The 72,089-nt window shown below is 43.1% G+C and overlaps 1 non-coding gene across 1 annotated transcript; it reads left to right on the top strand.

Moving 5' to 3' along the window:
• The first annotated feature begins 151 nt into the window (after nucleotides 1-151).
• Trnap-cgg lies at nucleotides 152-226 on the top strand. The gene has a single exon. It is a non-coding gene; the product is annotated as a tRNA-Pro (tRNA).
• The last annotated feature ends 71,863 nt before the right edge of the window (nucleotides 227-72,089 follow it).

Here is a 72,089-nt window from a genome sequence, read left to right as displayed (position 1 = left end):
GCGAACCTTGCAGTACCAGCACTCCTGAAAGAAAGGATATTGCGGAGAGATGGCTTAGCCACAGCCTGGGGGATGTTTCCAGAATGAGATTTTCACTCTCCAGCGGAGTGTGCGCTGATATGAAAGGCTTTGAGGACGGGGCGTGAGTCGTGCTTGGGTAGCTCAGTTGGTAGAGCACTTGCCCGCGGAAGGCAAAGGTCCCGAGTTCGAGTCTCGGTCCGACACACAGTTTTAATGTGCCAGGAAGTTTGGTATCAGCGCACACTCCGCTGCAGAGTGAAAATCTCATTCCACTGTGTACCATTTCGTAATTCCAGACACCTGCTGCTCATGATTTCTACTGGACAGTTACGATGTATTATTTTGCCCTCGCAGTAACAACGGCAGAATCCTCTCGAAAGAACATTTGCAGACTGACGTCATCCCATTTTTATAGCTCCAAGAAAACGAAGAACGGTGCGTTCCTTAGCGGCACAGAGCGTGTACACGCTGTCGTTAATGCGCGACAAAAATATTCCGAGCTATCTCCAGTGGAATCGCTGGGGTCCACAAACATTTATCGTAACAGAGAAATAAATAAAGTACTTCAGGTACAACGAATGTGCGAGGTAAGCACAACTATGCCGCAAAACGTAAAGGTAAACTGACATGACAGAGGCGCCGTGGTGAAATGTAAAAGTCGTAACCGGCGGGCGAGTTTCGAAGCGAAGGAAGAAGACAGTTCAACGTACCCTCGCCGACGGAGTTATTACAGGAGGAGCCCAACTTCGGATTCCAAAATATCAAAAAATAAAATTGACCACTGATGGAATTTCAGTTAAAGTTTTCTTTCTTTTGTTTAAATTCAGTATCTCTTGGTCGTCAGTTCAGTAAGTTGACATACCGTCAGCTGCATTGTACTATGCGATAGATCTGTTTGTGGAGGCAAGTGTGGTCGTAACAGCGGAAAACTGGTTACGTTTCCGCTACTTCACAAAGCAATTGGAGTAATCTTACAATTCCGTAATTTTTTAAATAAATTAAAAATATAACAAGCAGAAAACTAAAAAAAATCCAAGTATTGCTAAAGGTTCAAATCAGAGATCTTTAGCTCTTTTCCTTGAATAAAACAAATAATATGAGCATTATGCTATTTAGTCATCCCATCAACTTTCTGTAGTTTCCACCAATCTCAGTAGTCGCGGTCGCTACCGCCTATGCGGGTGCACGCGACTCTGAAGTAAGCCCGTTCGGATCCTGGTGATGGATGAAATTTTCGCTACCAGTATTTGCGTAGCAGACGGAAGAGTGTTGGTGGCAGCAAATTCATGATCGCCAGATTTTGCGCCAAAGGCCGGCCGGAGTGACCGAGCGGTTCTAGGTGCTAGAGTCTGGAACCGAACGACCGCTACGGTCGCAGGTTCGAATCCTGCCTCGGGCATGGATGTGTGTGATGTCCATAGGTTAGTTAGGTTTAGTTAGTTCTAACTTCTAGGCGACTGATGACCTCAGAAGTTAAGTCGCATAGTGCTCAGAGCCATTTGAACCATTTTGAACTACTTACTCTAACTGAAACTGACTTACGGTAAGGACAACACACACCCATGACCGAGGGAGGACTCGAACCTTCGACGGAGTGGGGCCGCGCGAACCGTTTCAAGGCGCCCTACACCACACGGCTACCCATGGCTGCTTTTAAATTTACATTTCATCAGCTTTCTGGAGCTTACCGCCTTCTCTTGCATTCACTTGTCATACATCACAAATATATTTTATTTTGTCGTCTGTCAGCTTTCTCGGCGTGATTAAAAACGTGCTTTCGATTTTTTTTTTTCAGTTTCCAGCACATTTCACAAGGCGCTGCGAGCTCTATTGTTACGCGTACTCACAACCTTGATTCCATCCAGAGAAAGGGTGTACGGAACATCAGTGACGCAGAAAAAATACAGTCTAAGAAGAGAGAGAAAAAAAAAAGACGCACCATAAAGGAATTATCCAAATGAGACGAAATTGGTCTCAGAAAAGCAAAGTATTTCAATTTCTGAAAAACTGGATGATTTATTTAGCAGAAAGTTCGTCACAAACAGAGTCAACAACACACTGGTCATCTCAGGTCCTTATGCAACTAGTTACATCTACATCTACATCTATACTCCGCGAGCCACCTTACGGTGTGTGGCGGAGGGTACTTATTGTACCACTATCTGATCCCCCCTTCCCTGTTCCATTCACGAATTGTGCGTGGGAAGAACGACTGCTTGTAAGTCTCCGTATTTGCTCTAATTTCTCGGATCTTTTCGTTGTGATCATTACGCGAGATATATGTGGGCGGTAGTAATATGTTGCCCATCTCTTCCCGGAATGTGCTCTCTCGTAATTTCGATAATAAACCTCTCCGTATTGCGTAACGCCTTTCTTGAAGTGTCCGCCACTGGAGCTTGTTCAGCATCTCCGTAACGCTCTCGCGCTGACTAAATGTCCCCATGACGAATCGCGCTGCTTTTCGCTGGATCATGTCTATCTCTTCTATTAATCCAACCTTGTAAGGGTCCCATACTGATGAGCAATACTCAAGAATCGGACGAACAAGCGTTTTGTAAGCTTGATTGATTTGATTGATAGAGTTGTTTAATGTCCTCCTGAAGGATATTGTGTCCAATTCTGTCCAATTGGCGCTTTAGGTAGTCAAAACCCAGAGGAGGTTTGAGAGCCCTGCCCTTAACTCTCCCAAACGTTGTCAGTTGGGGAGAGATCCGGCGGCCTTGCTGGCCAAAGTAGGGTTTGGCAAGCGCGCAGACAAGCAGAATAAACTCTCGTCGTGTGCAGACGGGCATTATCTTACCGAAATATAAGGGCTAAATCTGAAGTGGGACTCGTCACTGAAGACAATTTTAATCCAGTCAGTGAGATTCCAGGTCGAAGACGTGCCTGGAGAGCGCTGGAATACCAGCCTGACTGTTGCCCGCCATATTGCCCGGCTTGCGTGCCGTTCCTTTCCCTAGCAGGACCTGTTTGGTGGACACCCCCGGTACGCTTACAGCACAACGGTACGCCGACGATATTCTACGCCCCGTTTTGTTGCCCTCCATGGCAAGCCACCTTGGGTTTACATTTCAGCAAGATAACGCCTGCTCGCACACGGTGAGAGTTTCTACTGCTAGTCTCCCTGCTTGCCAAATCAAACAACAATGGACAAAAGCTAGTAAAAGTGCACTGAAGAAGGCAAAAACAATTTTGTCAGCTGGCAAGGTAAATGCATGACTTGGGCTCTGAATAGGTTCCCCATCCAACTTGGCCATCAAACTTGACTTCTTCCTGTTCCCCAACTTGAAAATTTGGCTGGCTGGGAAGAAATTTTAATTAAATGAAGAATTGATAGTTGCAGTGAACGAGTATTTTACAGAGTTCGACAGAACCTGTGTTTCTGACGGGGTGAAAAATCTGGAGGATCGCTGTCTCAAGTGTATATCCGCCAAAGGAGACTATGTTGCGAATTAAGGTGAGCTGTTTACGAAGCGAACATTTTTCTTGCTTTTCTACAGGTCTTATCAAGACACCCTCGTACAGTTCGTTTGCACTCTAGTCAGCGAGTGCGCTTTGTAACACAGCTGGCAGTACGTGAAGAAAACGGTTGGGTTTGTCGTTGAAATATCGTGCAGACGAATAGAATTAAATCACTTGAACACCAAAAAGCACACACACTCGTTACCATCAATTTTTCCGCTACCTTCGTGAGCAATCTACAATTTATATGAACTGCATTTAAAAACACTGGGGTACACAATGTATGAAATATTTATAAACGACGCTCAAGTGAGGACTCGGAACTACGACCGTTTCGGGAGGGAGCAATATTACTCCTAGAGTGTATCCAGTAGCCGGCCGGAGTAGCCGAGCAGTTCTAGGCGCTACAGTCCGGAACCGCGCGACCGCTACGGTCGCAGGTTCGAATCCTGACTCGGGCATGGATGTGTGTTAGGTTAGTTAGGTTAAAGTAGTTCTAAGTTCTAGGGGCTGATGATCTCAGAATTTAAGTCCCATAGTGCTCAGAGCCACTTAAATTTTGAAGTGTATCCAGTAGCCTCTCTCAGGTGCGAGTATTCTTGATAAAACTCCAGTCTACATGTATGCATACACTGATTTGCCAAAACGTTATGACCACCTATTTAATAGTGTCTTCCTCTATCTCTGTGGCTTGTAAGTATTGATTCTGCTTAGTGTAGATTCGGAAAGTTCTTAGTAGGATTCTCGAGGTATGTAGCACCAGATGATTACGCACAGATTAAATTGAGGGCCAGTGGCTTGTGGGTGCGAAGCCAGCGCCAAATAAAATCTCAGGCGCTGTGCGTGTTAGCCGCGCGGCTCCCCCAGTCGGAGGTTCGAGTCCTGCATCGGGCATGTGTGTGTGTGTGTGTGTGTGTGTGTGTGTGTGTGTGTGTGTGTGTGTGTTTGTGTGTGTTGTCCGTAGTGTAAGTTGGCTTAAGTTAGATTAAGTAGTGTGTAAGCGTAGGAACCGATGACCTCAGCAGTTTGGTCCCATAGGACCTTACCACAAATTTCCATCTCCGGCAGTTTCCAACTGATTCCGATCAGTCGAATGAACATGAATTCGCTAACATGCTCCTCAAACCACCGTAGCACTATTCCGGCTTTGTGATACGGACAGTTATCCTGCTGTTTTTTTGTTTGTTTATTTTTTCTTTATTGAGTTTCGATCCCCCCTTAAGGGGGCGGGCTGGCAGCAGCTTATTACGCCGCTCTTCAGCCTACAGAATTTGGTTTAAAAAGATGAAGATAACAAAAAATAATAACAGTTGGCGATAAAATCGGTGACTTAAAGGTAAAATGGCAGAAAATTCTGGAGCTTAAAACATAAAACACAGGGTGATGATGCTAATAAAATACACAGGAAGCAGAAAAATAATAGACAATTAAAAAACACGGCGACAGTCTGGTTTCTGTTCGCAAGAGATATAAAATGCACACCCAGCGACAGCATGATTTCTGTTCGCAACACTGTGGAAAGACGCACAACACTGAACACTCACTTAAACAGTGCACTAAAAAGTTGGCACAAATATGACATACCACACCCGAGAGCAGGTGGGGGGAAACTGGTCAGATGACGGAAAAAAAGGGGGGGGAAGGAGAGGAAAAGTGAAGGGGGAGGGGGGAAAGGAGCCAATGGAAGATGAGGATCCATAAGAGGGGTGGGGGGGGGGGTGCTGAGCAGACGTGCCAGGGAGTGGGGAAGGCAGAGGAGGGGAGTACAAAAGGACTCGGAGGGGGGGGGGAGAAAGGAGATAGGGAGAGGGTAGGTGGGGAGAAAACACAGGATGGAAGGGGCGAGGAAGAGGGAGCCCAGGGAAAGAACGGAGGAAAGCAGGGGGGTCAGGATCAGAGTTGATAGGAGGGATAAATGGAGGGAGACAGGGCACCATCTGGAAGGGGGAGTTGATGGAAGCCACCTTGGGAAAGGAGATGTAGGGTGTAGAGATGGAGGGTAGGGGTGACAACAGTGAAGGCGTGGCAGGGGGTGGGGATGGGAGAGGAGAGGAGCAACCAGGGGGTGAGGGGTTCAAGGCAGCGGGAGGTGTAGAGGATGCGGGTATGTTCGAGAAAGAGGAGCAGATGGGGGAAAGGAATGAGATCATAGAGGATCCGCGTGGGGGACGGGAGGCGTATACGGTAGCCGAGGCGGAGTGCATGACGCACAAGGATCTGGAGGGACTTATAGAATTTGGGGGGAGCAGATATCTAGGCAGGACTGGCACAACAGAGGATGGGACAGATTAAGGATTTGTAGGTGTGGAGGATGGTAGAGGGGTGAAACCCCCATGTCCGGCCAGAGAGGAGTTTCAGGAATCGGAGGCGGTTGTGGGCTTTGGATTGGATGGAGCGGAGATGAGGGATCCAGGTGAGGTGACAGTCAATGGTGAGGCCAAGGTAGGTGAGGATGGGGGAGAGGTGGACAGGACGGGCGCAGACGGTAAATCCTGCTGTCGGAGATGCTGTATTTCATCGCTCGTGCGCCGACTACAACACCATGCTCAAACTCAAATATTGATAACCTGCCATTATAGAAGCAGTAATCGATCTAATAAATGCGCCAGACACTTGCTGCCTTATACAGGGTGGTCCACTGATCGTGACCGGGCCAAATATACCACGAAATAAACGAAAAAACTACAAAGCACGAAACTTGTCTACCTTGAAGGGGGACACTAGATTACGCTATGGTTGGCCCGCTAGATGGCGTAGCCATAGGTCAAACGGATATCAACTGCGTTTTTTTTTTAAATTTTTTTTAATAGGAACCCCCATTTTCTATTACATATTCGTATAGTACGAAAAGAAATAGGAATGTTTTAGTTGGACCACTTTTTTCGCTTTGCGATAGATGGCGCTGTAATAGTCACAAACACATGGATCACAATTTTAGACGAACAGTTGGGAAGAGGTAGGTTTTTTAAATTAAAATACAGAACGTAGGTACGTTTGCACATATTATTTCGGTTGTTCCAATGTGATACTTGTACCTCTATGAACTTATCATTTCTGAGAACGCATGCTGTTACAGCGTGATTACCTCTAAATACCACTTTAATGCAATAAATGCTCAAAATTATGTCCATCAACCTCAATGCATTTGGCAATACGTGTAACGACATTCCTCTCAACAGCGAGTAGTTCGCCTTCCGTAATGTTGGCACATGCACTGACAATGCGCTGACGCATGTTGTCAGGCGTTGTCGGTGGATCACGATAGCAAATATCCTTCAACTTTCCCCGCAGAAAGAAATCCGGGGACGTCAGATCCGGTGAACGTGTGGGCCATGGTATGGTGCGTTAACGACCAATCCACCAGTCATGAAATATGCTATTCAATACTGCTTTAACCGCACGCGAGCTATGTGCTGGGCATCCATCATGTTTGAAGTACATCGGCATTCTGTCATGCAGTGAAACATCTTGTAGTAACATCGGTAGAACATTACGTAGGAAATCAGCATTCATTACACCATTTACATTGCCATCGATGAAATGGGGGCCAATTATTCTTGCTTCCATAATGACGCACCATACATTAACCCGCCAAGGTCGCTGATGTTCCACTTGTAGCAGCCGTCGTGGATTTTCCGTTGCCCAATAGCGCATATTATGCCGGTTTACGTTACCGTTGTTGGTGAATGACTCTTCGTCGCTAAATAGAACGCGTGCAAAAAAGCTGTCATCGTCCCGTAATTTCTCTTGTGCCGAGTGGCAGAACTGTACAAGACGTTCAAAGTTGCCCCCATAAAATTCCTGGTCCATAGAAATACAGTACAGGTGCAATCGATGTTGGTGTAGCATTCTCAACACCGACGTTTTTGAGATTCCCGATTCTCGCGCGATTTGTCTGCTACTGATGTGCGGATTAGCCGCGACAGCAGCTAAAACACCTACTTGGGCATCATCATTTGTTGTAGGTCGTGGTTGACGTTTCACATGTGGCTGAACACTTCCTGTTTCCTTAAATAACGTAACTATCCGGCGAACGGTCCGGACACTTGGATGACGTCGTCCAGGATACCGAGCAGCATACATAGCACACGCCCGTTGGGCATTTTGAACACAATAGCCATACATCAACACGATATCGACCTTTTCCGCAATTGGTAAACGGTCCATTTTAACACGGGTAATGTATCTCGAAACAAACACCGTCCGCACTGGCGGAATGTTACGCGATACCACGTACTTACACGTTTGTGACTATTACAGCACCATCTACCTCAAAGCGAAAAAAGTGGTCCAAGTAAAACATTGACATTACTTTACGTACTACACGAATATGTAATAAAAAGGGGGTTCCTATTTTAGAAAAGGCAGTCGATATCCGTTTGAGCTATGGGAGCGCCATCTAGCGGGCCAACCATAGCGCCATCTGGTTTCCCCCTTTAAACTAGACGAGCTTCGTTCTTTGTAGTTTTTTTCGTTTGACGCTTATTTCGTGAGATATTTGGCCCCGTCACGATCAATGGACCACCCTGTATAGGCGTTGTCGACCGCAGTGCCGTATTCTGCCTGTTTGCGTATCTCTGTATTTGAATACGCACGGCTATACCAGTTTCTTTGGCGCTTCTGTGTATTAATTTGTTTAGTTCTGTCTTTGAACTGTGGCGGCGCGGTAACTAACAATGTGCTCAAGGGCGTCGACGAATGAAGGATTTCGCGAATGCGGTGTCACTCACAGTACTGTTCAAATCACTGAGACAGCAGCAACGGAAAGCACGCAGGACAGCACCGCTTCGCCCGCCGCCAAAGTCGAGACAATGACCCGGAGCTCTCTCCCCACGGCCGAGGCAGCGGCCGCTGGAGCGCGCCTAACACGCAAGGGTACCTCGGCAAAGTCGACGGTTCATAGACGTCGGCTCGGCTGAAATACGGCTCAGTTAAGCCGCGGCGTGCTCCGTACGCGGTGACAGGCGATTACTTAATAAGAGAGCGGCCGAGCGCCGGCAGAGGGCCCGTCCGCTACTTAACGCCGACAGTCATTGCTGCATCCGCGGCGCGGCGAGTGGAAGCCGGCCTGCAGAACGCGGCAATAAGGACAGCCCCACAGTGCTGGGACGCGAGACCAGCCGGGGGCGTGGCCGCCGGCATTCGCTCGTCTATCTCCCCAACGGCCGTGTCCTTGGGCGAGGAACTATGCCTGCAACTGACGCACAGAGATACAGGCCAGCGTCCGAGTTCAGTGCACAGTGGCTGCAATTTAGCGGCTACTGTGTAACGAACCCATTTTACTTTAAGGTCTCTCGGGCATGCAGCCGGGTTGACTGGTCGCTGTAGAACGAATTTTCGACGGCGTAACGTGCCATCATCATCAGGTTACTCCTGTTGACTGACGTCCTAGGCCGGCGGATGGTGTGGTACATACAGGGTGAAAAGTATTTAAACCGACAAACTCTGGGAGATTGTACGGGACATCAAAACAAACAGTTTTCCCTAATGTCATTTTTTTTTACTATGAGTAGTATTTAAACCGGTAGAGGAAAATTTATCTGGAGGCAAATTAATTAAACCAACAAACACTTTTCCATTTTTTTATGACCAAGAGACAACACATTAACACAACCCGATTTCAATTACAGTAGATTTTCAAAAATGCCTCCATTGACACGTAAACAAAGGTTGTAAGTAGACTGTTTAGGTTTTTATGTTGGTAACGCCATGTAGGGGTAGCGTTGCGCAGTTGGAGGTGAGCCGCCAGCAGTGGTCGATGTGGGGAGAGAGATGGCGGAGATTTGAGAGCGGATGATCTGGACGTGTGTCCATCAGAGGCAGTAAATTTATAAGACTGGATGCCATAAACTGCTATATACAGGGCTATTACAAATCACTGAAGCGATTTCATAAATTCACTGTAGCTCCATTCATTGACATATGGTCACGACACACTACAGATACGTAGAAAAACTCATAAAGTTTTGTTCGGCTGAAGCCGCACTTCAGGTTTCTGCCGTCAGAGCGCTCGAGAGCGCAGTGAGACAAAAAAAAATGGCGACAGGAGCCGAGAAAGCTTATGTCGTGCTTGAAATGCACTCACATCAGTCAGTCATAACAGTGCAACGACACTTCAGGACGAAGTTCAACAAAGATCCACCAACTGCTAACTCCATTCGGCGATGGTATGCGCAGTTTAAAGCTTCTGGATGCCTCTGTAAGGAGAAATCAACGGGTCGGCCTGCAGTGAGCGGAGAAACGGTTGAACGCGTGCGGGCAAGTTTCACGCGTAGCTCGCGGAAGTCGAAGAATAAAGCAAGCAGGGAGCTAAACGTACCACAGCCGACGGTTTGGAAAATCTTACGGAAAAGGCTAGAGCAGAAGCCTTACCGTTTACAATTGCTAAAAGCCCTGACACCCGATGACAAAGTCAAACGCTTTGAATTTTCGGCGCGGTTGCAACAGCTCATGGAAAAGGATGCGTTCAGTGCGAAACTTGTTTTCAGTGATGAAGCAACATTTTTTTCTTAATGGTGAAGTGAACAGACACAATGTGCGAATCTGGGCGGTAGAGAATCTTCACGCATTTGTGCAGCAAATTCGCAATTCACCAAAAGTTAACGTGTTTCGTGCAATCTCTCGGTTTAAAGTTTACGGCCCCTTTTTCTTCTGCGAAAAAAAAGTTACAGGACACGTGTATCTGGACATGGTGGAAAATTGGCTCATGCCACAACTGGAGACCGACAGCGCCGACTTCATCTTTCAACAAGATGGTGCTCCACCGCACTTCCATCATGATGTTCGGCATTTCTTAAACAGGAGATTGGAAAACCGATGGATCGGTCGTGGTGGAGATCATGATCAGCAATTCATGTCATGGCCTCCACGCTCTCTTAACTTAACCCCATGCGATTTCTTTCTGTGGGGTTATGTGAAAGATTCAGTGTTTAAACCTCCTCTACCAAGAAACGTGCCAGAACTGCGAGCTCGCATCAACGATGCTTTCGAACTCATTGATGGGGACATGCTGCGCCGAGTGTGGGAGGAACTTGATTATCGGCTTGATGTCTGCCGAATCACTAAAGGGGCACATATCGAACATTTGTGAATGCCTAAAAAAACTTTTTGAGTTTTTGTATGTGTGTGCAAAGCATTGTGAAAATATCTCAAATAATAAAGTTATTGTAGAGCTGTGAAATCTCTTCAATCATTTGTAATAACACTGTATATTATGACTTTTAAACACTTTTAAAGTAAATATATATTGTTTGTTCTCTCTCAAAATCTTTCATTTGCTATCTATGCCTATCAATAGTTAGTGCCTTCAGTAGTTAGAATATTTTATTTAGCTGGCAGTATTGGCGCTCGCTGTATTGCAGTAGTTCGAGTAACCAAGATTTTTGTGAGGTAAGTGATTTGTGAAACGTATAGGTTAATGTTAGTCAGGGCCATTCTTTTGTAGGGATTATTGTAAGTCAGATTGCGTTGCGCTAAAAAATATTGTGTGTCAGTTTAGTGTTGATCAGAATAGGTACGGAGCGAAATGTCTGAGTACGTTCAGTTCTGCTCAGCTATTTCAAAATCAAATAATGTAAGAGGTTTATCAGCACAGTAATTCATTAATTTTTCTAAGGGGACGTTTCATATGAAACCGGTACAGGAAGATTTATCTGGCGGCAAATTAATTAAACCAACGAACACTTTTCCATTTTTTTATGACCAAGAGACAACACATTAACACAACCCGATTTCAATTGCAGTAGATTTTCAAAAATACCTCCGTTGACACGTAAACGAAGGTTGTAAGTAGGCCTACTTACAAGGTTACATCGTCGGATCATGTTCTGTCTGACACGGGCAAAAACCCCAGGAGTTCCTGAACTGTTCCTGCTGCTGCTGCTACTACTATCCGGGCAACCAGATCCTCTTCTGATGCAACACGAGTTGCGTAAACAAGGTTGCGCACCTCTCCCCACACAAAAAAGTCCAGAGGGGACATATCTGGGGATCGAGCAGGCCATGGTACAGGACCACCTCTGCCAATCCACGTTTCTGGGAACCGTCGGTCCAGGAATCGACGCACACGACGACTGAAATGTGCCGGCGCCCCGTCATGTTGGAACCACATGTGTTGTCTTGTAGGGAGCGGGACGTCTTTCAGCAAATCTGGCAATACTCTGACGAGAAAATTTTAATAGTGCCTGCCATTTAACGGCCTAGGTAGCAGATACGACCCAATTAAACAGTTCTCAACAGCACTGACCCACACATTAACGAAGAACCGCACTTGATGAGCGCTAGTAACTGTGGCATGTGGGTTATCCTCACTCCAAACATCCGAAATGTGCATGTTGAAGACTCCATCAAGCCCGAACACTGCATCATCGGTAAACAACACAGAGGTTGGAACTGTAGGATGCATTTCACACTGTTCCAGGTAACACTGCGAAAACTGTGCTCTGGGTGGATAATCAACTGGTTCCAGGTTGTGGACCGGTACGGTCGCAGGTACGAATCCCGCCTCGGGCATGGACGTGTGTGATGTCCTTAGGTTAGTTAGGTTTAAGTAGTTCTAAGTTCTAGGGGACTGATGACGTCGATGTGAAGTCCCATAGTGCTCAGAGCCATTTGAACCATTTTTGTAGAGTGTAACCCTGTACGAAAGTGAAACGTGGGCGATAACCAGTTCAGACAAAAAGTCGACAGATGCTTTTGAAATGTGGTGCTACAGAAGAATGCTCAAGATTACATGAGCAGATCTCTGAACTAAAGAGGATGTGCTGAATACAACCGGAGAAGAAAGAAGTTTGTGGCACAATTTAACTAAATGAAGGTATCAGTTGATAGGACATATTCTTCATCAGGGAATCGTCGATTTAGGATGGGAGGGAAGTGTGGGAGGTAAAAACTGTAGAGGGAGAGTAAGAGTTGAATACAATAAGCAGTCCAAATGGATGTAGGTTGTAGTAACGATTAGAAGATGAGTTTTGCACAGGATACAGTAGCGTTGAGAAGTGTGTCAGACTAGTCTTCGAACTGAAGACCACAACAAAAATCCAAGATTACGGAAAGGTCTTAACGGTAGCCCGACCGCTATTATCTCGGACACACTGTGGTGAGCACAAAGTTCCTGTTACGACCCTATTACCCATGTTACTGTGTGGGCCGTTTCAGTGCATCTGTTTGCTCGGTAGACTGGCGCTCATTATCAATTCATTTTTGTGGCTTTTGCTGTCGATTCGATTTGCCAGTAAACTGGAAGACCGCTCCGGGCCGGGGGCAACAACACGGCCGCGCAGCGACTGTATAATTCCGCGCATGCGCTCTGCAGATAGTAATGCGTGCTGCAGCGTCAGTCGTGTCGAAGCATCGGACGTGCAGGCGTGCACGAACTACGGGCATACGGTAGTCGCCACGACCCGCCGTTACTGCTGTACACAAATAAAGCTGAGTCTCTTTCCTGTTATGGCTACGTCCACGGAGTACCTAGCCGGAGCGCCATTGCCCCATAAAAGCGGCCGCAACGCGCACGGAAGGCACCTGAAATTACACCTCCCATTCCTCTAGCGACCGGAAGATCGTTCCTACCATAGCGTCCCACATTAAATCTGTTACGGCCTAATTCTCTATCATTAGACGTCTCCGTATTTAAACCGCGCTCATTGCACTGTTCCGGGGCAGTCACCATGGCGGTCTTGAAATTCCGTAACTACCGTTTGTGCGGCTCCCGAGCATAAGAATTTTGAAGTGTGCACCAGTACCAAGTTTGTAATTTAAATGAAGTACTAATTAAGGATTGGAGAGGCATTTCTCGTGCAGGCAGTCCGCTGTTAAGACAGGTTTCGCAGTGCGAGTTTTTTTTTTTTTGTCGATAACCGGTGCAGTAGCTGCCTAGTTAACGTAGCTGTTCTCCTGTTAGACGTAAATGAGCAGTGAGCGATTGAACTGAAAGGGGCGTTCATTTAAATTCCTCAGATGTATCTCATCTGTCATTGAGGATATGGATGCGTAGAAAAAGTTGGAAAAGCCATATTGTAAGTATCCAGTAGTAGTTTCTCCACCTGTTTTCTTTCTGTAGCCGCCACTCTTTCACTTGCTACGACTGTATCACCGCGAATATCTAATTCTGATTACTCTCCTACTTGCCGCCGGCCGTTGTGGCCGTGCGGTTCTAGGCGCTTCAGTCTGGAACTGCGCGACTGCTACGGTCGCAGGTTCGAAACCTGCCTCGGGCATGGATGTGTGTAATGTCCTTAGGTTAGTTAGGTTTAAGTAGTTCTAAGTTCTAGGGGACTGATGACCACAGATGTTAAGTCCCATAGTGCTCAGAGCCATTGTACGGAAGCAGCCTACTCACGCCTTATAAAATTCTCATCAGTCTTTCCAGTGTGTGCCAGCCTAGTCCGCTGTAACTAGCTCTGACGTCATAAATGTTGCGCAATACTTTAAAAATCAAGTAAATACCTGAAACGTTTCTAGCATGTCAGGAGTAATACTAAATCAATATGTGTTGAATGTCAGTTCGATAACTTAAGTCATTTTCGAAATTTGGACGTTTTTCTGTAAAAATCATTGGCGCAACAGAAAAGAGCTAGAAACTTAAAAATTTATGTTTAGATTCCTTTTTAATAATAATTTAATAGAAACAGTACTCTGGATCTCACAAATTAAGATTTTAGTGGAAATTCGTGATTTTCTGGTTTTTGTCTTAAAAATTAAGGAAGCAAGATAGATTAAGTAGGCTAATAAATAAGGCTAGGATGTTTAAATTTAAGTAGAAGGGAGATCCGCTATAATCATAAAGATGTGAGAAGTTTCAATTGAATAACTATAGAACTATAGCGATAGCGTATCTCCAAAGGGCCAGTTCAGAGCTCGTCTACTGCGTGTAGTGTGATTAAATTAATTCTCTCGCCCAAAATATTTCACTTACCCACGTCAGACTTTTATTATGATTACTTACCTGTGTGCTGATTGCACATTTAAATTGAGAGCTTCATCGGCAATCAGCAAAGGAAGCGATGATTTATTCAATAATTTAAAGTGGTGCATTACTAGCCCAGTGGCTAGTCGGTAGAGCCGATTTGATCAGGCGTTCCCTTAGCCGTCCGCACCGCGGCTTTATATATAAGAACGCTGGGCGAGGAAGCAAGGCCCCAGTTCTCTCCAGACGCTGAATAGCACACTATCTGTGTCGGGAGTCGCGTCGCGTCGGTATCATTGCTATAAACAGCCTCGGATGCCGTATTAAGTTACTCGGGATACGCGTAACCATGAAATCGTTTTCGAGTGAAGTGTTAATTCTGGGATGACTTTAATGACCTATCTTCAGTTTGCGTATATCGTACTTTCACGTGCCGCTGCGGGACAGACGTTCTACCATTGTTTAGCGTGGCATTTGATGAGCATATTCATCAAATTATGGCGAGCATTCACTTAAACATTTAATTTGAACAGTTATAGTTGCATCAGCGCATTAGACTCTGAACTGCTCTGTTAGTCAGATTGTGTGGATTCTTTTTTTTTTTTATCTGTGACATTCAGAATATAGCGAACGTTTTTACAGGATCGTTTTTGATTATGCATCCCAGACAATCTCCTAATTCCTCAGAGCTATAAGCTGTAGCTGTAAGTGTATTTCTCAGATGAAGTGGGCACTAGGAATTCTAATTACAGGCTTCACGTTTTGCTAATCACTTTCTGGGTGCCAAAATTGTAGTTAGAGAGCCAGTGTTGAGAACGGCAAAAGACAGCATAAATAATAGGAACATTTTTATAACAATTAATTCCACCCGCCGCCCCACATATGGTTAATCGGCCGGGAAATGCATCTACATTACATTACAAACTAAACATTAATAACATATAAATTTCCACCAGCCGCCCCACACCATTTGAACCATTTTTTTCTCCTACTTGTCACAATGAACTTCGCCTACAAAGTATCTTCATTGTTCTGTTGATAACTACAACTTAATATAGCGAAATTTTTCCATGCCATGCGCGTTTTGCCTTTATTTTTTGAAAGGTTTGACCAGTAGCAGCAAATACATACACATATATGTGTAGAATAGTTTGCGTTCTGTAGCAGATGCTTATTTTCAGCTTACAATCAGTTCTACACCGAATCTGCTGCCGAATTAGCTCCTCTTTCATCTGTAAGCTATCGTAGACCACTCGAACAAAGCACTGTGCCCAGCAGCTTTAAGGAAGGTCACCGCCGTCTAACAGAAGGGTAGCAGAATTGATCCAACATCCTTGACATTTGCTGTAGACTCTTAGGATATGATATGAGCTGAAAAGCAATGAAGTATCCCCGACAGTGATCGGCTCCATGCTGACCAACTTGGATTTCGAAAACACAGATCATGAGAAACCCAACTCGCACATTTCTTACATGACTTCCTGAAAAACAGCAGATCAATGAAGTAAGGTACACTATGTGATCAAAAGTGTCCGGATACCCCCAAAAACATGTTTTCATATTAAGTGCATTCTGCTGCCACCTACTGCCAGGTACTCCATATCAGCGACCTCAGTAGTCATCAGACATCGTGAGAGAGCAGAATGGGGCGCTCCGCAGAACTCAAGGACTTCGAACGTGGTCAGGTGATTGGACGTCACTTGTGTCTTAGGTCTGTACGCGAGATTTCCACACTCCTAAATACCCCTAGGTCCACTGTTTCTGATGTGATGGCAAAGTAGAAACGTGAAGGGACACGTAAAGCACAAAACCGTACATGCCGACCTCGTCTGTTGACTGACAGAGACTGCCGACAGTTGAAGAGGGTCGTAATGTGTAATAGACAGACATCTATCCTGACCATCACACAGGAATTCCAGACTGCATCAGGATCCACTGCAAGTACTATTACAGTTAGGCAGGAGGTGAGAAAATTTGGATTTCATGGTCGAGCGGCTGCTCATAAGCCACACATCACACCGGTAAATGCCAAACGACGCCTCGCTTGGTGTAAGGAGCGTAAACATTGGACGATTTAACAGTGGAAAAACGTTGTGTTGAGTGGCGAATCACGGTACACAATGTGGCAATCCGATGGCAGGGAGTAAGTATGGTGGATGCCCGGTGAACGTCATCTGCCAGCGTGTGTAGATCGAACAGTAAAATTCGGAGACGGTACTGTTATGGTGTGGTTGTGTTTTTCATGGAGGAGGCTTGCACCCCTTGTTGTTTTGCGTGGCACTATCACAGCACAAGCCTACATTCATGTTTTAAGCACCTTCTTGCTTCCTACTGCTGAAGAGCAATTCGGGAATGGCGACTGCGTCTTTCAACACGATCGAGCACCTGTTCATGATGCACGACCTGTGGCGGAGTGGTTACACGACAACAACATCCCTGTAACGGACTGGCCTGAATCCTACACAACACCTCTGGGATGTTTCGGAACGCCGACTTCGTGCCAGGCCTCACCGACTGAGATCGATACCTCTCTTCAGTGCAGCACTCCTTGAAGAATGGGCTGCCATTCCCCAAGAAACCTTCCAGCATCTGACTGAACGTATGCCCGCGAGAGTGGAAACTGTCATCAGGGGTAAGGGTGAGCCAACACCATACTGAATTCCAGCATTACAGATGGAGGGCGCCACGAACTTTTAAGTCATTTTCAGCCAGGTGTCCGGATACTTTTGATCACATAGTGTAGATGCAGTATTTCTCGATTTCCCGAAAGCACTTTACTGACCATCAAATCTACGTTCATTATCAAAAGCACGATCGTACGCGGTAGTCAGGCAAAATTTGTGGTTGGACTGAGGATTTTTTTTTTTTTTAGGCAGGATGCAGCATGTTATCTTTGATGGAGAGCCATAGATAGATGTAAGACTAACTTCGAGTGTGTCCCTTGGATATGTGTTGTGACTTTCTTTTCTTGTTATACATTAATGATCTTACAAGGCGACATTAATAGTAACCTAAGACTTTTCACAGATGATGCAGTTACCTGTAATGAAATACTATCTCGAAAGCTGCACAAATATTCAGTCAGATCTTGTTAAGATTTCAAAGGGCTGCAAATATTGGCAGCTTGCTGTAGATGTACATCATGGTCACAACTGATACCAGTGAACTCATCTCATACAAATGCATGTGTTTAACAGTTTGTATGGACATGAAATGTAATAATCACATATGTTCAGTTGTAAGTAACACAGTTCACTGGCAGCAGGCTTGGAAAATACAGTCTATCTACAAAAGAAGGAACGAAGATTAGAGTTTAACGTCGCGTAGACAATTAGGGACAGAGCACAAGCTTGAATTACGAAACGATGGGGAAGGAAATCGGCCGAGCTTTTTTCAAAGGAAAGACCCCGGCACTTGCTTGGAGCGCCTTCCCGAAATCAAGGAAAACCTAAATCTGGATGACTGAAGGTGGATTCGAACTGTCGTCGTCCTGAACGCGAACCCAGTGTGCTGACCACTGCACCACCTCGTTCGGAATCTACAAAAAAGACTGCTTACAAATAACTTGTGCTTCCGAGCTTAGAAAATTGCTTAAGCGTGCGGGACTCGTACCAAAGATGACTTACAGAGGACACTACATGTATACAAAGAAGGGCGACACGAATGACCACAGGTTTTGTTGTTTTAAAAAAAAAAAGCCACTAAAATGCTTTTGTTTCTATTATTCTGCAGCTAGTTTAAAACTTGACTCATCCGGCAGAAGTCCCCCCCCCCCCCCCCCCCCCCCCCCCGGTAGCTGAGTGCTCAGGGCGGCAGAAGGCAGAATGTCAATCCTATGAGTCCGGGTTCGCTTCGATTCCCGGCTGGGTCGGAGGTTTTCTCCTCTCAGGGACTGGGTGTTGTGTTGTCCTAATCATCATCATTATAATCATAATCATCATCATCATCATCGCATCCCCATCGACGCGCAAGTCTCCGCAGTGGCGTCAAATCGAAAGACTTGCACCCGGCGAACGGTCCACCCGACGGGAGGCCCTAGTCACACGACATTTATTTTATCCGGCAGAAGTCTTAAAAATTTTTGATGGTTAATACCACTTGTCTACACCATGAAAAATTAAAAAGAATAATTGAGTTCTGCAGGATGGCGACCTCGCGTTGAAGCTAATTGCAAGAAAATAAAAACAATTGTTTAGCAATTTACGTGCTTTTCTTACAACAATACATATTTTACGTGAGCTATAAAGCACTGTTTTAAGAACGTTTAGTGGTCATAGGTTTGTGTAACTCGCGGAAGAACGCCGTAAAAACACTGAAATATCCGAATAGGTTGACGCTCGAAGATAGGCGCCAACCGTCGTTCGACAGTGCCTGCGCATCAAGTTTTAAGAACCAGTACTGAGTGAAGAATCTACAGGTATTCTTCAGCCCCTTGCATAGAGATCCTGTATGGACCGCGAAGACAAGGTCTGGACTAATAACACTGGGCACACGTTTCAGACGTGACGTCTGCCGCGCTCCATACGATACTGCAGTGGGAAGAAAGCCGAACACGGAGTACAGTGTTAAGTACCCTCTGCCACGCGCTTCACACGGGTTTGCAGACTTCTACGCATGTAGATGCAGGGAGGACGATAAGCAGTGACACACTCGGCAGCCGGCAAGCAGTTGGCTGACTCCCGTCTGTGAAAGCGAGGAGCGCCGGTTCGCTTGACAAGGTACACGGCGTCTGCTGGCGCCGCGAGACGAAGCTTTGCGCCTCTGGTCTGACGTGACGGCTGAGATTCAATGTAAAGCGGGCCGCCTCCACTCTCTGCACCTAGATGCACGGCCGCCCGTGCTGAAGGGCTCTTAGAGCTCGCGAACGGTCAATAAGCAAGAAAGCGAACGTGGAATCACAACTGCTGGTGATCCCGGTAAAGTAGAAATGACGGCAAACCATCGCCGAAGGTGACGCAACAGTAAATAATATAAATAATAATAATAATTCGCATCTAACTAAATTATTTAACAGTTACATTGCAGACCCATACACATTCCCTGATACACTTACACAAGGAATAACTTATCTGAAACCTAAAGATCAAGCAGACACATCAAACCCAGCTAAATATCGCCCCATAACATGCCTACCAACAATATACAAAATATTAACTTCAGTCATTACACAGAAATTAATGACACATACAACACAGAACAAAATTATAAATGAATAACAAAAAGGCTGTTGCAAAGGAGCACGAAGATGTAAAGAACAAATGATAATAGATGCAGAGGTGACGTATCAAGCTAAAACCAAACAAAGGTCGCTACACTACGCATACATTGATTACCGAAAAGCTTTTGATAGTGTACCCCACTCACTGTTACTACAAATATTGGAAATATACAAAGTAGATCCTAAATTGATACAGTTCCTGAACATAGTAATGAAAAATTGGAAAACCACACTTAATATCCAAACAAATTCAAATAATATCACATCGCAGCCACTACAGATTAAGCGTGGGATTTACCAAGGAGACTCATTAAGTCTTTTCTGGTTCTGCCTTGCTCTGAACCCACTATCCAACATGCTAAATAATACAAATTATGGATATAACTGGAACATACCAACACAAAATCACACATTTGCTATACATGGATGATCTAAAACTACTGGCAGCAACAAATCAACAACTCAACCAATTACTAAAGATAACAGAAGGATTCAGCAATGATATAAGTATGGCTTTTGGAACAGACAAATGTAAGAAAAATAGCATAGTCAAGGGAAAACACGCTAAACAAGAAGATTACATATTGGATAACCACAGCGACTGCATAGAAGCGATGGAAAAAACGGATGCCTATAAATATCTAGGATACAGACAAAAAATAGGAATAGATAATACAATTATTAAAGAAGAACTAAAAGAAAAATATAGACAAAGACTAACAAAAATACTGAAAACAGAATTGACAGCAAGAAACAAGACAAAAGCTATAAATACTTATGCCATACCAATATTGACCTACTCATTTGGAGTAGTGAAATGGAGTAACACAGACCTAGAAGCACTCAATACACTTACACGATCACGATGCCACAAATATAGAATACATCACATACATTCAGCAACAGAAAGATTCACATTAAGCAGAAAGGAAGGAGGAAGGGGATTTATCGACATAAAAAACCTACATTATGGACAGGTAGACAATTTAAGAAAATTCTTTCTAGAACGACCAGAAACTAGCAAAATACACAAGGCAATCACTCATATAAATACATCGGCTACACCACTGCAATTTCATAACCACTTCTACAACCCTTTAGATCACATAACATCAACAGACACGAAGAAAATAAATTGGAAAAAGAAAACACTTCATGGCAAGCACCCGTATCATCTAACACAGCCACACATCGATCAAGACGCAACCAACACATGGCTAAGAAAAGGCAATATATACAGTGAGACGGAAGGATTCATGATTGCAATACGGGATCAAACAATAAACACCAGGTATTACAGCAAGCATATTATTAAAGATCCCAATACCACAACAGATAAATGCAGACTTTGCAAACAACAAATAGAAACAGTAGATCACATCACAAGCGGATGTACAATACTAGCAAATACAGAATACCCCAGAAGACATGACAATGTCGCAAAAATAATACATCAACAGCTTGCCTTACAACATAAACTTTTAAAACAACACGTTCCTACATACAAGTATACACCACAAAATGTACTGGAGAATGATGAATACAAGTTATACTGGAACAGAACCATTATAACAGATAAAACAACGCCACATAACAAACCTGACAGCATACTCACCAATAAAAAGAAGAAATTAACACAACTAATCGAAATATCCATACCCAATACAACAAATATACAAAAGAAAACAGGAGAAAAAATTGAAAAATACATCCAACTGGCTGAGGAAGTCAAGGACATGTGGCATCAGGATAAAGTTGACATCATACCAATTATACTATCAACTACAGGAGTCATACTACACAATATCCACCAGTACATCAATGCAATACAGCTACATCCAAACATATATATACAACTACAGAAATCCGTAATTATTGATACATGTTCAATTACCCGAAAGTTCCTAAATGCAATATAACACATACCGTACAGTTAAGAGGAAGTGACGCTTGATCAAGGTCCGCGTCACTCCATTTTTAACCGGACTTAACGTCTGAGAAAGTGAAGAAAATAATAATGTAAACTGTTCACCAGGGAGATGGAATCTCCCCTCTTCTGAGTTTCTCCTGGCGTATACAACTTTCAAATAACTTCCGGGAATTCAGCCAGGTAACACTTTCAGCGACCGCCGATATTTCGCCGGGAGAACACCCCGCCAGTTTCAAGTTTGCCTTGAAAATGGCGGGGTGTTCTCCCGCCGAAATATCGGCGGTCGCTGAAAGTGTTACCTGGCTGAATTCCCGGAAGTTATTTGAAAATCCCCTCTTCTGTTTAACAAGATTCGGAAAAAATTGTGAGGACATGGGAAAAGGAAATAAAAGGAATTCAGCTTGAGATTAAAAAAAAGAGCAAAGAATTATGGTGACGTGTCTCGCTTTCGCGGACGATCTTGCCATTCTAACGAACAATAGAGAGGAAGCCAAACGCATTGGAAAAACTACACGAAATCTCACAGAAAACTGGGCTACAAATCTCCTAAGAGAAAACACAGTATATGGAAAACAGACCTGCAGATAATCTCCCCATTACTGCTCAGTACGGGAAAGTTGCACAAGTTGCCCACTTCAGATATCTGGAAGAGATAATCCAACCATCAGAACTGAACCCAATAGCCAATAAACATAGAGTCTTCAGATTACAAAAAGCATATTAGCTAACTTGGAATCGCTATAATATGAAATCTATTTCTGTCAATGCGGAACTAATGCATTACAACACAGTAGTCCTACCAGAAGCACTTTATGTTGCAGAAACTACAGTGATTCATAGTCATATTAAGATCAGAGAGATTGAAAAGTAGGAAAGAAAAATTCTGAGGAAAATATATGGACGAGTGTTTCGGGAAGGAATCGGATGAAGAGGCCAACGAGAGAGATTTATGAAGACATAGAAACAATAACAGACACCGTTAGAAACAGAAGGATGAAATTTTATGGACATATCAACAGGATTAATAAAAGCAGCCTCACAAGGCAAATCTTTGAGATAGTAAACAAGAGCAAAAACAAGACAAAGTGGATAACTGAAGCAGAAGAAGACATTAAAGAGCTGGGGATCACACTAGATAACATAAACAATAGACAACAGATTAGAAACGTCATACAGAAACACACACTTAAACAAGATCATACGGAGAACAGAACGAGAAAAAAGATGGTCGGAAGAACGCAAGAGAGAACACAGTGAACGTATGAAGAGAATTTGGGAAGAACGAAGAAAGAAGAAGAAATCATGACTACTGAAGTTCAATCGTTCTCTCAAAACGGAATAATCGAAAATAATAACGTACACTGTTTGTGTACACTCTTAAACATACAGACTCTCACCACAAAATATGGACGGATAAACACACTTTCACATTTTAAATAACTGGGGTAAATTTTGGAATCCACTGGACTAGAAAATAAATCTCAAGAAACTCGAGCACAGAAATTAAAGAGAGCCTACGGTCGAACACACCAACTTTACAACAAAAAGTGCATGTCCATGCATGCAAAAATGATGCACTACAGCACTGTCATTAAACCCGAGGTTCTATACGCAGCAGAAATCTTGTCACTCCGTAACAACATGCTAGTACAAAATCTACAAAAAGAACGAAAGATCATTAGGAAAATCCTTGGACCACGAAAAAGTGAAGCTGCATGTAGACTGCAATCCAACTAAACTACAGAGGAAATTTGAAATATTACTGCTGACATTAGAAAGAGACACCTTAAATTCTATAGACACATATACGGATTCCGCGAGTATAGACTCACACGCGGGATACTCACAGGCACTGTAAACCTTAAAGGTATGACATGGGCCGAACAAGAAAAAATGCGAAGAGACCTTACTGATGCTCAACTCAGCATTCAGGACACTACAGACCGTAACATCTATAGAAGCAAAATAGACAAGTGGGAAGTCCAGCCAGAGACAAGAGCCAAAAAGACCGGTACAAAGTGGACGGATGAAAGAAAGAAAGCCATTAGCGACAAAATGAAGGTCTCATGGAAAACCTGCAGGATGAATTGTAGAAGTTTCACGTGATCCACAAAGGGTCTACTACGTGTATTATAATAATAATAATGAAGTATTTCAAGATCAACAGGGTCACACACTTTAAGTGCCTAGGTGAAGTGCTCGAACCGACAGGAAAGGAGAACATTGCCCAGAACACTAGGTATTTGAAAATGAAGAGAGCCTTATGAAAAACACAGGCTATTTACAGCATGAAATGTCTGTCCACCTGCACCAAAACTCGTCACTACAACTGTAATCAAACCTGAGGTGCTGTACGCCAGTGAGGCACTGATGTTACACACAAAGGCCGACCTTGAGAACATTCTCACACAGGAAAGAAAAATCATTAGGAAAATTATTGGGCCAAAACTCACGGACGATGGATACAGGCTTCACTCCAGGGACACCACAGAGAGGTTCTCCAACATCGCCGCGGGCATTAGAAAGAGGAGACTAAAATTTGATGGACACATAAGCAGACTCCCACAGACCAGACTCACCAACAGAATCCTCAGGTACATCGAGAGACCACTACACCCTGGATGACACAAGTCAAAATTGATCTGGAAAGAGCTCAGATAGATTCAGCGGACGTCATGGACCAAGGCGTCTATAGACACAAGGAGTGCAAGTGGGAAATGATGTAAGAGAAAGCAGCACCTAAAGCCCAAAGGCCAAAGTGGACGGAAGAAAGGAAGAGAGCGTTTAGTGAACGAATGAAGGAGTAATGGAAGAACAGGAAGAACAAGTAGTTTCGCGTGGTCTGATAAAAGGCCTGTAACGTGTGTAATAATCATAGAAACGCAGCGAAATGCCAAATGGACAAACCATCAGGTGCCAACAGCCAGAAGCCTACAAATACCTAGACATTTAGCAGTTGGACAACATCAAGCACTGGGAGGTAAGAAGCGCAGTCGGCAAAACGTACACCCAAAGGGTCTAAAGAACTTTGGAAAGCAAGCTGAATGGCAGTAATACCACCACGGCATATACGAGGGCAGTTCAATAAGTAATGCAACACGTTTTTTTTCTGAAACAGGGGTTGTTTTATTCAGCATTGAAATACACCAGATTATTCCCCAATCTTTTAGCTACACAACACTATTTTTCAACATAATCTCCATTCAATGCTACGGCCTTACGCCACCTTGAAATGAGGGCCTGTATGCCTGCACGGTACCATTCCACTGGTCGATGTCGGAGCCAACGTCGTACTGCATCAATAACTTCATCATCCGCGTAGTGCCTCCCACGGATTGCGTCCTTCATTGGGCCAAACATATGGAAATCCGACGGTGCGAGATCGGGGCTGTAGGGTGCATGAGGAAGAACAGTCCACTGAAGTTTTGTGAGCTCCTCTCGGGTGCGAAGACTTGTGTGAGGTCTTGCGTTGTCACGAAGAAGGAGAAGTTCGTTCAGATTTTTGTGCCTACGAACACGCTGAAGTCGTTTCTTCAATTTCTGAAGAGTAGCACAATACACTTCAGAGTTGATCGTTTGACCATGGGGAAGGACATCGAACAGAATAACCCCTTCAGCGTCCCAGAAGACTGTAACCATGACTTTACCGGCTGAGGGTATGGCTTTAAACTTTTTCTTGGTAGGGGAGTGGGTGTGGCGCCACTCCATTGATTGCCGTTTTGTTTCAGGTTCGAAGTGATGAACCCTTGTTTCATCGCCTGTAACAATCTTTGACAAGAAATTGTAACCCTCAGCCACATGACCAGCAAGCAATTCCGCACAGATGGTTCTCCTTTGCTCTTTATGGTGTTCGGTTAGACAACGAGAGACCCAGCGGGAACAAACCTTTGAATATCCCAACTGGTGAACAATTGAGACAGCACTACCAGCAGAGATGTCAAGTTGAGCACTGAGTTGTTTGATGGTGATCCGTCGATCATCTCGAACGAGTGTGTTCGCACGCTCCGCCATTGCAGGAGTCACAGCTGTGCACGGCCGGCCCGCACGAGGGAGATCAGACAGTCTTGCTTGACCTTGCGGCGATGATGACACACGCTTTGGCCAACGACTCACCGTGCTTTTGTCCACTGCCAGATCACCGTAGACATACTGCAAGCGCCTATGAATATCTGAGATGCCCTGGTTTTCCGCCAAAAGAAACTCGATCACTGCCCGTTGTTTGCAACGCACATCCGTTACAGACGCCATTTTAACAGCTCCGTACAGCGCTGCCACCTGTCGGAAGTCAATGAAACTATACGAGACGAAGCGGGAATGTTTGAAAATATTCCACAAGAAATTTCCAGTTTTTTCAACCAAAATTGGCCGAGAAAAAAAATGTGTTGCATTACTTATTGAACTGCCCTCGTAATACGTGGATCGCACACGTAATCAGATACGCTGCAGCCATTGTGAATTGCACGCAATTAGAGCTGAATGATGTGGACAGAAAAATAAGAAAACTTGTCGATTCTTCATGCAATCCACTCTCCTAGGGAACATGTCCTGAAAAGCAAGTGGCACACGAATCTTGCAAGTGAGTCAGACATTGGAAGAAGAAGAAGACAACCATGTATTGGCAGACTATGTGAAAGGTATGAAAAAAATCAGCTCTTACACAAAGCTTCTCAAGGTACAGTACTCCAAGAGTCATTACGGGAAAGCTGCGATCCAATGCCAGACTCGGCCTTTGTAGTCTTTGAAGATTTTTTTGAGTCATCAATCTTCTGGCTGGTTTGATATGGCCCGCCACGAATTCCTCTCCTCTTTATCTCAGAGTAGCTGTATGTATTCCAATCTCTGTCTTCCTCTTCAGTTTTTGCCCTCTACAGCTCCGTCTAGTAGCATGGAAGTCATTCTCTGATGTCTTAAAAGATTTCAGATCAACCTGTTCCTTCTCATTGTAAGTGTTTTCCACAAATTCCTTTCCTCTCCGATTCTGCTCAGAACCTCCTCATCCCTTACCTTATCACTCCACCTAACTTTCAACATTCGTCTATAGCACCACATCAAGTCTTTTCTGTTCCGGTTTTCCCACAGTCCATGAAGAAGATTGAATGCAAAATACACAAAAAAGATACCTGGTCTTCGCTGGCCAGCGGAACCATAAATAAGGAAACTGAATTCCTGATTTTTGCTGCACTGGAACGAGCCACTAGAAGTAACGCCGTCAAAGCCAGAGTTGAGAAATCAGCAAATGATACAAAGTGCAAAAAACTAACCAAACAGGTGATTATACCATGAACTGTTGCAAAGAGCAACTAAGACCGATTACAAGCAAAGGCACCATGACCTGCCACGAATGATCTACTGAAACTTACGCCAAAATTATAATCCGGTGGTGGCAAGGAACTGCTGAGACTGCAAACCAACATGCCAGGTTACTGTGGGACTTCCAATTCCGGCAAATCGAATACTGGAGCAGAAAACTCCAGACACCACAATTGTGGAGAAAAATAAAGAGTGGATCATTGAAACTGCCATCCAAGATGAAAGTAGAATCGATGAGAAACAACTTGAAAAAAATTGCCAATACGAGGACATTAAAGTCGAACTAGCCACGCAGTGACAGGCATAAACCAGTGAAAGTCGCCACAGTGGTTCTCTCACACTGCAATCAATGCCAAAACATCTTACTGCGCACGTGAAAACCATCGGCATTCACAAAATATCCTTCTGACAACTACAGAAAGCCACTTCACAGAGATATGCACGAATTATCAGCCAATCACCACGCAGTCCTAGACACTTGGGAAGTCCCTACTAGTCATAAAAAAACGAAATCCAGCATAGTGATCTCATCTGCATCGTTTATTCTTATACTATGTATAAATATTATTATTATTATTATTATTTCGTGTGGCTCAACGGACTTATATAAGTCTTTCAATAGAACGCCACTTCGGCGGCTTGCTTGTTCCTAAACGCCCGATAATCCCACCTGAGAAAGGGGACCTACAGTTTAACGTCGATCCCTGGTGGATCCATATCTTTGGGAACTGAAGGCAAGATAAAATGCAGTCTGAAAAATTTCCGTTGTCCGACCGAGAGAAGATCTCGTCCCCTTTCCGTTTCCCATCACTAATGACTACTGACGTTGCTGATGTGGAGTAGCTGGCAGCACAATGCACCTAATATGAAAAACGTATGTTTTTGGGGGTGTCCGGATACTTTTGATCACAAACTGTATGTAGCTGAGTGTTGGAAGCCAGCAAAAGATAGAAATTCTTACGCAACCAGAAATGATTCTCATGGTTTTATTGCGCTGATGCTGTTTGTATTGCAAAACAAGTAGGTAATTAAACGTGGTTATGAGATATACAAAATGCTTTATTAATTCTGTGATTTTATTAGTGACAGAACGTTTATGAACATCCTATTTCGTTCACATGACCGTTACGGAGTGACGGGCTTATTTTATCGCCTAGCATTCCTGTTTGACTCGATATTTCTTTCACGCCTGTTCAATAATTTTGCAACCATATCACAAGATATACAGTGGCATTTAAATATGACAACCTTTTTGACAGACGAGATAGCCGCTGTTCGCTCTCGCACACGGATGTGAATTACGTCCACATGGGCATCATGATCTTACTGTACTTATGGCACAGCGCCTCGCCGCGTTTATGCTTTACACACGTGTGAACGCCTACTGACACAGGGAACTGATAGAGTTTCTCCCACGCTGCAAATCAGCGAGTCAATGAGAGCAATTAATGCCGTAACCCGGCGCCATTCATTGAACCGGATCCAGTACTTCACGCCAGTGCAACATTGCGCTCACTAGAAGAGCAAGAGTTGTGTAACACTACGACCGATACTACTTTACTGTTTTCTTCCGCACTGAACAAACCAATTGCATGTACCAGGTGTACCGGTATTAAATGAGCGTTTTTTTGTTGTTGTGAAAATGAAACACTGATTTTGAATTGAAAAGTAAAAACATTTTAATTCAAAGTACTGACCATTGCTTTCTATACATTTTGACCATCTGTCTGGCAATTTGTGGACACCACGCCAATAGAAATGTTCGTCTTTTGAAGCAAACCAATCAGACACCCAATTTTCGACTTCTTCGTAGGAATCGAAGTGTTCCTCAGCCAATGTGTCACTCATTGTTGAAAACAAATGGTAGTCGGAAGGGGCCAAGTCTGGTGAATAAGGCGGGGTAGCAGCTCCCAGCCAAGTGTTTTGATTGTATGCTGAACCAGGTTTGCTTTGTGTGCAGGTGCATTGTCGTGTAAAAAAATTACTTTGCTGTGTCTTCTGGCCCATTCTGCTCTTTTTTCGATCAATGCATAGTTCAAATTTATCATTTCTTGTCTGTAGCGATTAGTATTCACAGTTTCACCGCGTTTTAGAAGCTCATGATACACCACACCTTTCTGATCCCACCAAACACAGAGCATTGTCTTCTTGCCGAATCGATCTGGTTTTGCAGTCGATGTTGATGGTTGTCCCGGATTAACCCATGATTTTTCCCGTTTAGAATTCTTAAAATAAATCCATTTTTATTAGCCAGTAACAGTTCGATGCAAAATTGATTTTCTTTCGTGTCTTTGAAGCAAAATTTGACAGATGGTTTTTCGGTTTTCCATCTGTCTTTCACTCAATTCATGTGGCACCCATTTTCCACACTTTTGGATCTTTCCCATAGCTTTCAAACGGTCAGAAATTGTTTGTTGTGCAACATTTAGCATTGCTGCCATTTGCTTCTGTCTCAAAGTATCATCCTCATCCAATTTTTTCTTGCAACTCGGCTTCTTCGAACTTTTTTGGTGGTCTTCCACGTTCTTCATTTCTTACATCAAAATCATTATTTCTTAACCGTTGAAACCATCTTTTGCATGTTGCTTCTGATAGAGCATGATCACCATATGCCTCGACAAGCATTCGATGCGACTCTGCAGCACTTTTTTTACAAATGAAACCAAAAAATCAATGCTTTCCGCGAATCATCAGTTTCTGGTACAAAATTCAACATTGTTAACACGATGAAAACATATGATGTTTGTTCCATGATTTTATGTATATTAAATATCTGTGACAGATGTCATACCAACCAAACAAAAAAAAATTAAGGCTCCTTCACAACAAATGTTCCCTATCGACACATTTGCATCTTAACGCTGATTTCAAACCGGCACACCTGGTAAGCTAAAGTCACACCACCTCAAGCCGAGTTCCGTATCTCACACGCTGCTCTTTCATGAAACTTAAGATGTGAGAAAAAGGCACCTGGAAAAAATTTCTGTGCAAGTTACACAGACGAGGCTATCCAAAGCTTGTTACTCAGTTTGGATAACATATCTACATGACTGATAGAAGCTGATATTCCTATACGTCATACCGAAAAACAACCTTTAATTAATACGTTAAAAGAGGTAAAGAAATGGCAGTCGTTGAGTTGACAAAATCACTACAGGATCAACTAACAACGTCCGGAAGCCCGAATGAGATTTTCACTCTGCAGCGGAGTGTGCGCTGATATGAAACTGTGAGTATCGGGCGTGAGTCGTGCTTCGGTAGCTCAGATGGTAGAGCACTTGCCCGCGAAGGGCAAAGGTCCCGAGTTCGAGTCTCGGTCGGGCATACAGTTTTAATCTGTCAGGAAGTTTCATATCAGCGCACACTCCGCTGCAGAGTGAAAATCTCATTCTGGAAACATCTCCCAGGCTGTGGCTAAGCCATGTCTACGCAATATCCTTTCTTTCAGGAGTGCTAGTTCTGCAAGGTTCGCAGGAGAGCTTCTGTATAGTTTGGAAGGTAGGAGAGGTACTGGCAGAAGTAAAGCTGTGAGGACGGGACGTGAGTCGTGCTCGGATAGCTCGAATGGTAGAGCACTTACCCGCGAAAGGCAAAGTTCCCGAGTTCGAGTCTCGGTCCGGCACACAGTCGTAATATGCCAGGAAGTTTCAACGTCCGGAATTTGCATCCTTCGTGACATTTGTTTTATAGGCACTAGGCTACCGTCAGAGGCCTATAACTAACGTTTCGTCTTCCAATGCTGGGGACATCATCAGAGGCTATAAGGACTGGGTTAGCAGTCTCAGATTCAAACAAGCCTACCAAACCAAACACTCTATACGCATCGAAGAAACGATAGGTTTGTGACGTCACCAGACAGCTGCCTAAGATAGTAGTGTATTTCCGACTTGTGTTACACAGCTTGTAGAGAGTGTGTGTGTGTGTGAGAGAGAGAGAGAGAGAGAGAGAGAGAGAGAGAGAGAGAGAGAGAGAAAATCGTAAAGCTGATATGCTATTACGAAAGAGAAACAGAGATAGTCGGCCGGAGTGGCCGAGCGGTTCTAGTCGCTAGAGTCTGAAACCGCGCGACCGCTACGGTCGCAGGTTCGAATCCTGCCTCGGGCATGGATATGTGTGATGTCCTTAGGTAAGTTAGGTTTAAGTAGTTCTACGTTCTAGGGGACTGATGACCACAGCAGTTAAGTCCCATAGTGCTCAGAGCCATTTGAACCATCTTTTCAAACAGAGATACATTAACAAACATGAAAGGAAGACCAACAGCATTTAACCGAAACACTGTGAACATTTAAGAATGACAAAAAACAATGGAGTAAGAAAGCGAAGAAAACGATCACAACGAACATCACGGTATGTTCAACTGCAAAGGATTGCGAAAAAAGGAATACAATCTCAACTTCGTTTCATAACTGGTTCGATGGGACCCTCCAGGCTTTACCATCTCCTGCAACTCTCTCTTCACATGAGTGTAGCATACGCAACAACATCTACAGTTTTATATATATTCCAACCTCTGCCTCCTACAATTTTTTGCCCCCTACATCTACCTCTAGTTTCTTGGAAGTTATTCCCTAGTGCCTTAACCTACGTTCTATTTTCCCACACCTTCTTCTAGAGAGTGTTTTCTGTATATTCCAGCCAGTCATTCTCAGGAGTGCCTCATCGTTTCTTACTGTATCAGTCCACTTAATTTTCAGCAACCCTCTGTAATACCAAATCTAACAGACTTGTTAGGTTTCCACATAGTCCATCAATCATTTCCGTACAATGTGTGGTCTAGACGTACATTCCCGAAAACGTTCTTCTCAGATAAAGTTCTAAGTTTGACAAGAGTACACTTCTTCAATCTCTATTTCCCCGTACAAGTCCGCTTCTTACACCTCCGGCTGCTTCGTCCATCATGGGTTGTTCCGTTTCCAGGGTAGCAGAATTCCTTCACTTCGTCCGCTATGTAGTCCCCAATTTTGATTCAAATTTTTCATACTCCCAGTCCACAACTGTTCCTATTCTCTGGAGGACAACGATGTTATGAGTCAATGATACCCTTGGTGTCCTTCCAAAGTGAATTTTAATGACGTTTGTGAAATGTTCTATTATTTCCATCGTTAGTTCGATGTACACCTGAAACGTTAGGGGAGAAAGACTGCATTTCTATCTTATGCCAGTTTTAATCCAAGCACTTTCCTCTTGCTCACACATCCATATCATTTTTCCTTCTCCGTATTTGTCTACATTCATACTCTACAAACCACAGTGAAGTGCATGGTAGAGCGTACTTCTCGTTGTACCAGTGATTAAGGCTTTTTGCCGTTGCATTGACGTATGGAGCGAGGGATGGATGACTGAATACATCTGTGCGTGCTGTAATTAATCTAATCTTGTCCTCACAGTCCCTACGGGGGCGATATGTAAAGGGTTGTAGTATATTCGTATTCTCATCAGTTAACGCAGATTCTCGAAACTCTGTAAAAAGGCTTCGTCGGGATAGCTTATGTCTATCTTCAAGAGAATGCCAATGCAGTTTCTTCAACATCTCTCTAACTCTCTCCCGCAGGTCAAACAAACCTGTGATCATTCCTGCTGCCCTTCTCTACATACATTCAATATCCCTTGTTAGACCTGTTTAGCACGGGTCCCACACACTTGAGCAATAATCGAGGATGGGCCGCATGACCGATTTCTAAGTAATCCCCTGATATCGTACGGGTAAACCGCCGTCTGCTACTTGATTTAGCCGAGACTGAGACTATGAATCTTTGCAGTTCAAGTCTCTACAAAGTGTTGGTTCTTGTATTTATTTGCTGTGTAGTATTCATCTTTCCCTATAGCGAATACCTACTGTTCTAAGGATTTCAAACATCTTCCAACTCTTTGCGTTGTTGAACGCTGAATCGGCAAGTGCTATGAAACCACCTTGACTTTTTTAATTTTGCCTTCATCACTTCATAAAAAAGTGGTTCAGAAGCGTTTGACTTAGGTGAAGGACTAGGTCATTGCCTTCTTTTAGGAATTCCATTGGATAACATTTCAGCAATGCTTCACGTCTGTTTCCTCGTCTGATACAATATGTACAGTATTCTCCGCGGTCCTTACTCTGTTTTACTTCACGTGCTTACTGACTAGCAATATTGGTTCTTTCCCGTAGCGGAACGACTAACAGAGACGGTTTAAACAATAAATTACGTTTAGAATGGGACATAGGGGAAGGGTCACAGTTTGGCTCAGCATCAGGCTCGAGGCGGTAAGCAACTTACGACTCCTCCATAGACACGCAAGAGCGCCAGAGGTACCCTCTTGGAACGTAAGTCACGCTTCGACGGCAAACAAGCCAATAACACAGCGCCGCCGGCGTACGTGTTTCCCTAACGGAACACCACCTCGTGCGGCCCACAGAGTTGACGGTGGACTCGCAGCCAGAAGGAGGCGGGTTCAGACTGCGGTGCGGGCATCCTGATTTACGCTTTCCGCTGTTCTTTCAAACGCTACGGTACTGAGCCCGCTAATATGGAAACAAAATGAATAATGGCCAAAGGAGTGCAATTCTATCGCAAGAACTTCTCATACGTTTGTTCCCTCGCCTCCTCTTTTTAACACAAAGTCATTGTTTCTAAGTCGAAACAAGGCCGCGGGAGTAGACAACATTCCATTAGAACTACTGACAGCCTTGGGAGAGCCAGTCCTGACAAAACTCTACCATCTGGTGAGCAAGATATATGAGACAGGCGAAATACTCTCAGACTTCAAGAAGAATACAATAATTCCAGTCCCAAAGAAAGCAGGCGTTGACAGATGTGAAAATTACCGAACTATCAGTTTAATAAGTCACAGCTGCAAAATACTAACGCGAATTCTTTACAGACGAATGGAAAAACTGGTAGAAGCCGACCTCGGGGAAGATCAGTTTGGATTCCGTAGAAATGTTGGAACACGTGAGGCAATACTGACCGACTTATCTTAGAAGATAGATTAAGGAAAGGCAAACCTACGTTTCTAGGGTTTGTAGACTTAGGAAAAGCTTTTCACAATGTTGATTGGAATACTCTCTTTCAAATTCTGAAGGTGGCAGGGGTAAAATACAGGGAGAGAAAGGCTATTTACAATTTGTAGAGGAACCAGACGGCAGTTATAAGAGTCGAGGGGCACGACAGGGAAGCAGTGGTTGGGAAGGGAGTGAGACAGGGTTATAGCCTCTCCCCGATGTTATCCAATCTATATATTGAACAAGCAGTAAAGAAAACAAAAGAAAAATTCGGAGTATGTATTAAAATCCATGTAGAAGAAATAAAAACTTTGACGTTCGCCGATGACATTGTAGTTCTGTCAGAGACGGCAAAGGATCTGGAAGAGCAGTTGAACGGAATGAACAGTATCTTGAAAGCAGGATATAAGTTGAACTTCAACAAAAGCAAAACGAGGATAACGGAATGTAGTCGAATCAAGTCGGGCGATGCTGAGGTAATTAGATTAGGAAGTGAGACACTTAAAGTAGTCAAGGAGTTTTGCTATTTGGGGATTATGGCCGAAGTAGAGAGGATATAAAATGTAGACTGGCAATGGCAAGGAAAGCGTTTCTGAAGAAGAGAAATTTGTTAGCATGGAGTTTACATTTAACTGTTAGGAAGTCGTTTCTGAAAGTATTTGTATGGAGTGTAGCCATGAATGGAAGTGAAACATGGACGATAAGTAGTTTGGACAAGAAGACAATAGAAGCTTTCGAAATGTGGTGCTACAGAAGAATGCTGAAGATTAGATGGGTAGATCACGTAACTAATGAGGAGGTACTGAACACAATAGGGGAGAAGAGGAGTTTGTGGCACAACTTGACAAGAAGAAGGGACCGGTTGGTAGGACATGTTCTGAGGCATCAAGGGATCACAAATTTAGCATTGGAGGGCAGCGTGGAGGGTAAAAATCGTAGAGGGAGACCAAGAGATGAATACACTAAGCAGATTCAGAAGGATGTAGGTTGCAGTAAGTACTGGGAGATGAAGAATCTTGCACAGGATAGGGTTGCATGGAGAGGTGCATCAAACCAGTCTCTGGACTGAAAACAACAACAACAACAACAGTCATTTCTCCGATATTGTTTATCCATTTAATATTTTGTGTAGGTGGTGGTGGTGGCTTATAGCTTTAATCATGATTAAGAACAGCATTATGAAATACACAGCTGTATCAGATGATCGGTTTCTGTCTGGGATCAGGCCCTCATCGCAATCAAAAAACATCTCAGGTATGTACTTAATCAATTGGAATAACAGTTATTAGTTGAAGACTGTTCAGTCACTGACATTAACTGTACGTACGTGATATAAATGTTCTATTGAACTCAGCTTCTTACATATTTTCTCGGAAACAAACCTTTATAACAGGGTAAGAAATGAGGTGGTAGTCCAGATGAATGGCAAACGTACTAGCTACTAACAATAGCAAGCCGCACCTATTTTCCATGCAGCCCTGACACTATTAGCACCTGGTTGACAGCTATCTCTTTGGTGCAACTGTGCAGTCTTGTCTAACACTGCGAGACACTGCTGTGGTCTGTCCTCTTGCTAGTACGGCGTAGTGCGTAGCACGTGACCTTGCTACAGCGTGCTTTAAACAATGTTCCCCATTTGTGCTAGTGGCTTGCTGGGCACCTTTCCTCCAACAGAAACATATAATGGAACACGTTCGAACGCGAAAATATACAGAACGCCATCTGCGCTATTCTCAGACGGATGGATCTTACGATTCCCGGCATTTCTTACCTTGCTTGATGCTATAGAGACAGATACTGATGCAGTAAAAAAATACTTTAATTTCATAGTTTTTCAGGACGTAAAAATAATTGTTGTTTTCGTTTGTTGCTGGCTGCTGTGGCCGAGCGGTTCTAGGCGCTTCAGTCCGGAACTGCCCTGCTGCTACGGTCGCAGATTCTATTCCTGCCTCGGTCATGGATGTGTGATGTCCTTAGGTTAGTTAGGTTTAAGCAGTTCTAACTTCTAGGGGACTGATGACCTCAGATGTTAAATCTCATTGTGCTTAGAGCCATCTTTCATTTGGTACTACATATATATGTTATGTATTATCAAGTGATAGAATTGCGTGTTATAGAACAGCAACATACACTGAGCATATTTCACAATATTTAGAAAGCTATCTTAATTTTTATGTAGCTTTCCCTTGAGGACGTTGCATATTCTTTAAAAGTACATTGTGGAATAACAGTGTGTATCAAAAAAATATTAATTTTAGCTTGCAGTGGCAAATATAATGGCGAGTATTAAAAGAATATATAATCTGACATACTGAATAATACAATGTCTTTATTAAATAAATGTCCAAACTGAAAAAAACTGGTACACAGGACAAGAAACAATAGGAAAGAAAACATTAAATAAAGTGAAAATAAATTGAACTGTTTATAGAGAAGATAAGTTGACATAAAATTCCCTGAATTGTATAGCAAGGTATTTACACATACTCAACAGGACCCTCATTTTCTCCGCCGATACAGGAAGACGCTCTTTATACATACAACAAATGAAACACCCCTTATCGATTTTTTTTTAACAGAGAATGACGTAACCAAAGGCGAATGACATGACGACTAAGACGCAGATACACTGAATGTGGGTAACCTGCATTAATGTTCAACCACGTAACTAGTAATTTTCGGGTTTGGGTCACTCTTTATAATTCCTTCACAATGACAGCAACAAAGGCTTTCTGGCTCATTCCATTTGTAATGAAAGGTGTACGAAAACAAGCTTCAGATTTTACATGCTTCCGTTCATAGGTAATCTGACATCTATCACCCTTTTTTTTCTCGATTACTGCAAAAGTACCATCCCGAAACAAACTATTGCGCAACTGCTATAAAACATGCTATCAGAAAAAACGTAGTTCCAAAAATGTACCACTGTCCCGTTGTTTTGCTCAAACAAACGGCCAGTCCGCACAAATTATTCTAGTGATATACAACCTTCTTGCATGTACCACATTTGGTGTAGTTTATTTTCAGGATTGTCTTTACTAGATACAAAAATAGAAGATTATCCACCGTTCCCCTTGCTTTTCTTGACGTTCTGCTTCCAGTTTGATGGATGTGTTTTTATTGAACGACACAATGTCCTCTGGAGTGAAACTTACATCAGCCACATCCGTCGTTTACATTGATTTGCAACGTTCTTCGAGAATGTTCAACTTTGCAGCTACAAATAGCTTACCTTGTAAACAGAAAGAAATATCTTTTGCTGTAGTATCATAGCTCATGTGATGTACCACTTTATTCCAGTGAAAATTCGATATTACGATAACGTAATGTACGACCATCTTTGAGGAAGGTTTTCACTTGCTAAATCCTGGATGAATTAGTGTCCGTCATGTGTGGCAGTGATGTAGAGAGAGAGAGAGAGAGAGAGAGAGAGAGAGAGAGAGAGAGAGATATGAAGGTGAGCCTTACTACAACGGTTGTGCAAGAATCACTTGATTTTTTAAAAAAAAAAAAAAAAAGGGAGGTTCAAATGGCTCTGAGCACTATGGGACTTATCTGAGGTCATCAGTCGCCTAGAACTTAGAACTACTTAAACGTAACTAACCTAAAGACATCACACACATCCATGCCCGTGGGAGGAGTCGAACCTGCGACCGTAGCGCTTCCAAACTGAAGCTCCTAGAACCGCTCGGCCACCACGGCTGGCAACCACCTGATAAGTCAACTATTCTGACGTCTGTGCATTTTCGACAACTTAATGAGTAATCGAAACGGAAATAAAATTCTCTCATTTTCCAGGATCGCAATCTTTGTTTGGGGTTGGGCATAGAATTCACGTGTTTTTATTGCGCTCCGAAAACTTGGATGAACTGCCGTACATCTGCTACGAAATACGCCGATTTAATCACTGCGGACAGTGACTGCTGGAAATGGAGAACGAAAAAAAAAGGGGTCAAATAAATTCGACGTAAACATTCCGAAGATTAATGGAACATTTTTTTTTTTTTTCGCAAAGAGGCTCTAGCTTCTGTAGTTAGGTCCCTAAGTGACAGCTGGCGCAGCACGTGGCATTAAAGCACTTAAGAAGAAAGCCAAGGCCATTTACGATGTCAGAGTACCGGTGTGTTTTAGGTCTTCTTAGTCCACAGCCGTCGTCTTGTCTGAAGATGACGTAGAGTCCCTAACCTATTATCCGTACACACTTCCCACAATCAAACAGAGAAAAAGAAACTATTAGCCCGACCTTCTGGCAGTTTTATTGTCGCCTGGCTTTTATAGACGTTAGCTGCACAGTCATACTTCCAGGAAGAGAGTTGCAAACACCGGAGATGGAGTGTCAGACGAACGGTCTTCGGTTGATAGTCACAACAGCAGAATGTGCCTGGGCCGCTAGTTGCTTCGAAAAACATGTGACGCTAGAGTGGTCATAATCACATTTTCTCGATCACGCCAAGTATTACAATACCACGCTATTGTTGCTAGGTGGCTGCGCACCATATGTAGCGAACCATTATCTTTTATTGTTTACACGATACTTACATTCCTCTAGTAGGGGGAGGGTAGGCCAGCTGACGAAGGACACTATCTGTTTTAAGCATTTGATTAATTGTGGTCTGAAATCCAAGTACTGGTTTTATGCAGCTCTCCTTGCTACTGCATCCTGTTATCCTGTTCAAACCTCTTCATGTTTCAGGCAAATGCTGGGATGGTTCCTTTCAAAGGGCACGGCCGATTTCCTTCCCCATCCTTCCCTAAACCGAGCTAGCGCTCCGTCTCTAATGACCTCGTTGTCGACGGGACGTTAAACAACACTAACCTAACCTCTTCATCTTCGAATAACTATTCCAACCAACATTCTTCTGAATCTGCTTACTGTATTCGTCTCCTTGTCTCCATCTATAATTTTTACCCCCTCCCCCCCCCCCCCCCCCCCCCCCACACACACACACACGCATTTCTCTCCAATGTTAAATGGGTGATCCATGGACGTCACAGAATGTTCCCTATCAAACTACCCCTTCTGTTAGTCTCTCCACATCCGTTTCTTGCCTCCCCAAGTCTATTCAGCACATCCTCATTAGTCACATAATTTAGTCCTCTAACGTTCAAAGTTCTTCTGTAGTCCCACATTTAAAAAGCTTCTGTCTTCTTCTTGTCCATGTTTCACTTCCATACATGGCTACACTCCAGGCAAATTCCTTAAGATAAGACGTCCTACTAACGTAAGACTGTATTCAATGTTAACAAATTTTTCTTCTTCAGGAACGCTTTTCTTGCCATTGCCGGTCTACATTTTACACCCTCCCCACTTCAACTATCATCAGCTATTGTGCTGTCCAAATAACAAAGCCTATCTACTATTTTAAGAGTCGTTTCTTAATCCAATTCCGTCAGCATCAGCTGTTATAATTCGACTACATTCCATTATCCTTGTCTCGCTTACGTTGATCATCTTGTACTCTGCTTTCAAGACTCTGTCCATTCCGTTCAACTGTTCTTCTAAGTCCTTTAGTGTGTCTGGCAGAACTACAATGTCATCGACAAAACCTCAAAGTTTTTACTCCTTCACCCTGAACTTTAATTACTACTCCAACTTCGTCTTTGGTTTCCTTTACTATTTGCTCAATGTAGACTGAATAACATCGGGGATAGGATACGAACCTGTCTCACTCCCTTCTCAACAACTGCTTCTCTTTCGTGGCCCTTGACACTTGTAACAAGTCGTAAATAACCTTCCACTCCCTGTATTTCACCGCTGCTATCTTCCTAATTTCAGAATCTTCCAGTCAACGTTGTCAAAAGCTTTTTCTAAGTCTACAAGTGCTATAAACGTAGGTTTGCCTTAATAATCCTTAAAAATAGTTTTTGGATCTGAAACGCTGCCCCAAAGCTTGTAAAATAGCCATAGGGGTATCAGCGCCAGTACTACATTACTTCTCTCCACACCCGTTTCTCAAATTACTGAATCATACGTCTTCCTTTAGTAGTATATTACAATGCGTACAACAAAGGATTTAACTGATAATTACTGATGAGCCACAAAATGTATTTTTTATTACTGCAATTGTTATTTCTCCAAAGGCTACACACAGATTCATATAAAAGCCCATACAGTACAGCACACAATGACTTTCTTCAAAGCAAAATTTCTAGTGTACTGCACACGCTGCGCAAATGATTAAACCGAACGTAACTTCGAGATGGGCGCGATTCCAGGCCCGTTATAAACACATGCCTCACCCGCTTCTACATCTCATCTCAAAAGATATGCCGACCAATTGGGGCTGATTCAGATACACTGACAGAAAAAAATTGCAACACCAAGGAGGATTTGTGCGACATAAACGAAAGATGGGTAGGTGCGTTTCTCCGTCTGAAAGATGATATCTATTCTAATTTCGCACTAATTGCGTAAGAGTGGCATTAGTAGGGCAATTATGAGGATGCAAATCAGGTATGCTTTAAATACACACTGTAGCGGTCGTACCTTTGCAGGCCGTTGCGGCCGAGCGGTTCTATGCGCTTCAGTCTGGAACCGCATGACCGCTATGGTCGCGGGTTCGAATCCTGCCTCGGGCATGGATGTGTGTGGTGACCTTAGGTTAGTTAGGTTTCAGTAGTTCTAAGTTCTAGGGGACTCATGACCTCAGCTGTTAAGTCTCATAGTGCTCAGAGCCATTTGAACAATTTGAGTTACCTTTGAGACTGTATGTGGTAAGTTGGTTTGTCGACTATGTCTTCAAGGCGACAATGACGCCATTATCAGTACTCACGGAGTTTAAACGAGGCCGTGTAATAGGGCTACGAGAAGCTGAATGTTTCTTCTGCGATAGTACATCTACATCTACATTTATACTCCGCAAGCCACCCAACGGTGTGTGGCGGAGGGCACTTTCCGTACCACTGTCATTACGTCCCTTTCCTGTTCCAGTCGCGTATGGTTGTGGGAAGATCGACTGTCTGAAAGCCTCCGTGCGCGCTCGAATCTCTCTAATTTTACATTCGTGATCTCCTCGGGAGGTATAAGTAGGGGGAAGCAATATATTCGATACCTCATCCAGAAACGCACCCTCCCGAAACCTGGCAAGCAAGCTACACCGCGATGCAGAGCGCCTCTCTTGCAGAGTCTGCCACTTGAGTTTGCTAAACATCTCCATAACGCTATCACGCTTACCAAATAACCAGCCGGCCAAAGTGGCCGTGCGGTTAAAGGCGCTGCAGTCTGGAACCGCAAGAACGCTACGGTCGCAGGTTCGAATCCTGCCTCGGGCATGGATGTGTGTGATGTCCTTAGGTTAGTTAGGTTTAACTAGTTCTAAGTTCTTGGGGACTAATGACCTCAGCAGTTGAGTCCCATAGTGCTCAGAGCCATTTGAACCATTTTTTGAACCAAATAACCCTGTGACGAAACGCGCCGCTCTTCTTTGGATCTTCTCTATCTCCTCCGTCAACCCGACCTGGTACGGATCCCACACTGATGAACAATACTCAAGTATAGGTCGAACGAGTGCTTTGTAAGCCACCTCCTATGTTGATGGACTACATTTTCTAAGGACTCTCCCAATGAATCTCAACCTGGTACCCGCCTTACCAACAATTAATTTTATATGATCATTCCACTTCAAATCGTTTCGCAGAGAAAGGCTTGTCAGGCATGTAGCCACTGTACATGATTACTGGCAGCATTGGTCCGTCGGAAGATGACTGGACCCTGGACAATCACGTGGCACTACCGAGATGGAAGGCCATCGTATTCTGTGTACAGCTCTGTCGCATCGAACTACCTGCAGCAGCAATTTGAGCAGCACTTGGCCCCATAATGCCACAGCGGACTGTTACAAGCAGGTTACTTCGGCAACGAGCCAGACGATCTGAAGCGTGCATTCCACAGACTCCAAACCACCATCATTTGCGACTTCAGTGGTGTCAAGGGAGAGCTTATTGGAGCGCAGGGTGAAGGTCTGTTGTTTTCCTGATGAAAGCTGGTTCTGCCTGGGCGACAGTGATGGCCGTATGTTGGTTATGAGCAGGCCAGCAGTGGACCTGTCTGCGTAGTACACACATTGGACCTACACCTGGAGTATGACAGGAGGAGCACTCTCGGATCATCCCACGCCCTCTGACTGCAGATTTTTATGTCAGTCTGGTGATTCGACCTGTTGCGCTGCCTTTCGTGAGCTGCATTGCTGGGGGTATTTTCCAACAGGATAACTCTCCAGAATGAGATTTTTCACTCTGCAGCGGAGTGTGCGCTGATATGAAACTTCCTGGCAGATTAAAACTGTGTGCCGGACCGAGACGTGGCGTGAGTCGTGCTTGGGTAACTCAGTTGGTAGAGCACTTGCCCGCGCAAGGCAAAGGTCAGTCTAGTGATTCGACCTGTTGCGCTGCCTTTCGTGAGCTGCATTGCTGGGGGTATTTTCCAGCAGGATAACTGGCCGCGCAAGGCAAAGGTCAGTCTGGTGATTCGACCTGTTGCGCTGCCTTTCGTGAGCTGCATTGCTGGGGGTATTTTCCAGCAGGATAACTGGCCGCGCAAGGCAAAGGTCAGTCTGGTGATTCGACCTGTTGCGCTGCCTTTCGTGAGCTGCATTGCTGGGGGTATTTTCCAGCAGGATAACTGGCCGCGCAAGGCAAAGGTCAGTCTGGTGATTCGACCTGTTGCGCTGCCTTTCGTGAGCTGCATTGCTGGGGGTATTTTCCAGCAGGATAACTGGCCGCGCAAGGCAAAGGTCAGTCTGGTGATTCGACCTGTTGCGCTGCCTTTCGTGAGCTGCATTGCTGGGGGTATTTTCCAGCAGGATAACTGGCCGCGCAAGGCAAAGGTCAGTCTGGTGATTCGACCTGTTGCGCTGCCTTTCGTGAGCTGCATTGCTGGGGGTACTTTCCAGCAGGATAACTGGCCGCGCAAGGCAAAGGTCAGTCTGGTGATTCGACCTGTTGCGCTGCCTTTCGTGAGCTGCATTGCTGGGGGTATTTTTCAACAGGATAACTCTCCAGAATGAGATTTTTCACTCTGCAGCGGAGTGTGCGCTGATATGAAACTTCCTGGCAGATTAAAACTGTGTGCCGGACCGAGACGTGGCGTGAGTCGTGCTTGGGTAGCTCAGTTGGTAGAGCACTTGCCCGCGCAAGGCAAAGGTCCCGAGTTCGAGCCTTGGTCCGGCACACAGTTTTAATCTGCCAGCAAGTTTCAGGATAACGCTCACTTACATACTACTGTTGTCACCCGACATACGCGACGAATTGCCGACATATTGCCTTGGCCTGCTCGATCAGCAGACCTGTCTCCAACCGGGCACATATGGGACATCATCGAGTGACAACTCCAGCATTGTCCATAAGCAGCATTAAGCGTCCATGCAACAGGCATGCGACTCCATCTCACAAGCTGACATCCGACACCTGTACAAAACAATGCATGCACTTTTGCGTACTTTCATTCAGTATTCTGGCAGTTACACCGGGTGTTAATGTATCAGCATTTCACATTTGAATGACTTATGTCGTACTGACATTAAGCTGTGATCTTTATCACTTACATATATTACCTAGACAAATGTCTTCCCGAAATTTAATCACTCTACATCAGTTACTGTTTGGTGCTGCAATTACTTTTACGTCAGTGCATTACGCTCAAGCGCGTGCAACACGAAAACCGGCCATAACTCAAACGTTGGCAGTAGGCAAAAATAATTTTTTTGTTGCCGCGTACAGCTTAACCAACTGCTACTTCACGACTTCCCGTATGCAACAAAACCAAAGAATAAGATTAAAGTTCCAAAAAAACCGCGAGAAATATGAAAGTGAAATGCAACGGATTGTCACTAGCTTGAGATGTTGGCGGTGTGTGCGCTTCTGAATCGCTGGAGTTCGATGTGTGCTTTGCTCTACTGGTAATATTCTAGGTGACGGATCTGATACAGATGGGATTGCAGAAGAACTAATGCTGGAAACAAAATACGAGATGAGTATTCAGAAGGATCGAGAGACGAAATGTGGGTAATAGGAAGCGGGAAAGGGCGGGAGGCGGTCGTCATTTCAAATGGAAGTTAAATGGAATGTTATAGGTGATAAGATTATATCTCACGTCATCCGTGTGGTAAATGCAGCGTTACATCACTGAACTAAAAGTGCGTCTGTGTGTATTCTGCAAATAAACGCCAAACAAGGGTGCTACGAGTCCCAGAGTAGAAGGCAGCTTCAGCGTTCGAAATACAGCCGACAAAAACGTAGATTCGTTTGTTTTATGCAGGATAAGTTGAGAATTCTGCGTTTGCTTCAGGATATAGTTCTGAGGAAAGGGAAACGCTGCAATTAGAACTACTTATAAGGCAAGAATTAGGGCGCGAATCAAGAAATGGCTCGAAATCTAGAAATGGTTCAAAAATCTAAAAATGGTTCAAAAATCTAAAAATGGTTCAAAAATCTAAAAATGGTTCAAAAATCTAAAAATGGTTCAAAAATCTAAAAATGGTTCAAAAATCTAAAAATGGTTCAAAAATCTAAAAATGGCTCAAAAATCTAAAAATGGCTCAAAAATCTAAAAATGGCTCAAAAATCTAAAAATGGCTCAAAAATCTAGAAATGGCTCAAAAATCTAGAAATGGCTCAAAAATCTAGAAATGGCTCAAAAATCTAGAAATGGCTCAAAAATCTAGAAATGGCTCAAAAATCTAGAAATGGCTCAAAAATCTAGAAATGGCTCAAAAATCTAGAAATGGCTCAAAAATCTAGAAATGGCTCAAAAATCTAGAAATGGCTCAAAAATCTAGAAATGGCTCAAAAATCTAGAAATGGCTCAAAAATCTAGAAATGGCTCAAAAATCTAGAAATGGCTCAAAAATCTAGAAATGGCTCAAAAATCTAGAAATGGCTCAAAAATCTAGAAATGGCTCAAAAATCTAGAAATGGCTGTAAGCACTATGGGACTCGACATCTGAGGTCATTAGTCCCCTTGAACTTAGAACTACTTAAACCTAACTAACCTAAGAACATCACACACATCCATGCTCGAGGCAGGATTCGAACTTGCGATCGTAGCAGCTGCGCGGTTCCGGACTGAACCGCCTAGAACCGCTCGGCCACAACGTCCGGCCGCAAATTAATCTCCCGACAGCCTTTTTATAGGTCTTGTTCAAATTATACATGTGTGTGAGTGTGTGTGTGTTTTCTTTTGAGCATGAAACGTACTATTTATTTTAATTTTTAAGAGAAACACATCAAATTTGTCCAAGAAATGTATGCTACCGTATTAGATGGGCTTACACCCTAAACTTGTAACAGGAAAAATAAATATGTCACTAAAGGAAACAGTAGCAGGTTGAAGTATTTTGCTCTCGGTGATATAAAATAGTTCATTCCACGATATCGTAATCAGTTACGGTTTTTTCTCTTCTTGATCTTTGTAATTTAAAACACTCAGTTTTGCAGAATCATGGACTTAATAATGACCGTAACTGGTATAGATTTTTTCAGCTTTGTTAATTAGTTCGATGTGCATTATTTTACGCTAAATTAAGCCTGGAGAAACAGTGTAAGCTAGGCCGTGTCAGAGGCTTCACTTATCTTCCCGAACTTTCTTGAGCCACGGGTTTTCAGACTACGTTCAAGACATAATTGCCTTTTCAGCGTCAAAAGCAAATGCTCTTAACACTTCTTATATTTCTGAAGCGCCACAAGTGATTGGAGACACCGTTTACAAAATGTTTTGCTTCCTACCAGACGGTCATATCAAGAAATGTCATTTGCGAAGCGGCGAAGCGTTTCCTCCCGGCAGCCAGCAGTGTAGGGGACAAGTCGTATTCCAGCCTCGTCCCTAGAAGGAAACGTCTCCTTTTATCACTGTCGAAGCAGCAAGCGGCTGCTTATTTTTCGTTGCTACCTTGACGTTGACGGAACTCGCCGTCTGCCAGTGATTACTCCCTTATTATTGGCTGCCGGTGGCACCCGGCGTGAACCCACTACGACGTCACCGAGGTCAACGAACAAATGACGACGAAGCGTCAGAGGTGCCTGCGCCGTCGGCGACTGCTGTAATGTTCGCTCACGATGTCTTTTTCTCGGCGCAGTCTGCCTTCTTGTCGCAGCCAGGACCTACCGTACGACCAACAGAAAGAAGAAGCGTGTACTTGAGTTGCTGACTTTTGTGTTTGTTAGGAATGGATGCGGAGGGCCGACAATATTTGTGTGTGTGTGTGTGTGTGTGTGTGTGTGTGTGTGGCGCGCGCAATACTGTCATTGTGAAACGCTTGTTACCGTACACACGCATCGACACCATAAAGTCCATTAATGTCGAGAAAGACTGTTTCACATCCTTGGGGAAACCCGTAAGCGCAATATATGACTACAAGAACTATTATTACCATATATCGCAAATGCCGGTGTGAAGGTCTGTTATTAATTCCCTGTCACAATGAAGGGGCGTTAGAGAGACTATTGCCACACTGGCTATTCTACGATCTTTGATTGATTGTAGTAGTGAATACAGTTTACATTAATAGCTGCAAGGCCCGGTTTGTAGGTATGCTGCTTAACCCTTTCATGGCTAAAATTTATTTGGCATATACTGGAAAAACAAAAGGTCGAAACCTGTCTTCGATTTTGATAAATAATATAGTTTCACTTCCAAAAAGATTAAAAGCTGATCGATATTGAAATTCGGCGAAGTAGCACTCATGTGGCCCCTGAACCTAATTAGATCCATGTTTTCATGTGCACCTTAAGATTTTCAGAGTTAAATATTTGATTTTATAATGATTTTATCAGGGTGGCGATTATGGAAAAAAGTATAACAAACCAGTCCCAGAACATATTTACTCTTCTGAGAATGAGAAACAAGAAATATCACACAGAAGTTTTCCACATACAGTAACATAGGAACACGGTTTTGAAATACCACACATCAATGTTTTCTGTATTCGTTTCCTAGGGCGTATACGTCCCACTACATACAAATTATGTACAGATCAGCATAATTACTGAGGTTTGAGAAACAATGTGTACGCTACGGTCGCAGGTTCGAATCCTGCCTCGGGCATGGATGTGTGTGATGTCCTTAGGTTAGCTAAGTTTAATTATTTCTAAGTCTAGGGGACTGATGACCTCAGAAGTTAAGTCGCATAGTGCTCAGAGCCATTTGAACCATATGAGCCAAACAATGTGTATGATGAATAAGAAAACACAGTTAATTACTTCAGACATTCTTGGAATGAGGAGATGGTGATTCGATCTGATTTTCGTGAAACAGACTCACTATAATCATATGCCACCGCATTTGATGGCTCGCAGCCTTCTGTACACAGTATACAACGCACAGTCCGTGTTATTTTTCTCAAAGTTCCGAAAGCATTACGCTACACGCTAGCGCTAGATACGAGCTGCAGACGTTCAAAATGGCTCTGAGCACTATGGGACTTAACATCTATGGTCAGCAGTCCCCTCGAACTTAGAACTACTTAAACCTAACTAACCTAAGGACATCACACAACACCCAGTCATCACGACGCAGAGAAAATCCCTGACCCCGCCGGGAATCGAACCCGGAAGCCCGGGCGTGGGAAGCGAGAACGCTACTGCACGACCACGAGCTGCGGACAGCTGTAGACGTCTCAACGCTCAAAACTTCACATTACCTTAGTGGAACATCCATGACCCCTCATCCACGAAAGAGTTAATTTGTTCATACTTTTCGACAAGCTTCGAGACGGGAGACACATTTTAAGGCAAAGATGACAACATTACTCACTAATAACATGCTGTCCTATTGTACTAAGATCCAGACGGTTCACCGCAATTCAGTCGGCTACAGTGACGGAAGAACACAGGAAGACATTGCAAAATTGACGAACAACGTATTGCTCGGCACACGCCAAGACGATGATACCACGGAAAAATAATTGCATCATTGTAATAAATGTTCTTGTGATGTCCTTGTTGTCCGACGATGGGATTTATGTCCTGAAACGCGTCGAAATGGGAAAACAACCATCTAGATTCCTACCAGTTAAGACTGCTAGCGACCACTTTAAACTATAATTATTAAAAACATTAGCGACGGACCACATGCTCATTTGATGATGGGGCTAGAAATCAGAAGCAACTTTTTGGGGAAAAAAGAAGAAAAAAAACCACGTTAGTCTCTGCTAAAAGTGATTCCAAAGAGACTGCGAAGAATGTAAATAAGATGATTGTATAGAAAGGACAGTTTAGTTCGACATTTCGACCTGAAACAAAATATACCTCTTGAATGCCCGACAATTTTTTTAAGTATACCGATTGGCAACATATTGAATGGACTCCTGTAATTTAGTCAAAACATGTAAATCTCTTCCGTTTTGTCACTTAATAAAAAAAATATTACATAACGACTGCTATGTAAATAGGTTAAGGTGACAAACAGAAAATTCTTACAATTTATAGTGCTATCTGTGCGGTATTGATGAGTCTCAGAAAAATATAATTAGTGTTGTGTCAACTACGTGTCTCTCTTATTGGTTAAGCATTGTTAGTGGCATAAAATGCGAGTGCACTCAATACTCGGTCATATTATTGGTTAGTTATAAAGGTATCTTTATAACTAACTGAAGAATTTTAAATCGTTGTAAACAATAAAAATAACCAAAGTATTTCATTTAATTGTTAGAAGCGTTCGATGTATCATGGACTTAATTTTTTATCTCCAGATAAATTTATTGCATTACACATATAGATAGCTTCCGATGTACCATTATAATTTATACTGGATTGTTGTACAAACAAAGTTTCTGATAGTAGTTTGCTGTATACAGGTACCATTTAATATGGCAAGTGTGTGATGCGACACGAATTTTACTTATTCGTTGCATATAAAAATAACACGACAGTATTACCGACGGCGAAGAAATCGATCAGACAAACAAATATAAACTTATCTCTCCTTTGTTACAGTGTGGATAGTTTTTCTTTGGTCTGTTGGGAACACTAATCGATTGCTTTGCACAGTGGAACGAATGCAACATAGTTTTACCTACCCTGACAGAAAAAACGAATGAAAATCGCGTGGTGTGCATCTGGAGATACAGTTATACACAGTATTACTTCACAATAAGGAAGCAGACGTCCACCAACGGCTGTCCGTCGATAGGTCCAGCCACTAAGAAGACATCGGGTTGGTAACAGGTGACTGACCGAGAAAAATTGTATTAACAGAGGCTGCATTTATCTTGAGACAAGCTAATGGGGAAAAAGTTGAAAGCGAGGAATCTAAAAATCCTAATACATTGCTATCTAAAGAAAATCACGTTTCAGAACAGTCAAGAGCATCTGATGAAATGAACCTTTATTCACTAAAACTTTCTATCAGTCATCATTAGGTAACCCGTATAGTAATGGAGAATACACACGAGATACAATTGTCCATATAACCACCAGAGCAATGATATGCGGTGAAAATGTTCACGAAACTGCCATAACACTGTGCAGCATACTTACATAAAATTACTTACATCGATCTGTATGGTATCATTCTTACTGCAGCGACAAAAATAAAATAGTAAACCATTTTGCGCCACTGAAATTAAGATACAAAGTTCCGAGTACTGCAACTGGGAGTTTTCGCACATGGAAACGAAATGCTTGAATAGCACACATTTGAACAGTGTTACCTGTCGTCAAATTAAAATGCAGTGATATAGTTCAGTTATCCTAATACAATGTGTCTATTCAGGTTGCTGGAACACAGTATACTGACGAACTAGCCAGCTGATTTCTGTATACAGCTTGATCCAAAGGTGATGTTTTATGCAGAGTGTTTGAAAGTATCGTATTTAAGCAGCTACTGGTGTTTTTTTTTTTAAATAAGACTTTCGTAAAATATTTACGAGCTATGGGAACGCCACCTGTGCAAAATACAGTGCTGCATATTCTGACATTGGACGTTTAGGGACAAGAGAAAAGGTTGAGCTACATTTTCCTCGTTCTTGGCATGTACAGTAGAGGTAATACGAGTTGCGAACAATGACTTGCAAAGCACGAATGCAAATGACGACTTTCATAATCTGAAGCAGCCGGATGTGTACACACACTATTTATTAACAACTGGCACTTCCGCCTGCATTCCGGTACAGGACGTGGAACAAACTTCTCCGAAGACGGCAAAGAGCACTTGCTTCCGTGGTCTGACATTTCAGGCAGCCGTGTCGTGGCGGGACAACAATGCGCGATTAATTAAGAAGTCCAGGCGCCGTAACTAAACTGCAGAGCAAGTGCGTGGACCTAATTGACGGTAATTACAGCGAGCACGCCTCGTCGGGGTATTAATTCAATTGCGCCCGAGTCGAATTAGCAGAGTGCGTCTAAAGACGACGTCCCCGTAGCGTGCAGGCAACTCCGCGAGGTAGCTGTGAGGTAGCGGCGTTTCGGCGTGACACGTCCTCATTTACAGACCGAGTGATAGTCAAGCTGTCCACGCAAGGTACTAAGATGAGGTTGCGTTTGTCATTAGTTCATAGTCAATCTTAAAACAGCCACGAAGCGAAATTCAACTCTCGGCATTGTACGAATGAATTAGTACAGGGAGAACAATATAGGAGGTTTTTGTCTAGTACCGCTAACATGCGGTGATAGATTCTTGACATATTTATACTATAGCGGACAACTTGAAATTTAATACGGAAGGTTTTCAAAGTGCTTTCCATCTGCAGCAATGAGCGTTTAGAGCCTTTAACTGAATTTCGTGATGACTTTCTGAAGAAAATCATTTTGTGTCCCTGGAAATTGAACTTCTAACATCCTGGAGTGCTACACATGCATGTTTGAAGACTCTGTCCTTCAGAAACCCCGATTAGAAATAATCACGCGGATTGATACCTAGATTATAGAGGAACCAATCATCTTGGGGTTGAAGCTCTTTTCTTCCGTGTTTGCTTTAACAATACATCTACATCCATTCTCCGCAAGCCACCTGACGGTGTGTGGCGGAGGGTACCCTGAGTACCTCTATTGGTTCTCCCTTCTATTCCAGTCTCGTATTGTTCGTGGAAAGAAGGATTGTCGGTATGCCCCTGTGTGGGCTCTAATCTCTCTGATTTTATCCCCATGGTCTCTTTGCGAGATATACGTAGGAGGGAGCAATATACTGCTTGACTCCTCGGTGAAGGTATGTTCTCGAAACTTCAACAAAAGCCCGTACCGAGCTACTGAGCGTCTCTCTAGCAGAATCTTCCACTTGAGCTAAACTATCATCTCCGTAACGCTTCCGTGATTCCTACGTATATTTTTGTATGTTGTTGTTGTTGTGGTCTTCAGTCCTGAGACTGGTTTGATGCAGCTATCCATGCTACTCTATCCTGTGCAAGCTTCTTCATCTCCCAGTACCTACTGCAACCTACATCCTTCTGAATCTGCTTAGTGTATTCATCTCTTGGTCTCCCTCTACGATTTTTACCCTCCACGCTGCCCTCCAATACTAAATTGGTGATCCCTTGATGCCTCAGAACATGTCATACCAACCGATCCATTCTTCTGGTCAAGTTGTGCCACAAACTTCTCTTCTCCCCAATCCTATTCAATACTTCCTCATTAGTTATGTGATCTACCCATCTAATCTTCAGCATTCTTCTGTAGCACCACATTTCGAAAGCTTCTATTCTCTTCTTGTCCAAACTATTTATCGTCCATGTTTCACTTCCATACATGGCTACACTCCATACGAATACTTTCAGAAATGACTTCCTGACACTTAAATCAATACTGGATGTTAACAAATTTCTCTTCTTATTTTTGTGTAGGGTCCGCTTTTAGTAAAACACAATTTTGTTTTTAACCCACTATTTTTTGCTAAAGGCGGACCCTGTCCAAAAACATACGTATTGTTAAAGCAAACACGGAAGAAAAGAACTTCAACCCCTAGATGATTTTGGGTTAAAAAATAAAATTGTGTTTTGCTAAAGGCGGACCCTATCTAGAAACATACATATTATAAAGGAACCATTCCGCATTATCTGCAGTGAATGCTAATCAGTCCAGGGGCACAATCTGATCTCTAAATGTTTTCGGAAAGAAATCTAAGACGTCAACAATACAACGCTGACGTGCTCCATCCCGCATCCACTAGCAGTTCCGGTTCATTCGGCCGCGGCGTGCAGTTCATGCGCCAGTACCTGTCTGTATTTGTCCGATGTCTGTCAATAAAACTGACAAAGCCCAGTATTGCACTGTGCACCAGTGACTTTTTTTTGATGAGGTGGAGCAGCAGCTTGAACGTATGGATTACCAGTAGCGCCATTTCGGTTTGTTGACGTATCCATGGAGATGGAGGTGCACCGCATCAGTAAACCAGATCTGATGCGTATCAAGTGTTCCATTTTCAAATGCCCGTCATCTCATTTCCCACTGCCGCTCCACATCCCTGTTTTTAAAAGGTAGGTACCGTTGAATTTTGTAATGGGAAATGTTAAGTTTTTCTATCATTATCCTCTGGAGGGGCCGTCGTGATGTCCTGAGTTGCTGTGCTGCACGTCTACATCTACATCTATATCTACATTTATACTCCGCAAGCCACCCAACGGTGTGTGGCGGAGGGCACTTTACGTGCCACTGTTCCAGTCGCGTATGGTTCGCGGGAAGAACGACTGTCTGAAAGCCTCCGTGCGCGCTCTAATCTCTCTGATTTTACATTCGTGATCTCCTCGGGAGGTATAAGTAGGGGGAAGCAATATATTCGATACCTCATCCAGAAACGCACCCTCTCGAAACCTGGCGAGCAAGCTACACCGCGATGCAGAGCGCCTCTCTTGCAGAGTCTGACACTTGAGTTTGCTAAACATCTCCATAACGCTATCACGCTTACCAAATAGCCCTGTGACGAAACGCGCCGCTCTTCTTTGGATCTTCTCTATCTCCTCCGTCAACCCGACCTGGTACGGACCCCACACTGATGAGCAATACTCAAGTATAGGTCGAACGAGTGTTTTGTAAGCCACGTCCTTTGTTGATGGACTACATTTTCTAAGGACTCTCCCAATGAATCTCAACCTGGTACCCGCTTTACCAACAATTAATTTTACATGATCGTTCCACTTCAAATCGTTCCGCACGCATACTCCCAGATATTTTACAGAAGTAACTGCTACCAGTGTTTGTTCCGCTATCATATAACCATACAATAAAGGATCCTTCTTTCTTGTTGGTGTAGTGAGCTCATCACTGGGTTATGTTGGCACTCTTTCAACATTCTCCCCGATTGGCCCTTCTTGGAATCATACAGGCATCCGGCGTCTTCAGAACAATTCTACCTGTCACAAGACAGGGAAAAAATTACAATCTGACTTCGAATCTGTACTGTAATCTCGCCGAGAAAAGCTCATTCCGTATGGTGCTATTCTTCCCCCAAATGTGCTGTCGAATTCCCGTCTAGCCACGACGACACGTGCAGAATTTTTGTAAAATGTCTTTACGATCGACAAACACAGTTCCTGTATTAGTGTTTCCATGTCGGAATGTGACATCTGTGAGCGAGCTGTAGAATTTTCAGAGCAAAACAATGTCACAAGGAGAATCATTTACGTCACACGATTAAATCACAGCAGGCAAATACTTCCTAACACGTATTTTGTGCCAAGCTGTATTTGTTTTACGATCTCTCAGACTTTCTCTGTGTGGCTGATTAATGGTGCACTTCCGGGCGTTCAAGTGAGTTGTTTCCATTTTATGCCCTATATTTCGACGATGTATCCAGTCTGGTTGGAGACCAGGCAGCAAGTACATGTACCAACACGAATCGCAGCACCTAAAGGAGACCAGTGGATCAGTCACCGGAATATTGTATACAAAAGGTAAACAACAATATTAGTTTGAACACCAGGAAGCGCATCGTTAAGTACAGTGCTTGCTTTAGTCTCACCTCTTGCTTTCAGGCAGGCTCCAGCCTCAGATTTCCAGAAGAAGTAGACTGGAGTTTAACGCACCGTCGACGACGAGATCATTAGAAGCGGAGCACGAGATCGGATTGGGCGAAAGGAATGTGGTGACATTTTCCAGAGGAACCATTCCAGCACTCTCCTTAAGAGGAGTTTTACTATCTTTTGGTTCAAAAAATGAATTTTTTTAAACTGCATTTTTGGATCCATAAAAGTATTCATAATCCACCCCTGAAACGGTTTTTTTCGAATACGGAACGGAAACGTTTGTTATTCGCGGTTGAACAAAAAAATGCACCTGCCTGAAATCGGCCTTTTCTACGCACCAGTTTTTTTCTTTCGGAGGACGAGTTATTGTGTCGGTGCTTGGGAGGAAACACAATTCAAACGAAAGTTTGAACGCGTGTGTTTGGAAGTTAGACCCCAAGTATTTGCATCCTGGTGCGAAGATGGTGGAGATTGCGACTTTCCTGGCAGTGAGCAGCTTCAACGAAGGGTATTCAGCAAATCTGAAGACCATGACAACGATGGACGTCACCCTGGGACTCTATTAGAAGCAGTTCGCCAAGCATTCGGACGACCACCGGATTCCAGCGGCCGCAAACCGCTTGTCACCGGCCGTACGAGCGGCTCTGGAGCAGCGCAGGATGGCCCAGATCGAGCAGAACCCCCTCTATGAGGAAGAGGAGAGAGTAGTTTATGGACCTGGAATAACAGATTGAGGGTAAGTTGCATAATATTGCATTTATACGTAGTCAAAACTTCAAACGCGCTTTTCTCGAAATGACGGTTTTTTTATCGTTCGGTATAGTAACTTCAAATACACTGAACCGATTGGCATGGCATGATTCTTTGTTTCCGACGAAGCTAACTAAACTGTCTGGGAGTTGTACCACTTTTATTTCGATCCATCAACTATAAATATTCTTACTTGGTCGACGAAGTCGTAAAATTGATGAAAAAACTCTATTTTGTTTCAAATGGCCGCCATTTTGTTTCCTGTGGTCCAAATAACTTAAGCAAGGTACAACTCTTAAAGGATCTTATATACTTCGCTAACGTCGACTCAATTTTGATTTCAGACGAGCCGGCTGACCTGTGACATACCGCGCGTGGAGGTCTACATCGAAATTTTGTTTCGTTCCGACGGCACTTCCGCCTTTCCTCTTCGATATTTCCGGTCGAAAAAATTTGAGTATGTAGAGGGAATATCAGTAAATATTTTGACCAAATTTGACACTGATATCTATAACACATCCCGAGAAAAACATTCTCAAAGAACATGCTTTTCTCGAGCCAAAGATAGTAAACCTCCCCCTGAGCGATTCAGAAAAATCCCACTAAACCTAAACCTGGTTGGTCGTACGGGGATTTGAACCAGCGATTTCGCTAGTGCATCTCAGCATCTTACCATTGTACCACCTCGCTCCGTCTCTTAAATTTAACAACCAGAGCCCAATATGAAAATGAATTTCAAACGAATGTTGCATTTCACAGAACGAGTGCCAGCCTGAAAGAAATTCATCACTGTCGTTTGAATATCACGTCGTAAACATGGACTTTATAGCGTTAATTAAACCACCGGAAGCATCTAATTATAGCATTATAAAAGGAAGTTCTTGATGAGGCGTTCACGTTAACAGAGTGTGAGCCGCTGGAAACAAGGAAGAATTGGCAGAAAACCTACACCATAATTACACATTACGATTTTATCGGCGTGGCTGATGAGTGTTGAAGTATATACAGGGTGTTACAGTATCCCATATACTGAAGGGTGTTAGTATGGACCAAAAACTGACAAGAATATCCGGTAAACATGGGCTTTAAAACGCATACCTTAAAAGCTACGAGCACCTGTTCATCTTCGCTGTCCTGAAACACATCCTTCTACTGCAAGCTCTTCGCTATTACCGACGACCTACAGAATGCAATAAACAAATGAGGACACAGTTCACTGTTATTGCCCATGGGTTCAGCATGCAGTAAACATATGGCAGTGTCGTTACTGTGAACCGTATTCACAGTTTTGCGTAAGTGCAGGGCATACGTTAGATATAATGGAACAATCAGTGGAGAGACTGTGAAATACTTCTGCAATATAGTTTAATATTTACACTTACCAGCATAATGAAAACATTCCTTACTGCGGATGAACACCATACTGAGCACCTCCTTTAGCGATGGTTCACCTGTTACGGTCGCATGTAATAGCTAGCAGATTACATTAGACGCTCTGATCTTTCAGACAGACAGAATAATGGGTTCTCATTTGTTTACTGCACTCTGCAGGTCGCTCGTAAAGCAAATAGCTTCCAGTTGAAGAGACCTATTTCACTGTAGTGAATTTGAGTAAATAAGCGTAGCTCTTAAGGTATGTATTTTAAAGCCCATGTTTACTGCACAATTTTTTTCTAATTTTGGCCTGCTCTCAAACTACGGAATATTTTTCTTTGACACGCGGCATAATTTATAGTCGCTCTCCGCATTGTTTTGTCTGTGTGTGGAGGCTAATCTCAGGAAATTGGGTAGGTATTTTGATACGGTTTTCCCTAATAGATGGGCTGACTGACAGGAATGTTGGCGTAGGCTATATAATTTATTACTGCTACGTCAGACAAGTGGTCAGACCTCAGATACATAGAAGGGAAACTCCCCATTGCACCCCCTTAGACTTAGTCGTAAGATGGCCCAATGGATCAAGCATGAAAACAGGAAGGTGTTCTGAACTGTGAAAAGAGAAGCAAAATAGAAACAGTGAGCGGTCCAAGCTGCGTCGAGCATAGTTCTGTAGCTACGGCACGTTGGACTCGCACTCTGTAGGATGACGGTTCAAATCCGCGTCCGGCCATCCTGATTTAGGTTTTCCGTGATTTCCCTAGATCGCTTCAGACAATTGCCGGGGTGGTTCCTTTGAAAGGACGCGGCCAACTTCCCTCCCCATCCGTCCCCAATCCGATGCGACCGATGACCCCCCTGTTTGGTCCCCTCCCCTAAAACAACCAAACAACCAATATGTAGCTACGACGTAGTGGTCATGTGGTCACGGTCTTGGACTGCAAAGGTGGAGATCCATGTTCAAATCTCGCTAATGCCCCAAATTCTTTTTTTTTTTTCACAAAATTATGACCTTTCCGTCAGGTCGTCGACGTTTTCTTTCTCCTTTTTGTAGTCATGGCAGTTGTCATACTACACATTGGTTATAGAATGTGTCATGTGATAAGAATATACGAGAGTAAGTGAATTATTATTCGCAATTTAGTTATATTTTTGTAGTACCGTCGTTTTACTTTGATGACGCATGCTTTGTTTATTTGTTGTTATATCTTTGCAACTTTCAAGCTGCCAGGTTAGTTCCGTTATCGCTGCCGTGCTGTTAATCATGGCTGCTCCGCTGTCTGTTTGCACCAAAGAAGAGCAACGTTCAGTGATCCGTTTTTTGTGGTCGGAAGGCGTATCAGGCGCCGAAATGCATCGAAGACTTTCGGTACACTACGGGAACACTGTTTTGCCACAACGGTGTGTCTACGAATGGACTGAAAAATCTAATAAATTTATAGAAGTTAGTTGTTTACAAATGAAATCACCGCCATTTCCGCTACTATATGAATGACATTTGCGACCGCAGCTCTACCGTGCACCAAAAATAAGTTCTGAATGACCGTAGCATGGAGAGCTGCATCAAACCAGTCTCAGGACTGAAGACCACAACAACAACATGACCGTTGCATCTCCACGTGTCTTATTTCTGCGGAACAGGGGTTCATGGCGTGTCGACTGTCAGAAAATAAAATAGATAATCAGCAATAGAAACACGACGACGCAGTTCAATATAATGGCGGTTTGCGTGGAGATCTTATGTACGTTCAATGGCGATGGAGAAAAGAAGTGTCATTTTGACACAAAGAACAGCTGATTAGGGAGTTAACGAAGCCAAACCTGCTCTATCCCTCTGCCGACGGGTGCTGCGCAAGAGGTGCACATTCCGGACGCCACAGTAAAGTTGGTGTGTCTGCTGACTGCCACATTCCGGCAGCCTTGCCGCATCGCAAGTGCTTACTCTGTGCGAACCCTCATGACGTCACAGGGTGCGACACCGGACACGTTGTCCCGTGACGGTGCAGCATGCATCGTGCCAATCACTATACGGATCGTATTTCTTATGAGTTTCATTACTTGGCACAAAGCCACTCTCCTAGAGACCCTATCGAAAGCTTTCGGATATCGATATTTTTGCGCTGTTCTGCCGGTAACAAACGCTTTAAATAATACTATATTCAATTTCTCCTTCCGCTTTTACGTGTCTCATCCGGTTTTTAGGTTTAGACCACCATCAGGCATTCCGTAAGAATTTGTTAACAATGACAAGGTACGCTCGTAACCCAACGTACGAAAGAGGGCGCCTGGAGATACGTAAACGTCGGCTAGTTCCTGAAGATGTGAAACTTCTTCATCTTACTATGAACTATAAACATATTACCTACGGCAATTTTAAGTCTCTATGCATGTAGTTTCTCGCTCAGCGAAGAAAAACAAGTTCTGAACATTCATTATCGCTAGAAAAGTGCGAACTACCACCATCCTCAATTTTTGAAGGGGGCAATCAGCACTTTCCCCAGCGCTAATATATTCTGAATCATGTCCTGAAGATGAGCTTAGGATCGAAGATTTACTGTTACGAGACCTAGTACCAAATTTTGTACGAGTTTCTCGCATTAAATTCCAAGCCCTTCACAATTTCTGTCGGGCGAGTATATGATCGGGGCCCCCTCATTCAGATGAAAACCCACACCCATGATGCTCTCGGAAAACAGTGTGTTCATCGTGTGTTGATGACTCAGCGGTTAAGAGTCACATTGAAAATTCAATAGTTCTAGAATCGTTCCCCGTGTCGATGCTTGCATAACTTTCTGACCCAAAAGTTAACGGAATTCTTGTTATATGTAAAAAATGAAGCTACATCATTGCTGTTGTTGTGGTCTTCAGTCCTGAGACTGGTTCGATGCAGCTCTCCATGCTACTCTATCCTGTGCAAGCTGCTTCACCTCCAAGTAACTACTGCAACCTACATCCTTCTGAATCTACTTAGTGTATTCATCTCTTGGTCTTCCTCTACGATTTTTACCCTCCACGCTGCCCTCCAATACTAAATTGGTGATCCCTTGATGCCTCAGAATATGTCCTACCAACCAATCCCTTCCTTTAATCAAGTTGTGCCACAAACTACTGTTCTCCCCAATTCTATTCAATACCTCCTCATTAGTTATGTGATCTACCCATCTGATCTTCAGCATTCTTCTGTAGCACCACATTTCGAAAGCTTCTATTCTTTTCTTGTCCGAAGTATTTATCGTCCACATTTCACTTCCGTACATGGCTACACTCCATACAAATACTTTCAGAAACGACTTCCTGACAAATCTATACTCGATGTTAACAAATTTCTCTTCTTCAGAAACGCTTTCCTTGCCATTGCCAGTCTACATTTTATATCCTCTCTACTTCGACCATCATCGGTTATTTTCCTCCCCAAATAACAAACTCCATTACTACTTTAAGTGTCTCATTTCCTAATCTAATACCCTCAACATCACCCGATTTAATTCGACTACATTCCATTATTCTCGTTTTGCTTTTGCTGATGTTCATCATATATCCTCCTTTCAAGACACTGTCCACTTGGTCGGTAGGCTTTCGTAACTGGCAGTGAGAGAGAGTTCTCAGATCAATGGAAAGAATACGTATTGCATCTTCAATGTATCTACGGCTAGTAAAACCTTGTGGTGCGCAACAAACCTTCAACTTGATGAATACATCGCTTAAGTTAGGTGTGGGCGCTGGGTGTAGTCCTCTCCCATCTGATATTGCGAGCGAAACACAACACTTTACTCTGCGTGCACTCCACTGCGTCCAGTCATATAAACGAGCTAAAACAAACGACGTAACGTCCCCATATCGGAGCGAAGTAATGGGAAACTGCACTTGCTGGGGAGAGCGAACGAGACTTCCGCGTAGTTTCCAATCAGTAAGGGTTCACCAACATTACGTGCCTTTCTACAAGCTAAAAAAACATTTATACTTCAACGTCTGGTAATTGACACTGTTCACCGCTTCTGAAGTTCTCTCGCGATAACTAGTCCATTCTCTGACCTCGCTGGTCAGCGTACATGTCCGGCTGAAGCAGGTATCCTCTCGAAAGGGATTTGTAATAAAGTTTATTGCAGATTACTACTGGTAATTTTAGCAGGGTTGCCAGTTATCCCGCTTTAGGTGGCATTATTCCGATTTTCCTGTTGAAAAGTAGACTCCTGTTTAAACCTTCCTGGGACACGTAAAAGTCTCATTCATATGAAACGAATCATACTTCACGTAGCAGTTCATTCATTATGTGAATGTATAACTTGAAATGCATTCTTGTAAACACAACTGACGCACACTTTGAGTATCGAGTCAAAAGCCAATTAAAACAACTGGTTGTTCGCGAAGCATTTTCAAAAAATGGATTCGTCCCGAGACAGCGTAACGAATTAGTGTCAGTGCTGAAAAAGAATCAAAAGTTGCAACTGAAAACCAAGTTTACCTACGAGTGGCTTAACTGAACCAAAAATTTTTATGATGCAGAGCGTACTGTGTGTCGTTCCTGTTTGATTGTCCCACGGAAGCGAAAATTGCATTAAAAACACGTTAAACACTCTCGACTTTGTTCCTTTCAGAAGTAGCAGTTTCGTAAAAATTCCATTTTTTAAGAAAAAACTTGGCAGTCTTAGATTTTAGTGAAGCATAACACTGAACATGTATTAAAAATCGGAACCTCAAGTCCTTGACAACGAAAAGAGAAATCCAATATCAAACTCTACGTATTACGATCACAGTCATTTACTTCAAACGATCGGCTGATTTCGACGATGTGTCTTTTTTCAAGCGCTTTCTCATAACATGAACGCCTGTTACTTAAGTACTTCATGTTGCGAGTAAGCGACTGAAGGTGGCAAATCGCCGAAATGAGCCGATCTTCTGAAGTAAATGACTGGTCGTAAAACAAACAAGGTGGAAAATGTTGACTTGTAAAGAAATTTTTGGCTTTAGCAACTAACTAAATCTGTAATACACGAAGGCAATGGGTATCTCCGGAAGAGGACATAAATTATGGTCTAATTTAAATTAGTTGGCATCCGATATAGACCCTATGGTTAAAGCTCATTTTTGTCGGTGTTTTCTTTCAAGTATGTAATTATGGAACTATAGCAAACACAAAATACTCTTTTTTAATAACCAAACATGTTTCGGTGAAGTGTCACCATCGTCATTGGGTTCACTGATTTTCTTAGTGTTATATATTGATGTTCATGCAACATTTAAAAAATAAATGAACCCACTAACGATGGCGAAATTTCACCGAAACATATTTTGTTATTAAAGAAGTGGAGTTTGTGTTTGATCAAGAGAGAACCATACTTCCATTATTATATTTTGAGATCCGAAGCCGGCCGAAGTGGCCGTGCGGTTAAAGGCGATGCAGCCTGGAACCGCAAGACCGCTACGGTCGCAGGTTCGAATCCTGCCTCGGGCATGGATGTTTGTGATGTCCTTAGGTTAGTTAGGTTTAACTAGTTCTAAGTTCTAGGGGACTAATGACCTCAGCAGTTGAGTCCCATAGTGCTCAGAGCCATTTGAACCATTTTTTGAGATCCGATGTTTGTGGCGTTCTTGCTAGAGGTCTTATCTGAAGCCAGCCGCCAATACGCACGCCCTATCCGCAGCCGTATGAAATCTCTTTTCACACTCTCCAACAAAAACGGCGTAAAATATCTGAATTAAAGTATGTTACTGAACTCTACAGGGTCTCTAAACATGTCAAAAATCTGTTCTCGATTTCAAGTGGAGCTGAAGGCTTTGTTTGCAAGGGGAGTGAGAAGGCTGCACACTGTCGCAGTACTACTTCAATATCTTCATTGAGGAGATCGTATCCAAACTTAAACGTAAGACCAAAAGGCATAAAATTCAACGAACAGGAAATCAGTTGTATAAGGTTTCGAGATGACGTTGCATTAACTGCAGATTCGTAGTAAGAAATGAGAAAAATGTCGTGAGTTTTATCGTCAACATTAAATGAAGCAAAACAAACTGAATACTTCAAAAGCCATGTTAATGATTGTCAGAAATACAAATGAAGATACACAAACAAAGTTCAGGATAGATGGTACAACAATGTAGTCAGCTCTACTATTTACGAAGCATTATCACTCGAGACAATATGTGCAACCACGGAAATTAAGAGCATTATCCTTGCTAAACTGGCGTTCAGTAACAAGAAACAGTTTCTGACAAGCAAGCACGTAAGTATTAGAAACTAGAAAAGAAACCATCAAAACATCTGTTTTGTTACATAGCTGTGAAACATGGGTCCTAATGAAACTGGATACACGACGCCTAGAAGCAATGGAAATATGGATGTGCACAAGTATCCTGAAAATAAGACGGAGAGGAAAAAAAAAAAAAAAAGTCGTACGAGTGGGTCCTCAGAGAAACAGATGAAACAGGAGAATTGATCACTGCCATATAAAAGAGGAAAACAAAATTCGTCGGCCACACGTTACGTGACAACGTATTGTTGACCACTCTATTGGAAGGAAAGGTTGAAGGAGCAAAAGGAAGAGGAAGAAAGCGAAAGAATCATCTTATTCCGTGACGGATGGAATTAAAATCAAATAGTACGCTGACCTGAAATTGTCAGCAGGTGAGAGATAAATTTAGTTGCAGCGACGAGACATAGCCTTTGGGAGAAGAAGAAGATATCTACAAAACGACCTAACGCACTGAAATTAGTGGTCTTCGTTGATTACCAGAATACCTCGCTCAGCAACAGATTTTTCGAAAGTTTCGTGTTGCATTACGTCCCTTGTGCATAAGCTTAGGAAAAGTGTGTTTTGGTCACAATTTTGTCAATATTTAATTTGAACCAAGTATCATGTTTGAAGTGTGTCTTACAAAAAATCACGTGAAAATCACGAATTCACGTATGGTATTTTTACATATCTCTAAGTATGTCGGAAATTTGTTCTGAATTTTGAGAACTAACAGGTACAAGGCCTAGCGTAGCACACTAAAAGTCGAGAATGCCAGACTCCCATTGGCGTCGAGGGATTACTTTCAATAGGGCTATGGAGCTTTTCCAATTAGTAGTACATACATCGCAACGCTTCTCGTACATATAAAACATTCTACACTGAATAATTTCTGCAGCAATATACACTGTAGCGAAGAGGCATTAATCTGTTATCGAAATTGTTTTGCAAAATACGGAAGCAGTTTCCAGAACTATTCAGATGGATTAACTGATACCCAACTAGCGCATTGTTAACGGAGAAAAAGAGACTCATATCATTCTTGCAAGTCAGTTAATTATCTGCCGTAGTGGCCGTGCGGTTCTAGGCGCTACAGTCTGGAGCCGAGCGACCGCTACGGTCGCAGGTTCAAATCATGCCTCGGGCATGGATGTGTGTGATGTCCTTAGGTTAGTTAGGTTTAACTAGTTCTAAGTTCTAGGGGACTAACGACCTTAGAAGTTAAGTCGCATAGTGCTCAGAGCCATTTGAACCATTTGAATTAATTATCTATTGAGAATTCGGAATTATTGTCCTTAATGTAAAACCCTTAAAACTGGGTTAATTTGAAGACCAAAATGGTTAATTAAGCATAATCGCACCGGAGGTGGTATCTTACTGTTTACTCATCTGCATTTCACTACATATCTCAATTAAAGACGTTATATTCTCTGTTACACAATATTCGGGCTATAATGATTCCATTTTATAATTATTGTTCTTATTTTAGGACTATCCTGCAATCGACTGGTTACTAAGCTGGCCGCCCGAACCAGGCAGTGGTTCAATTGATTTTCCTAGTAATTAATACTTCTACTGGTTTGGTATCGTTCATTGCACTCTATCGACAATCCCAGCTCACATATGGCTTCAGCCAGGACTATTCTCCACAAATAGGTCTTCCGTTGGCTCTTTCCTTCCATGCTACTTACTGTAACTTTTATTATGGGCCAAAATTTGTCATTACTTTTTTTCCGACTGCCTTTGGACCCACGTTTCAAGCCTACACGACTTCCTTTGTATAAAGGAAGCCAGCCAGGTTCCTTTTTGTCGCCTGCAGGTCCTCCTAGTATATCCTTCCTTGCAACAAACCAAGTGGGGTAGTGCTGTGGTTAGCACACTGGACTGGCATTCGGGAGAACAACGGTTCAAAGTCGCGTCCAGCCATCCTAATTAAGGTTTTCCGTGATTTCCCTAAATTGCTTAAGGAAAACGCCGGGATGGTTCCTTCGAAAGGGAAAGGCTGCTTTCCTTCCCCATCTTTCCCTAATCCGTGTTTTACTCCGTCTCTAACGACCTCGTTGTCGTTGCAACATCTAATTCTGTATTTCTTCCTGGGTGACAAATTCATTGTCCTCTTTACATAGCTGTACCTTCCAAATTTGTAAGTGTAGCGCGATAATAATTTTTCTATTGTTCATCAATCCGACTTTGTTTTGTTTCGTCCGTAACTCGCATTCTATGTTCTTTGCTGTTCTGTACCTGTCAGAATGGATTTGCCTTCCACAAATCCCACTATAGTTATTTGTTATCCTTGCGCTTTCATTCCAGTTTCGATATTTTCGTTTCATTAATCGCTGTTGGTTAGAGAAACTCAGTTTTTTTTTAGTTCGCCCTCAGAAACGTGCTGCTAGGATCGTAATAGTTCGAAATAACTACTAGTAACCAGCTACGAAAGAAATCCTCGGGGAACTTAAATAGGAATTGGAAGAAACATTCTCATGCACCTCTGCTGGGTAAGTTAAAAGTATTTTAAGGGGACTAAGCAAGAACCATATTGCCAGCTTCGTATACGTTACGTGGTCATCGTAAAAATAATAGAACGGGCATTAAGGAACGAACTGAGGCAACTGAGCAATGTTTTTCCATCGCTTCATACTGAATGCAATAAATTGGGGAGTCCTTGGCATAGATACGAAGTCCTTCCCTCCATGCTCTGTGGAGTAAAATCTAACCCCTACACCTCTAGGTGTAACAATTTGTAGGGAAATGAAACGGAATGATCACGTATGTTCAGTCGAAGGTAAAACAAGGTTTATTGATAGGCTACTACGATTATGCCACGAAAATACAGAAAGAAATTGTTTCCGAAAGTCCCAAGCAACCCATCCAAAAACACTGCTCATTTGTATGGGACCGATACTAAATATGTGTAACAGGGGATACTGAACGTATAAAAAGAATGGCAACACGAATGGTCACAGACTTGTTTGGACCACGAGAGAGCGTCACTGAGCAACTGAAAAACTGACAGATGCTTGAAGATGGAGGCCAACCATCCCACGAAGGCCTACTTACAAAGTTTCAAGTAACAATTCCATTAGAAAAAGAATATAGGAATATATCACAACCTCGCCAATATAGGACAAGATCAAATTACAGCACGCACGGGGTCGTTTAAGTAATCATTCTACCCACGTTCCTTGCTCGACTGAAACGAGAAGAAACTTTATTCATAATTATGTGGTACAGTCTGCCACCCACTTCACACTGATTTGCAGAGTGCAGATGAAGTACAATGAATGGCTTGCGGAATGCGAATGCAAAACAGCAATGGCAGTGAGGTGCAAACCTGCCTTAGACTTTTTAATATCCCGCTGTTAAGATTTACACGTGAGTCACAAGGTAGCAATAATAAAATTGCATAGTTTCCGGGACAAAATCTTACTATGTCTGTGACAGAGTGCGTATGCTGAGACTATCGCCTTATGAATCTAGACACAGGTGTAAATACTTTTAATTCGAAAATATTACCCGACATTAGGGTCATAAACAGTAGGCACATGTCTTGAGTAACAGTATTATTGTCTGTGCATGCAGATTAACAGCGGATCAAGTTACCTTAGCGAGAGATGTGACCGCACCGGAGGAACTTGTTCACGCCTCACCAGATATCATTTAGATTCGTTGATGTAACTATTTACTCACCTTGAAGGGCGCGGATACTATATGTCGAACCAGTACTGCACAGCACTGCGTATAGGTTTAAGGAGATACTGCGCATCAGTCAGCGGCAACTTTTTGGCGGATGTCTGAAGCGTGCTACAGGTTTTTGAGTTAAGCTGTTCGCCCATAGCAGGCTGCGATTTGTGCTTTTACCAGTGGGGGGGGGGGGGGGGGATGTCTTAGGGGGTTAGTAGAATTATATATGTTACTAGCTTGGACCGTGGCGTTACGCATGGTTAAACAGCTACTTATAAATAGATGTTAATGCCGAAACTCACTATTCACGCGTATGCACTATCAGAAAAGCCATCCTTTGTTATATATTGCTACATTATAGGTAAAGCTTATTCACAAAATGATCTATATACAGGTATACGAGGGGAATTCAAAAAGTAGAGGCACATTTGTGAAAAGCTGTACTTATTCTGATGATAGAAAACTGAAACATATTAATAATATTATTAGTAACACTTATTAAAAACTTTCAGTGTTCGGCTCCACAAATTTAAATTATACGTGAAGTTTTATTCCAGTGCGTAGGAAATAAACATGCCAGGTTGGGATGCATAACCTAAAACCAGAGGTGGGGATGGTCTGATGCAGAGGGGGGGAAATCCCCCCCCCCCCCCCCCTGCAAATCGCACACTGGCCCATAGCCACCGCGACATACAAAGTTCGCCTCCCTGAAGCCGGTGGCATTCGGTCTTCTGACGTCAGCGGTTCCAATATGGAAGCAATGCTTAGAAATAAGGTACAGGGCAAATGCAAGTATTCAACGGCAAAATGTAAACGGCGTAAGGTGTCCAAAATTTTCTGTTTTTGTAAATTTCTGTCGTACGGAATAAAACAGTAAGTTTTAATGTTTACATGGGCATACGTACAAATGTTTCAGTAATTATTTATAAATTAATCGGTAGCGAGTTTGTTCGAAATCAAATGGTTTTATGAAATATGCTACACAACGTGCGTGGCAGAGGAGACTTTTACCCTGTATTAATGTTCCCTTTCGTTCCATGACGAATGAATCTTAGGAATAATGGTTGATCCAAGGCTTATGCCATTGCTGTTATGACTCAATCTTGTCTCAATGTTCTCTGCGGCAGCTAAGGGTTTCGGATTGAAAATTATTCCTAGGTTCCCTGATACCGGCCATTTTAGTAGCACATTTTTACCATAAATTAACAGTCTTCTGTCAAGTTAGTGTGTGCTACATTAGATATTGCTTCATTTCTCTTGTTCTGCCCTCTAAGAACCACACGAATCGTTTTATGTTCATGCCCTGTGTGTCTTGTTGAAATAGCGGGATGTGGATCTAACACCGTTTCAGCACAGGCAGTAGAAGTGTTCGAAACATCCCCTTAGAAAAATTAATGAATTACTGTGCTGATAAACCTTTTACGTTATTTGATTTTCAAACAGCTGAGCAGAACTGAACGTACTCAGCCATTTCTCTCTTTACTTATTCTGATCAACACTAAACTGACTCACAATATTTTTAGCGCAACGCAATCTGACTTTCAAAAATCCCTACAAAAGAATGGCCCTGACTAACAATAACCTATACCTTTCACGAATCACTCACCTCACAAAAAATCTTCGTTACTCGAATTACTGCAATACAGCGAGCGCCAATACTGCCAGCTAAATAAAATATTCCAACTACTGAAGGCACTGACTACTGATAGGCATAATTAACAAATGAAAGATTTTCACAGAGAACGAACAATGTATTTACCTTAATATTCAAAAGTATTTTCTGACGGGCACACGTCTACATCGTCCACTCTCAAAACTCCGCCATCTCTCTTCCCACATCCACCACTGCTGGCGGCTCACCTCCAACTGCGCAACGCTACGCGCTGTTCACATCCAACTGCCCAATACTACAATAGCAAACATTCCAACAATGCAAACACAGCACAGTCAGTGATTTTCCTACAGAACCCTACGTGGCGTTACCAACATAAAAACCTAAACAGCCTACTTACATGTTTTGTGAGTGATGTCTTTCACTGACTAACTGCAGCGTTCCATTGTCCCTGTGTTAAATAAAAGGCTGCCATTTGCTTGATGCACGAGTGAAATTTCCATCGCCTCGTTGACTTATGTGGCACGATGGAATGGAGTAGTTAAGCGGAAAGCTTACACATGCCTAAGCGTTACCGGAAGTACGCAAGTAACTGCAGAACTTACCCTAATATAGTGTATTCTTTGCTGGCTATCGGGTCTAACATTAAGGAAACAGAATAATAACTGAAGTAGCAGTTGATGAGAAATGTTTGCCAACATCTGTTCGCAAAGCTTCGCTTCACACCGTTTGCTTGTTTCTTCCGAAACAAAACGTTTATTTACATGAATGTAGACTTTCCACCGTATATTCCTGAGGGAGAGCCATCTCTCTTACGCGATTTTCGTCAGAAAACGAGTTGTCGTAAGGTCGCGGTTTTTTAAATTAAAAGCCCGACGTATGATAGCTCTGCGGGCTGTTATAGAAGCGACACACGACTGGAAGCATGATATCTTGCCATCCCTTTTGTTGTTATGGCTGCAACTGCGGAATCTGGTCAACGAGCGGATGTTACTGGTAACTGAGTTTGTGCGTCAACGAACACGGAGAACGCGCAATTCAAAGAGAGAAAAGACCGACAGGATGTATCGGCTTGCTCTAGCAAACGAGTAAGAAACAAATTAAATAATATTACTATCCCAGGACGGAGAAGGAAAGAACTAACGGTGACAGATCCCGACTCCTTCCTTCCGCCTCTAGCCTGCTGTGCGGTGTGGCCCAAAATGGTCACCGGAAGCGGCGGTTTCTGTGGTTAACGTCACGTGAAACCACCGCCACGAGCAGAGCCAGCAAAAGAGACAGGCGCAGGCGTACATAATAAAATATCACGAATGGATGCGATTAATTTAAGCTCTTCTGGCCTTTCGGTTGCCACTATCCATCCTTACTGACAAGGGAACCTCCCCATCGCACCCCCCTCAGATTTAGTTATAAGTTGGCGCAGTGGATAGGCCTCGAAAAACTGAACACAGGTTAATTGAGAAACAGGAAGAAGTTGTGTGGAACTATGAAAAAAATAAGCAAAATATACAAATGAGTAGTCGATGCGCAAGATAGGCAACATCAAGGATAAAGTGAGCTCAGGAGCGCCGTGGTCCCGTGGTTAGCGTGAGCAGCTTCTGAACGAGAGGTCCTTGGTTCAAGTCTTCCCTCGAATTAAAAGTTTATTTTCTTTATTTTCGCAAAGTTATGATCTGTCCGTTCGTTCATTGACGTCTCTGTTCACTGTAATAAGTTTAGTGTCTGTGTTTTGCGACCGCACCGCAAAATCGTGCAATTAGTAGACGAAAGGACGAGCCTCTCCAATGGGAACCGAAAACATTTGACCGCAAGTTCATAGATCAATCGATTCCTCCACAGGAAAACACGTCTGATATATTCTGTACGACACTGGTGACGGCATGTGCGTCACATGACAGGAACATGTTGTCGACCCACTGAACTTGTACACTTGGCGAATGGGAAAAAAGATTCTTCTACCTTGCCCGATTTAGGTTTTCTTGTGGATGTGATAATCACTCCCAAAAAAGTCATGAAAACATAAGAGTTTGTTGCATAAACTGGAACAAATGAATGCAACAGTTTCACAGTTTTCCCTGTGCTCTGTCAAAATATATGTCTTTAACGTTTCAAAATTTTCCGTGTGTAGACCGTCAAATCCTGCATATGTCCAAGCAAATCTAAACATGTCCTGGAATTTTGGAGAGCGAAGTTGATTACATAAAAAATTGAACTTTTCACTCGAGGGAAGACTTGAACCAAGAACCTCTCGTTCCGCAGCTGCTCACGCTAACCACGGGACCACACCGTTCATGAGCTCACACTATCCTTGATGCTGCAAATCTTGCTCAGGGACTTCTCAGTTTGTATATTTTCCTTATTTTTTTCATAGTTCCACACAACTTCTTCCTATTTTCTCGATTGATATGTGTTCAGTTTTTCAAGGCATATCCACTGTGCCAACTTATAACTAAATCTGAGGGGGGGGGGGGGGGGGGGCGTTGCGATGGGGAGGTTCCCTTGTGAGTAGGAATAACCAAGCGGAATACTACAATGTCGTAAAAAATTCACCAAGAAGTTCATTAACTAACAGTCTAGTTTCTGTCACAATATTAAGAATAAAAAAAACGAGAAATTAGTGTAAAAAAAAGGCCCCTATATTCGTAAGCAGTTGCCAGAGGAGAGAGAGAGACAGTGCACCCGTTTTATTACGCAGCTACTTCGGTACTGATAGCTCATTAGACTAAAATCTTCCGCCTTAGCGCTAAAAAGCGTCAGTAATACCTAAACACATTGCGATATGACAAAAATACCCACATTAGTCACTTTATTTGCTACAGTCACGAAGTTCGATGAACTACCCAATATGGATCAAAACTGTATCCAATACGACGCGCTTTAATTTCTCTCGCCTCTGTCCCTTACATAATTTATGTTTGTGTGAAGGATAACAAAATACAAATGCGAGATACGAAGCTCCATTCCTGCTCTGGCTCCTATATACTCTCCACAAGTTGACTTCCTAAGACTCAACGTTATTACATTGTTCTTTGGAGAACAGATGTGCATATTTATACGATACCAAGTAACTTGGACTAATAGTACGAAAAATTTAGAAAAACACTACGATTTTCAGTGAGTCAAACACAGTGGAAAACTGTTGGACAGACAACGCATCGTGGCTAACTATCTTCATTCTGGAGGTGTCGGCTGCTCCTGAGAGAAGTGGAAGAAAAAGATACTTAAGATTTACGATCCGTTTTACGAACCCTGAGCCGACAAAAACTGACATGCTGTTCTTTGCGGAAGGCTTGTTTCAATGTTATAAATGACATAAAATTCGGAGGTTTATGTGGATATGTGCAGCTGATTATTTACCACCAAAGTAACAAACTAGTTCCACTTTCGAACAGAAATATTCTCCATAAAATTACCTCCATTGTTTGTTTATTAATTGTAACCTTTTACAATATTTTTCTCTAAAAATTAGGTAAAAAAATTTTCTGCACAGTTCCGGTCCACATCATGGATTTTTCGTTAAAACGTCCGTACAAAATCATAACGAGTGTTTGGTATTAAATGCAATATAGTTATCAATCTCTTTAATGCGATTGTTACACAGGTTAGCATTAACGTTACAGAATAGATGAATCAGAATTTTGGAATGCCGCTGGTCATATTATGCCTGATGGAGCAGCTACGAAATCGCTTTGCACAGTTTCTCCATTTTCTTTTCCGTTTCTCTAGCATTTGCGCACCACTTGACATTTTAGGCTTTTTGGATTCCTCGGCTCTGAATTACCTTTTCTATAATTCCGAGCAAATTTATGAGTCATGTGAGACGATATCTTTCATTACATGTCATTTTCCAATGGAATGCCAGTTTTTATTTATATTCCGGTGAATATTTTTATCGTCTCATTTTGGGTCCTAGCAGTGCTCCACAAACTCTTCTCAATGACTTTCGAATCAGTGTCCCTGGGAAAACACGTTCCCAAAGCTTCTCAAAGCTAATTCGTAACAACAATGCGCACGCCGCTACACTGGTAAGATGACGTCACAACCAAAACACGTAGTGCGCGATAAACACACACAGTCGAGATTTGTCCGCTGTGGGATCAAATACTATTTATGCACTATCAGTCACGTAGCAATGCAAACCTAACTGAATTTTGTCACACAAGCAAGTTCGATCGATGAGCGAGCATACGTTTTCGCGTCAAAAGAAAAGAAATATATTAAGACTTTGCCAACGAGGAAGTCTATCAAATGGAAGGGGGTCAGAATACGTTTGCCCAGTCAAAAGGGCCACACCTTGTAAGGTGATAACCAGCACGCAAGCGCTAGCGCACTTACGGCACGTTTCCAGTTGCTTCAGCCTTAAATTTTATTACAATTTTCCGCTACCAGTAGCTAATAACAGCTATCAAGAAACGAAATACACCTCCATCAGTGCACGACCTTTTGATTGCAGTTATTTCCGCATTATATGATACCTGCTGGCGTACACAGGTGTTAAGAACTGTCAGCGGTTTAATAATAGACAATCTACGTTGCAGTCACGGGAAACCGCGTCAATGGAAGACCCTCCCGATGACCTTGGTTCACTGGCTGATTCGGGTGACTGCGTCACTATACTTGCTGAAGATAAGAGTCTTCCCCACTTAACGACTTTACGTAGCTTCGTCAGCGACGTAGCTTACACGCGCTACCGGCTGCATTGCGCAACGGCGGGAGAAGGAACTGGCTTCGTT

This window comes from Schistocerca piceifrons, chromosome 3 (assembly GCF_021461385.2).
Source record: "Schistocerca piceifrons isolate TAMUIC-IGC-003096 chromosome 3, iqSchPice1.1, whole genome shotgun sequence".
Taxonomy (NCBI): Eukaryota; Metazoa; Arthropoda; class Insecta; order Orthoptera; family Acrididae; genus Schistocerca; species Schistocerca piceifrons.
Note: the sequence above shows the minus strand (reverse complement) of the source record. Positions and strands in the feature narration are given on the sequence as shown.